Consider the following 72,089-nt stretch of genomic DNA (forward strand, 5'->3'; position numbering starts at 1 on the left):
CGTCCTCAATTATTTACTCGACTTATTCCAATCTCTGTCTTCCTCTACAGTTTTTGCCCTCTACTGCTCCCAATAGTACCATGGAAGTCATTCCCTCATGTCTTAGCAGATGTCCTATCATCCTGTCCCTTCTCCTTAGCCGGCCGTGGTGGTCTCGCGGTTCTAGGCGCGCAGTCCGGAACCGTGCGACTGCTACGATCGCAGGTTCGAATCCTGCCTCGGGCATGGATGTGTGTGATGTCCTTAGGTTAGTTAGGTTTAAGTAGTTCTAAGTTCTAGGGGACTGATGACCACAGCAGTTGAGTCCCATAGTGCTCAGAGCCATTTGAACCATTTGAACCTTCTCCTTATCAGTGTTTTCCACATAAACCTTTCCTCTCCGATTCTGCGTAGAACCTTCTCATTCCTTACCTTATCAGTCCACCTAATTTTCAACATTCGTCTATAGCACCACATCTCAAATGCTTCGAATCTCTTCTGTTCCGGTTTTTCCACAGTCCATGTTTCACTACCATACAGTGCTGTACTCCAGTCATACATCCTCAGAAATTTCTTCCTCAAATTATGGCCGGTATTTGATATTAGTAGACTTCTCTTGGCCAGAAATGCCTTTTTTGCCATAGCGAGTCTGCTTTTAATGTCCTCCTTGCTCCGTCCGTCATTGGTTATTTTACTACCTAGGTAGCAGAATTCTTAACTTCATTGACTTCGTGACCATATCCTGATGTTAAGTTTCTCGTTGTTCTCATTTCTACTACTTCTCATTACCTTCGTCTTTCTCTGATGTACTCTCAAACCATACTGTGTACTCATTAGACTATTCATTCCGTTCAGCAGATCATTTAATTCCTATTCACTTTCACTCAGGATATCAATGTCATCAGCGAATCGTATCATTGATATCCTTTCACCTTGTATTTTAATTCCACTCCTGAACTTTTATTTTATTTCCAACATTGCTTCCTCGATGTACAGATTGAAGAGTAGGGGCGAAAGGCTACAGCCTTGTCTTACTCCCTTCTTAATACGGGCACTTCGTTCTTGATCGTCCACTTTTATTATTCCCTCTTGGTTGTTGTACATATTGTATATGACCCGTCTCTCCCTATAGCTTACCCCTACTTTTTTCAGAATCTTGAACAGCTTGCACCATTTTATATTGTCGAACGCTTTTTCCAGGTCGACAAATCCTATCAAAGTGTCTTGGTTTTTCTTTAGCCTAGCTTCCATTATTAGCCGTAACGTCAGAATTGCCTCTCTCGTGCCTTTACTTTTCCTAAAGCCAAACTGATCGTCACCTAGCGCATTCTCAATTTTCTTTTCCATTCTTCTGTATATTATTCTTGTAAGTAGCTTCAATGCATGAGCTGTTAAGCTGATTGTGCGATAATTCTGGCACTTGTCAGCTCTTGCCGTCTTCGGAATTGTGTGGATGATGCTTTTCCGAAAGTCAGATGGTATGTCGCCAGACTCATATATTCTACACACCAACGTGAATAGTCGTTTTCTGCGATGGCCCCTTTTAGAGATGTCCATTCCTCTTCAACTGTGCTGCCTACTGCGCTATTCCTTATTGCTGTATGTATAGCGTTAGAGAACTTCAAACGTATCTCGTCATTCCTTAGAACTTCCATATCCCACTTCTTTGCGTATTGATTCTTCCTGACTAATGTCTTGAACTTCAGCCTACTCTTCATCACTACTATACTGTGATCTGAGTCTGTATCTGCTCCTGGGTACGCCTTACAATCCAGTACCTGATGTCGCCAGACTCATATATTCTACACACCAACGTGAATAGTCGTTTTCTGCGATGGCCCGTTTTAGAGATGTCCATTCCTCTTCAACTGTGCTGCCTACTGCGCTATTCCTTATTGCTGTATCTATAGCGTTAGAGAACTTCAAACGTATCTCGTCATTCCTTAGAACTTCCATATCCCACTTCTTTGCGTATTGATTCTTCCTGACTAATGTCTTGAACTTCAGCCTACTCTTCATCACTACTATACTGTGATCTGAGTCTGTATCTGCTCCTGGGTACGCCTTACAATCCAGTACCTGATTTCGGAATCTCTGTATGACCATGATGTAATCTAATTGAAATCTTCCCGTATCTCCCGGCCTTTTCCAACTATACCTCCTCCTCTTGTGATTCTTGAACAGGGTATTTGCTATTACTAGCTGAAACTTGTTACAGAACTCAATTAGTATTTCTCCTCTTTCCTTCTTTGTCCCAAGCCCATATTCTCCTGTAACCTTTTCTTCTACTCCTTCCCCTACAACTGCATTCCAGTCGCCCATGACTATTAGATTTTTGTCCCCCTTTACATACTGCATTACCCTTTCAATATCCTCATACACTTTCTCTATCTGTTCATCTTCAGCTTGCGACGTCGGCATGTATACCTGAACTATCGTTGTTGGTGTTGGTCTGCTGTCGATTCTGATTAGAACAACCCGGTCACTGAACTGTTCACAGTAACACACCCTCAGCCCTACCTTCCTATTCATAACGAATCCTACAGCTGTTATACCATTTTCTGCTGCTGTTGATATTACCCGATACTCATCTGACCAGAAATACTTGTCTTCCTTCCACTTCACTTCACTGACCCCTACTGTATGTAGATTGAGCCTTTGCATTTCCCTTTTCAGATTTTCTAGTTTCCCTACCACGTTCAAGCTTCTGACATTCCACGCCCCGACTCGTAGAACATTATCCTTTCGTTGATTATTCAATGTTTTTCTCATGGTAACCTCCCCCTTGGCAGTCCCCTCCCGGAGATCCGCATGGGGGACTATTCCGGAATCTGTTGCCAATGGAGAGATCATCATGAGACTTCTTCAACTACAGGCCACATGTCCTGTGGATACACGTTACGTGTCTTTAATGCAGTGGTTTCCATTGCCTTCTACATCCTCATGTCGTTGATCATTGATTATTCTTCAGCCTTTAGGGGCAATTTCCCACCCCTAGGACAAGAGTGTGCCCTGAACCTCTATCCGCTCCTCCGCCCTCTTTGACAAGGCCGTTGGCGGAATGAAGCTGACTTCTTATGCCGGAATTCTTCGGCCGCCAATGCTGATTATTTATCGAAATTTAGGCAGTGGCGGGGATCGAACCCGGGACCGAAGACATTTTGATTATGAATCAAAGACGCTACACCTAGACCTCTAGATGGCCGAATAGCGAACTAATCCTATATCTTAGGAATTATGTTGCTTGAGCGATCAGTGGCATACTGCTGTGTGCTTGATATCGAGAAGTATCGCGTAAATGGTATAATATTCTGGCAAACCATGTTAAAATACATGTGTTCTTGTAATCCAAAATTCTGGAGATGGGTGTAGAAAGCAAGTAAGCAAATTGGTCACGCTCAGAAACAGTGGTGCCTTCGTGCCGAGGGGAACCGACCCAGTCTTTGCACAGGTCTTCGCGGTATATGTGTTAGTGTATGGTGGTCGCTACTGCATGTCCTATCGTGAGGGAGGTATAGATTTGGCACATCGATAGGTGTAAGGGGACTGTATAAAATTTTTGTAAATGTAAAATCATGTCGGGGCCAAAAACAGCATCTCAATGGACGTCTTTGTTCTGAGATGGTGCGTGCCCATCCTTTGTACACCAGTTCAGAGAGTCCAAGAAAGCTCCCAGCTTATAACAACTTGGCTCACAGCTCCCCATGGGCGGGCGAATAGTTAACTAATATCCGGTTACCTTCAGGATCGCGTGTGTCGCGTGTATACTCTGCGGAAATTTGAGGAGATTCAATAAGATGAGTGTTCGTGCTGCGAGTATCGATAGTGGTTGAACTGATACCGCTCAAGTAATCCTGGCTTCCGCAGCTGTGGTCATGGGCAGCGTTTACGGCGGAAGTTTCATCCGTCGTGGTGAGTACACGGGATTTATTTAGCGATATGTAGAACACTTTTACGGGGTTTAACTGTCAGTGCAATATGGCGATCTGTACAAAATAGTTTTTGCTGCCGAAAGTCTCACATGCAGAAAAAAAAGGCGACAGTGATTCCACACCGGCAGCAATATAATTTGAATGGTAAAGTCGTAAGATCTAATCAGAATGCTCCAATTATCCGCAAGATGTCCTTCGCGCTGGGGCATAGGAGCCGCTAGAAGCTGATTTGAACAAGATGGATGCAAGGTATCTACAGAAAGTTCTGAGAAAGCAAGTGATCAAAGACAAGTTGACGCAGACCATTCCATCTCTGAAAGGGAAGCTGTCACTCATCCACCACTATGACATTAGGACATCTCCAGACTAGTAGCTCCAGGACACTAAAAATTCCAGCCATTTCACTCTTAATGTAATATTGTGCTTCGAACTCTGTTTGCATAATTGTTCCAGCTTTCCCGTCTGTGCTTAGAGAGTGCTCTCTTTCCAATTAACAAGAATGCTTTTATGATTAACGGCGTTTTCTCGAGCATACACAGACATGATGAGGGCTTGTAGCAGTGAGATCGCTTACCGTTTCTATGTCGAAATCAGGAGGTCACGATTCCCCCCAAGGAACATGTGAGGTCTCGCTAAGACCATCAGGAAGAATGCATTCGGTATTATTCTGGGCTATTTTCGTAAACAGGTCTTGTTAGGACTAGAAATTCCATGCAGACAAATGGATGTGTCACAGACTAGAAATTCCATGCAAACTGCGAGGGTGAAGCCGCTATAAAACATCTCACTGAAGGTGATCTGCTATGCAAACATCTCGCTGAGGGTGATCTGCTATGCAAACATCTCTTGCAGCTATGCTTCATCAAGCCAGAAATTGTGCCTAGGTGAGCACATATTTCGGCAGGAATTTCTCAGGTGTCAAGTATGAAAGGGATGCCACCGCTTAATGCTTGCGGAACCCTAACAGACACCTGCATGCGTCTCGACATCTAAGGGCTGCGTCGCCTTTTCACAGGGCCGCCAATGCACCCTGACTTCTGGGGGCCTGTGCAGTGGCGTACGTGCTGCCTAGTAGACAGGGGCGGCGGGCAGTGCGTGCTTTGAGATCGAAAGATTTTCAACTATGTAATTATGTGCGATGTATGTGTCATGTGCTATTCCTTGCACAATCGTTATAAAAAAGGGCCATCGATTTAATTACTTCTTACAAAGCCTGCATCTTTCCAAACAGCAGAGAATTATGATCAAGAGCAATCCAATCCCCACAAAGTGAATTTTTTATAAATAAAGAATATCTCCTTGAATTTCCCTTTGTTAGATCTTTCCTCTCCAATGCAGAGCCATTAATTTTCAGGTAGAGGCGGGGAGGGGGAGAGAGGTGTGTGTGCTGGTGGGGGTATCGATTTCCTTAAAAAATTCTTTAAATAAATAAATAAACTATATTCCATACACTGCCTTGAATACCTTTAATTGGTTAAAGAATCAATATTCCATACATTGCCTAAACTGTTTAAACAATATTCCATACACTGCAATCGATTTCCTGACAAATTATTTAACTAAATATATAAACTATATTCCATACACAGCTATAAATAATTAATTAGTATTTTGTACATTGACTAAATTTTTTACACAGTATTCTGTACACTGCAATCAAATTCCCTCCAAATGACCGACCAACTGAGTCTTTTTCCCACCAGTTTCTGGGATGGGGATTTACGGGAGGGGTTAATTAATTGATCAATTTAATTAGGTAGTCAATCAATCTGATAAGAGTAAGAGGGACAGTTCCAATATCTCAGACCTGAAAGAGTACATATAGCAGTGAGGGGGAGAGAGTGGGTTGGAAGTTTCCTGAGGGGCTTAGTTTTGCCTTTTGCTGCCTTGATCGGTGTGTCCCTTATCGACCAGACCACACTCTGCAGCGGAGTGTACGCTGATATGAAACTTCCTGGCAGATTAAAACTGTGTGCCTGACCGAGACTCGAACTCGGGACTTTTGCCTTTCGCGGGCAAGTGCTCTACCGTCTGAGCTACCGAAGCACGACTCACGCTCAGTGCAAAGAGGGAAAGATTCCCTGAGTGTTCAATGTGACATAAACCCCGGCCGCAACAACTTCCGCTGTCGGGGAGAAGATGTAGCGGACACAGGTGTGGGACCTGTTCACGGATATGGATCGCGCCAGATACGACGCAGACATGGCCCACCGTGGGGTGGCTGCCTCATGCCAGCACAACAGGATTCATGGTCTTTCCAGGCGAGGCAGACAAGAAGGGTCGATGCCACACTCCCGGATATAAGCCACCTTTGGCTGCTGATGGAGCCCACATATTGACACTGGCCTGGGGCAGGGCACAAGGAACAACCATTGCACTCGCTGGCATCCAGCTCACAAAATGGTTCAAATGGCTCTGAGCACTATGGGACTTTACATCTGAGGTCATCAGTCCCCTAGAACTTAGAACTACTTAAACCTAACGTCACACACATCCATGCCAGAGGCAGGATTTGACCCTTCGACCGCACCAGACGCGGGGTTCCGGACTGAAGCGCCTAGAACCGCACGGCCACCAAGGCCGGCTCCAGCTCACAGAAGAGGACTGAATTGACACAATGAACGCCTACACAATGGAGCTGACCAAAGTACGCCTCGCATCCCAGTTCATGCATACAGCCGATAGTACGCCATACAGGGAATACATACATCTTCATGCGGAGCAAACAACACAAATCAACGCAGTAGAAGATCAACTATTCCACAATGTCTTGCCGTCAAAGAGCTCCCTAAAGGTCGCCTGACAATCATGTTTGCGGCTGGAAGTTGTATCGCTCCTAATGCTCTCTCGCGCATGTGGTACATGTGACCATGCGCCGTCTCCAGTCTCGTCTCCCTATGTCGCTACACTACGCAGTTGCGACGACTAAAAGACAACCCTGTTTCAACCCATATGTATTCATACACATTTGTACAGTTTGTAATGTCATATTTTTATTGTTTTATGTTTTTTATATATCTTAACTAGTCAATTCAGCATTTTTCTCATTGCAACAAGACACTCTTCATGTGCATTTTATCTCTTTCTTTTTTGTATGTAGCTAATATGTTTATAATGCATACGTGGTAGGGATACATTCAACTTACTACCTTTCGCTGATAAACTGCTTGATAATTTTGATAGGTAAATACAGTACTGCACTGGGTATCTTTAGCCCATTCCTACTAGTTATTTGTTCTCAACTAGAGACAGTTTACGCGTGATATAGAGAAAACTGGGTTTTCATTTTTTTTTGGCCTTGTGAACTCTGCATTGTTTTATTTATGTAATGTATAAATGTCTTTTCTTTGTGCATACTCTCCATGAAATACACTGATATTCAAGATTTTTATCAATATGATCACCTTCGCCATTATTATTACATGATCTCATAGATGTCAACGCTATCATATTAGATGTAAATTTTTGTGATAATCTACTTGTCTGTGTATGTCATCGTCTATTCATTTTCAGCTAAGTTGCTTTAATTCTTGCTTTACACGTTTTACGAACGAATGAACATCATTGGGCATTAGGTGAACTTTGACTGAAACTACACTAAACATTTGTTATTCTGAGACATCTTTATCTATGGTACTACCATTTTTTGGAGATACAATCGGAGAGGATTTTGGTCTCCATTTTTTTTTCTTTGTGGTCATATGTGGTGTTTTCCTACTGGCACAAGTAAAAATTTTGATTATTGTAACTTGTGCACTATAATTGTAAGGAGCCTGGTCCGATCTGGCGCTCTGACGTAAAATATCTTGGGCAGCAGCTCTGTGTCCTGTCCTCTGAATGTGTTTCATAGACAGAGTGAATAAATTTAGAGTACCAGGGGATGTCTCTGTGTCGCCTGTCTTAATGGTGATGAACTGAAAAAGGGTTGTCGACTCTTAACCTATAATTCTTTATACACTACTGGCCATTAATGTTGCTCCACCAAGAAGAAATGCAGGTGATACACGGTATCCATTGGACAAATATATTATACTAGAACTGACATAGGATTATATTTTCACACAGTTTGGGTGCATAGATCCTGAGAAATCAGTACCCAGAACAATCACATCTGGCCGTAATAACGGCCTTGATACGCCTCGGCATTGAGTCAAACAGAGATTGGATGGCGTTTACAGGTACATTTGCCCATGCAGCTTCAACACGATACCACAGTTCATCAAGAGTAGTGACTGGCCTGTTGTGACGAGCCATTTGTTCGGCCACCATTGACCAGGACCTGCAACATGCGGTCGTGCATTATCCTGCTGAAATGTAGGGTTTCGCAAGGATCGAATGAAGGGTAGAACCACGGGTCGTAACACATATGAAATGTAAAGTCCACTGTTCAAAGAGCCGTCAATGCGAACAAGAGGTGACCGAGACCAATGGCACTCCATACCATCATGGATGGTGATACGCCAGTATAGCGATGACGAAGACACGCTTTCAATGTGCTTTCACCGCGATGTCGCCAAACACAGATGAGACCATCATGATAATGTAAACAGAACCTGGATTCATCCGAAAAGAAATGACGTTTTGTCATACGTGCACCCAGGTTCGTCGTTGAGTACACCATCGCGGGCGCTCCTGTCTGTGATGCAGCGTCAAGGGTAACCGCAGTCATGGTCTCCGAACTGATAGTCCATTCTGCTGCAAACGTCGTCGAACTGTTCGTGCAGACGGTTGTTGTCTTGCAGACGTCCCCATCTGTGCACTCAGGGATCGAGACGTGGCTTCACCACCCGTTACAGCCATGCAGATAAGATGCCCGTCATTTCGACTGCTAGTGATACGAGGCCGTTGGGATCCAGCACGACGCTCCATATTACCCTCCTGAACCCACCGATTCTACAGTCATTGGATCTCGACCAACACGAGCAGAAGTCGTGATACGGTAAACCGCAATCGTGATAGGCTTCAATCCGAGCTTTATCAAAGTCTGAAATGTGATGGTACATATTTCTGCTCCTTACACGAGGCATCACAAGAACGTTTCACCAGGCAACGCCGGTCAACTGCTGTTTGCGTATGAGAAATCGGTTGGAAACTTTCCTCATGTCAGCACGTTGTAGGTGTCGCCACCGGAGCAAACCTTGTGTGAATGCTCTGATAATTTGCATATCACAGCATCTTCTTTCTGTCGATTAAATTTCGCGTTTGTAGATTGTCATCTTCGTGGTGTAGCAATTTTAATGGCCAGTAGTGTAGAACCCTACGTTTCCTTTGGGCATATCGTAGTTCTGATCATTTCATGTAGGAGACGTGCAGGAAGTTTTGGGCTGTGACGAGGCTGAGTGCCCACAACAGCAGGATGTGGGAGTACATCCGGTCACTGGGAATGGGGGACGGGGTCCCAACCCACTGCTGTTTACTTTCTATTTTGATGTCGCTTTGGTGGCCAGAGCGGTGGATGATTGCTATTTTTACAACGGCTGGAGGCAATGTTGTCGCTAAAGCTTCGTATTCTGGACCAGGGATGCGCCTGCTCGGTGCCACGGCGTTGCTGTAGTATGGGACGTTCTGGAGAAATGGTCACTGAGCTCCACAGGACAGCCGACAGAAAGGTGCCAGTCGAGGCATCCCAATTGTCATATTGCATTGGCGCCCGTCACAAAATAACATCCCGCGCAAAGTCCTGGTGTAGGCGATGGTAGGCTGCCTGACTGTTATGCCAACACAGGTTTGCAGTTATCGCCGGGAAATGGCGGGGACGAACGGCATTGGCAGCTCGGTTGACGGAGTACGGTAGTGGGAGCCTAGACCAATTTGTTGTAAGGCCATAACTGGTGAAAGCTTTGTTTATAGGCGACTATTGATCGAGCTCTGGTGGAGCGAAACGGTCGCTCTCTGGGCGCGGGGTGCAAGAGAATTTAGAGAGTTGGTTCCTGCCTAGGAGACAGTGTCGTATTTCGCCGTCCTTGCTACAGAGTAATTGCACTCGCAGTATCATTTGTCCGGCCTTCTAGACACGCTGGCGCTTCGATCGGTCTCCAAGGCGGAGCCCATCTACGTTGGAGCGCAGCCCGCCACGAGTAGCAGCAGTCATCAGCACTTCACCTTGCCTCGTACTGTCGGTACCATACGCAGCTCCGGTCTGTAGGGTTTCAGTTGATTTTTCGGACTACGAAAATTCGAACTGAGGCTTCTCAGCGGTGGCGTCTGTAGAACCACTTTGTCTCCTTAGGTGACTTCGTGCTACAACATCCGATGAGATACTTATTTATCGATGTGATATATTTCACCTGTTCTCTTTACTGCCTCCTCTGATAATAGAAAGCGCATTAGATTCCAAGCAATCTCATTTATACTAGGTTCTTGCCAACATTACTACCAAGTGTGGACTATTTATATGTTTGGTTTATGTTAATATACATGATTGTTTCTTGTACAAATTCACAATCAATTTAGTTTCCATTTAAAGAAAATAAATGTAATTGTAAATTTAACTTACGGCATTTCTCTTTCAAACAGTCACACTCGTCAGAATCATTCTCCACTATCATCTTTGAAGGGTATGTGAATAAATTATATGAGAAGTTGATCACCTCATGTAGGATTTGTATCAGGGCCATTATATGTTCGTGTTACACACTGTGCAGGTTCAGTACAAACCAACTTGGGTGTGATTTGCATTACATCGTGATTTTGTCCTCTGACTTGCATATCAGCTAAGAGTTACATGACGGCAATCACGCGGCTAGTTTCCACCCTCTCTATGTGCTAGACACAGTATACCTATACCTGGAGGTTTGATCTGAGATGCAATTTCTTGTGACAGCAGGAGCGCTCTCGGGATCATCGCACGCTTCCTCACGGCAAATTTGTAAGTCAGTTCGCCGATTCGATCTGTTGCGGTGCCATTAATGAACAGCATTCCAGGCAGTGTTTTTCAGCAGGATTACAACAACATGTTGCGTTGGCCCGCTCGACCACCAGAACTGTCTTCAATCGCGCACATATGCTACATCAACGGACGACAACTCCAGCTTCATCCCCATCCAGTATCAACCGTCCCTGTATTCACCGACCAAGTGCAACAGACAAGCAACTCTATCCCATAAACTGACATCAGGCACCTGCATAACAAATGGTTCAAATGGCTCTGAGAAGTATGGGAATTAACATTTGAGGTCATCAGTCCCCTAGAACTTAGAACTATTAAACCTAACTAACCTAAGGACATCACAGACATCCATGCCCGAGGCAGGATTCCAACCTTAGCAGTCGCGCTGTTCCGGACTGAAGCGCCTAGAACGACTCGGCCACCGCGTGCCGGTACCCGCTCAACATTATGCATGCACGTCTGCATGATTGAAATAAACATTAGTGGGGTTATAGCAGTTATTAATGCACCAGCTTTTAACATTAACGATGCGTTATCTCGAGCTAACGTTAACATATAGTCTTGCAAGGTTAATCACTTAAATATGTTACCTAGAAAAAGGTATTTTTTCCAGAAATTTCATTACGCTTCATCAATTATTTTTTGGTGTTGCGATTTTATCAGTCAGTGTATTTGGTTGTGTGCTGTATATCGTTTTTGCCAGCCGCACAAACGAAGAATAATGATTTTATTGTTGGGCCGTTATGTTGTTATATGTTAAAGCAGAACGTGAATCCTAAATCGTCGTACAGAACGGATCCCAGTGACTCCGATGGAAGCTTAGTTTCCTTCAGTTGCAGACTGTAAATGCATTAGCCGGCAAGTAAACGGTGTGTATGAGCTGCAAAATTTCAACACAAACTAGACATACAGTGATACCGCACGGACACCACCACACTCGAAAGGCCGAGAAGGAGACTCCGGTGAGGTGACAATAAACGCAGGGTAATACATGGTGTAGTGTTTACTTTCGTGTTAGGATGAACAGAGTGTAATGCCGCATAGAATTCAACGTAAAATCTGATGGGAATTCCATTAAGGTCTGGTGCCTTGTTCTTCTCGAGCAGTCTTAGTTGCTTTTCCAGTGGAACAAGTTACTAAACATAAATGTTTGCGGTCAGTATTAAAAGTGCACCTCTGAGAAAGAACCAATAGTCCCATTCCGTTCATATGCAGAATTAGTGGTTCCACGTTGGTGAAGCGAGGGTATTGGACAATACTTTTCGTAAGTTATTAAACTGCGATACACAGTTCGTTTCTTTGAAACATAAGGCCAATCAGAAGAGAGAAAAATTGTAAGTTTTAATCACTTCAGTGTGGACTGCAAGTCACAGCCAAGCTCCACAAAAGATACAAGTGTGATTCATTTCAGACAGGTGCGTGATATCGATACAAAGTCCGCAGTTATTAATTGCTTAGTCTTGCCTTTTGCTGCCTTGATCGATGTGTCCCTTATCGACCGGACGTATTTGAGTTTTCAAGTGCCGATATGGTACCAACCTAGTGATACCGTAACACAGTAGGACAAGCCACCCGACACTCACTGGAAAATCCTACTGCGTTACTTTCAAAGGACGTAATTTGATAGCGTAATCGGGCAGTCGACACTTCTTAGCACTCGGTCTAGCCGGCCATAGTTCTCACTGTCGCTAAGACTATGTCACGGGCTGCACGCTATTATGTGACGTGTGAAGGAAGTAATAGGGTTGGAGCTTGGTCAAGAATCCCTTTATAATAATGACAACAAAATCTGCTGTGCAGTGAGGTTAGCGACATGACGTCTCAAAAACCATCAATCAAGCCAGTCAGATGGATGAAGTATCTCATTACCCCCGAAAAGCATTTTACTCGCAAGTAGACAGCGCCCACTTCTCAGTACCAATCTCGTCCAAATTTATGGTACACGGAGGGCTTAACCAGAAATGAAAAGGTCAGAAGTGAAAGCTCCAGATGGATGATCGAATCAATAAAGTAGCATTTTTGGTGCGGGTCGGGCGAGATATGAGCCATTTATATTAGCTTTATTTCCAGGCAGCGTTTATGGCAGCGGGAAAGGTAACCTGAGAGTCGTGAGGTAGAATCCCTACGCGGAAATCTTTTATTGTTTTCAATTTTTACGTTATTTACGCGGCAAATAATCTTAAGCGATGCTCAATATGTTGTACATCTTCAAAAAGGCGTGGAAAGAAAAGGCAAAGGAAAATTTGAGACTGCAAATAAATTTCCAAGAAAGAACTATAATTACAGCATCCATGGGGATTCTGCAGATAACTGTCCAAGAAGGAATTGTAATTAATACGTACAGGACTTTCGCCGATGTTATTCAGCCTGCATATTGAGAAAGCAGTAAAGGAAACAAAAGAAAAATTCGGAGTAGGAATTAAAATCCATAGAGAAGAAATACAAACTTTGAGGTTCGCAGATGACATTGTAATTCTGTCAGAAACAGTAAAGTATCTGGAAGAGCAGCTGAACGGAATGGACAGTGTCTTGAAAGGAGGATATAAGATGAACATCAACGAAAGCAAAACGAGGACGATGGAATGTAGTCGAATTAAATCGGGTGATGCTGCGGGAATTAAATTAGGAAATGAGACTCTTAAACCATTAAATGAGTTTTGCTATTTGGGGAGCAAAATGACTCACGATGGTCGAAGTAGAGCGGATATAAAATTTAGACTGGCAATGGCAAGGAAAGCGTTTCTGAAGAAAAGAAATTTGTTAACATCGAGTATAGATTTAAGTGTCAGGAAGTCATTTCTGAAAGTATTTGTATGGAGTGTAGCCATTTATGGAAGTGAAATGTGGACGATAAATAGTTTAGACAAGAAGAGAAAAGAAGGTTTCGAAATGTGCTGCTACAGAAGAGTGCCGATGGTTAGATGAGTAGATCACATAACTAAAGAGGAGGTATTGGGGAGAAGAGAAATTTGTGGCACAACTTGACTAGAAGAAGGGATCGGTTGGTAGGACATATTCTGGGGCATCAAGGGATCACCAATTTAGTATTGGAGGGCAGCATGGAGGGAAAAAACCGTAGAGGGAGACCAAGAGATGAATACACTAAGCAGATTCAGAAGGATGTAGGTTGCAGTAGGTACTGTGAGTTGAAGAACCTTGCACATGATAGAGTGGCATGGAGAGCTGCATCAGACCAGTCTGGACGGAAGACCACAACAACTACAACACGTACAGGACTTTGTATTCCGTTAGTTTCATGTAGGCTTTCAAGTAGCCTTCGTAGCTGCATGCGAACAATAGGTTCCCGGTGTAGATTCCGAGAAAATAATTGCTTTGCCTGTTTTGGCAATGAATATTAACCCAGCACGTGTAATCGTGAACTGTAAACCAATAAAAGTATCTAAATTTATATACGAAGTTCTCGTGTACGTCTTACAATCCCTTCCTTTTTTTGCAATCCTAAATTTTCCTTTCCCTTTCCTTTTTATGCCTTTTATGAATCTATGAGTAATTTCGGTATACTGAGCATTAGTTAGATTTATTTGCAGTGTAGACGGTAATTATCCCCCGAAAGCCTATATACAAAATTTCATGAACTAGTGTTAAGTGAATAATCTAATCTCGTAGAAATACTCTACAGCCCCCTCTATTTCGCTGCTTTAGGTACTGAGGAGACAAGATTAGACTAACTGCGTCAGGCATAGAGGCATTTAAGCACCCATTTTTCCCGAGTTGCATTCACGACTGGAACAGGAAGAAACATTGAAGGTGGTACCCTTCCAACTACCCTGTACCCTGCACATTGTAGTGTTCTGCAAACTGTACGCGGTATGAGGGGCAATCAAGTGAAAATCGACACATCAAAAAATTAAGACACTCTCTATTATTTCAAAAGTAATCGCCATAATTGTCAATACACGTGTCCCTCTGTGAGACAAGGCTGTCAGTGCGTGATTGAGTAATGCCTGCGATTTCCAACGGAACCGTGACTGTGCCCAGAAGTGCAGCTCTCCGCGCGACGTCTTTTATTTCGTCAGGGCTCCAAAAATATGGGGGAGATATCGGGCCAATGTGGAGGATATGTAACGGCTTACCAGCGAAACTTCTGCTGCGTAGTCAAAACAACCTGCCAACAAAATGCCCCCTCACAAGTTTCAAAGTTTCTTCGACTGAGTGAGAGAAGTTTCGCTGTCTATGGATATTTTCTTTTTTTTTTTTTTAACTCCTGAACAAAGACACTCGTGGCCATCCATTTGCTTCGGACAAAGACGTGCAAACCTGGGGACAATCATGGGTCCGCAGGCAATCGCAAACACTTTTCCATGAAGGAATTGGCCGTCTTGTCTCACAGTGGGATAAATGTGTCAACAGCTATGGCGATTAGTTTTGAAATAATAAACAGTTACCTATTACTTTCCATCCGCCTCGTTTTCATTTGGCTGCCGCTTGTTGGTGCAGATAACGAAAATCCCAAAGTGATGACATTATCAATATCAACAGAATTCATTGTTGCTGTGGATAATTTTAATAACCTACAGTTATAAACTAAAACGTTTAAGAATCTAGTGGTTCAAGCAAATGGCTCTGAGCACTATGGGACTTAACATCAGAGGTCATCAGTCCCCTAGCACTTAGAACTTTTTAACTAGCGGTTAAAAAACCTGAAGTGTGTTGCAGTTCATCAGCAGCATATCAATCGACACAACAAGTGGGAAGAACAGAGCCCTGCTGCTAGTTAGCAATCATGGGAGGGGTGTAGGGTAAATGTTACAGAAAAAAAGCGAAGTGTAGAATGCATGGCCACAAGCATGCTGAAACCTAGTGCCAAGTTTAGCTAAGTGACAGACAACACAACGGCTTTCTGCAAGATTTTGATGCAGAGGATCAGATATTTGTAGTGGGAGGAGCTGTAAGTGGCCTGGCTAGCAACCTAGACAATAGTGTTAAAGGTGGCCTTAGGAAATAGGTGTAGCAACAGCACATTCTCACGGGCAGGGGGGGGGGGGGGTGAGTGTAGGGAGAGGAGGGAGGGGAGGTTATGCAGCGCTACGAGGAGCCCTGGATTAATATAGTCATCATCAGTGTAAATGAAGAGATGTCTGCATCACATTTGACTGATTCAGTCTCACATCTATGCCTTACGTATTATTGTAAGAGAGAAATTGAAACGTCCCCTTTGAACAATTACACACGAATGTGCTTAAACTGACACACAATGTTTTTAGCGCAACGCAATCTGACTTTCAGTAATCCCTACAAGAGAATGGCCCTGACTAAATTAACCTATACGTTTCACAAATCACTTACCTCACAAAAATCTTCGTCACTCGAACAACTGCAATACAGCGAGCGCCACTACTGCCATCTAAATAAAAGAGTCAAACTACTGAAGGCACTAACTACTAATGGGCATAGTTAGCAAATGAAAGATTTTGATAGACAACAAACAATGTATTTACCTTAATAGTCACAATATATATAGCAGTTCATGACATCCAGTCTTACAAATTTCAAAACTCCACCATTTCTCTCCCCACGTCACCACCGCTGGCGGCTCACCTCCAACTGCGCAACGATACGTGCTGTTAACATCCAGCTGCCCAACACTACAATGGCGAGTATTACAACAATGCCAACCATCCACTGACTGCACACAGCACAGCCAGTGATTTTCCTACAGAGCGCTACGTGGCGTTACCAATAAAAAAACCTAAACAGCCTACTTACAAAATGAAGATTTACAAATCATGGCTTGCACCTAAATAGAGTGGGAAACGAAAGATTAACTGACCATCTTGCAAAAATTTTGAGGTCTGCTGAAAGCACACAAAGCAAAATCCCTGTGGTTACTGCAGTAAAAGAGACTCGTTTACTTAGCGTAGAGTCAGGTTAGAGACAGACGGTCTTGTTAGAACATAACACGACTATAATATTATAATATATGTTACGTTTTCCAGAAAACGAACATTAATTTTTTTCACCAGTATTTCAGAGGGTTTAAAAATAATGTAAATGAGGTTCTTGTGTGTCTATAAGATATGAAAAATTCGGAAGTAATAGTTGCGACTCTCTGGACCCCATATAAACACAGGTATCGAAAAGTTATAGATAAGGGTTTATAAACTAACAGCTGAGGGTCGTACTATAGCTGCTACCAGATCTTCACCATGTGGAGCACTCCAAAGCGCCCAGTGTTATCTTTCAAGTGGGTGACTAATATTTTGATCGCTGAGCTTAACTGAACAGAACATGGCACCAGATTAACCAACGGAAGTCGCTCTATAGAGAGGTGTGCGTGGAGCGAACATGATGTTTTGCCTCTGTACTGGCCGTCGCATGAGACATCCAACGAACAGTCTCTTTTGGCCTAGACAAAAGATGACGAAAGTATAGACCGAGACTATTCTTAGGAACCGTGTTAACTAGGACTGATCTAGGCAACTGACGCAAGTTTTGCGCAGGGGTGGAGAGCTATATTTAAGTAGCACTCTAGACTAACGTGTCCAGAATTGAGTGATTGTACCGTCATTAACAGAATCTACTCCACATAGCCAACGTCTGCAGCCATTGTTCCTTAGTTTCTAGGTCAAACCAATAACAACACGTTACTTAGTTACGTGTTGCATGGATGACTGGGATACTAAATCATAACGATGTGGAACAAGTCATTTTACGTTCACATAACAAATTAATTTGTAGATGTACCTAATGCAGACCATTTAGAAAGTTTAAATTTCTAATTTTTTTAATGTGGGTGTAGGGATATGACTCATTAATTCATACCCAGAAACTTTTACATAATACAATGATAGAAATTCTTCCGCCTAATAGAAGGAGTTGTCAAAGAGGAACTTTTTCATTTTGTTTTCAGATTTTACTTCGCTGTGTATCAGACATTTTATTTAATAATAATACTTAAAATTTTTGAAGTTTCCACCCTATTTATTGCTTCCTCACCATGTGCTTCACTTATCACTGGTGTAGTACCTCTACATGGGCAGAACTGAATATGATGCCTCTTTCTGAAATTGAGAGTGAGATTATTCGCAGAAAAAAGTCAATGACACTTTTAAGAACACTATTTACCACTTCTTCTGTTGCTGTATGTACGCCTGGGTTGGTTGCAATACTAGCGCCATCCTCTAAAACAACTAATTCTCGTTGATGTGTATTAGACAGAAGATCGATTACATATATGAGGAACAACTGTGGTCCTAAGATTCAGCCTTGGGGAACTCCATACGTCATTCCTCGCGACTCATAAAAATGTCGCCCGATTACATTGGTTGAATTGCCGAGCGCAATTCTTAAGAATGACTTTATTCACTGGTTGGCTCCAGAATCAGTTTTATAAAACCTAAGTTGATCTAGGAGCATGTGATTCACACAGTCAGATACCTGGAATAGGTAGCAGAAAATACCAACTGGTGCTATTCTATTATTTAACGCCTGAAAAAAAAAAGTGTCAGTTAAATTGTAAATGGCATTCTCCGTTAAACAGCTCATCTCTAATCCAAACTGTGGTTTGCTGAGGATATTAGTGTTGCGTAGGTGGGATACTCTTCCAGAATGTATCACCGTATCAACAATGGAAAATGATGTCAGTAGTGAAACAGTTCGACAGCTTTTGACATCTCTCCTAGCACCTTTACCAATAGCATATCTCAGTCTCTCTGAAAATTGCTTGAGTTAGTAATGCATTACATATTTCAAATAAGACAGGATTAATTTTGTGGAAAGAAATCTTTAGTGCTATGTCAGGAAAATGTCAAATCACAATGAGCTTTTCTTTTTGAGAGAGTATATAATTTTCTTAGTTTCAGAAGGAGCAGTTTGTGATACATTCAAGTGGCTGAATTTTATGAGAGTGGCTTTTTCAACTTACTTTGGTGATTTTTCTCTTGAACTATCTGTACGTATATTTTATACTGCATTTAAGAAATGATGGTTAAACATATCTGCTGGCTCTGGTTGATGATTTCAGTAGCGATGTTGTCCTGATCTGTGGCCTGTTGTCATATCTCTTGTTGCACTATTTTTCGTTGTCGGAGTTACAGCTTTCTGACATAATGTACATGTCAATTCAATAATTTTTTTGAGTAGCTTTTGTAGTGTGCAACCACTGTAGGACCTATACTGGTTGTTGGCAGCACATAGGTTTCCCTTTTCTTTTCGGAAGATATTTTAACCCGTTTAGTGATTCATAGTCTTTTTTCACATGACTATTTTATGTCGTTCCTGATTATCTTATGCGGAAAGCTGTCTTCAAATAATGGTAGGATTTTATCGTTGTTTCTCTTCTTTGGTATGGAATGCCCAAAGAGATGAGAGTTAGGTCGATACATTAAGAAATGTGAAACTACTAGGAATACATGTCGTTTCCGTCGTCGTCGACTTACCTACAGGGATGAGGCATATGACGGTTTGTGTCCATTGTTTGCTTGTGCAGCATAAATCTATCTTTCCTTTCGGGTAGTGGTTCAGAATTTTCGATTGAGAAGTTGCTTACATGTCTCTCTGTATTCAGTTATTTCCTCATGAAAGCACGTACATTCAACTAATTTCTACCACCTTCATTCTTTATAAACCTTTCCTTGTGCAGCCCATTACCCTCCTCAAGACTCTCAGCTTTGTTGCTTGTGTTTTGCTGTCACTTCTCTTTGATTTATCCAATTCTCGCTTCTGTATAATAGAAATAATTTCATAAAATATCCATACCATCATAAAATACAATTACGGTTTTTTAGTTAGTGTTCTGTATATTGTTACACATACTGCTTTAAATTTGTGCAGATTTCATTTATAACATTATCGTAATCATAGCTCATATCACAGCTGAAATATTAAAAATGTGGCACTAACTCATTTACTCTATAATTAATTACTGTTTTCGACCGTAATTGTTATTTATCACGAGAGGCCGTAAGTTTGGTCTCGTACAAAGAAATTTGTAAATGGTAATCTGTAAATATTTGGTTTAGGCGATGTATAGCTAACTGAGGGTCGTCTTCGCTTTCCTGTAATATTACGTAATATTACTTTATCATCCTGAATAGCAAAAAGCCTTAAATTAGTGTGTTAATCTAATTTAATGTCTGCAGTTAGTGGTCTAGTGGATAGCACAGTTGCCTTTAGATGACGTGGTCTCGGGTTTGATTGCTGGCCGGATCGGAGGTTTTCTTTACTCGGAGACTGGTTGTTTGTGCTGTCCTCATCATTTCATCTCATCCCCGTCGACGCGCAAGTCGCTGAAATGAAGTTAAATAGAAGTTAGCATTCCACCCTACAGACAACCTTTGTAGCAGCTTATGTAAGTACAGAAACGAGATGGCAGTTATAAGAGTCGAGGGGCATGAAAGGGTGGCAGTGGTTGGTAAGGGAGTGAGAGAGGGTTGTAGCCTCTCCCCGATGTTATTCGATCTGTATACTGAGCAAGCAGTGAAGGAAACAAAAGAAATTTTCGGAGTAGGTATGAAAGTCAATGGAGAAAAAATAAAAACTTTGAGGTTCGCCGATGACATTGTAATTCTGTCAGAGACAGCAAAGGACTTGGAAGAGCAGTTGAATGGAATGGACAGTGTCTTGAAAGGAGGATATAAGATGAACATCAACAAAAGCAAAACGATGTAGTCGAATTAAGTCGGGTGACGCTGAGGGCATTAGATTAGGAAATGAGACACTCAAAGTAGTGAAGGAGGTTTGCTATTTGGGGAGCAAAATAACTGATGATGGTCGAAGTAGAGAGGATATAAAATGTAGACTGGCAATGGCAAGGAAAGCGTTTCTGAAGAAGATAAACTTGTTAGCATCGAGTATAGATTTAAGTGTCAGGAAGTCGTTTCTGAAAGTATTTGTATGCAGTGTAGCCATGTATGGAAGTGAAACATGGACGATAAATAGTCTGGACAAGAAGAGAATAGAAGCTTTCGAGATGTGGTGCTACAGAAGAATGCTGAAGATCAGATGGGTAGATCACATAACAAATGAGGAGGTATTGAATAGGATTGGGAAGAAGAGAAGTTTGTGGCACAACTTGACCAGAAGAAGGGATCGGTTGGTAGGACATGTTCTGAGGCATCAAGGGATCACCAATTTAGTATTGGAGGGAAGCGTGGAGGGTAAAAATCGTAGAGGGAGACCAAGAGATGAATACACTAAGCAGATTCAGAAGGATGTAGGTTACAGTAGGTATTGGGATATGAAGAAGCTTGCACAGGATAGAGTAGCATGGAGAGCTGCATCAAACCAGTCTCAGGACTGAAGACCACAACAACAACAACAACGTGGAGGGTGCTGTTATATGGCAGAAGCAAATCTAATTCTTTTGCTGTACTAAGATGGGTTCGTCAAGCCCATTTTTGGTATATTTTTCTATTTACTCCTGAAAGTTGCCTTTAGCCAGGCAAATTGGCCGTGTGGAGTGGCCGCGTGTTTATGGGTGCCGTGTCACGAATGGCGCGGCCCCTCCCTCCTGAGGTTCCTCCCTCGGGCCTGGGTGTGTGTGTTGTCCTTAGCGTAAGTTTAAGTAGTGTGTAACTCTAGGGACCGATGACCTCAGCAGTTTGGTCTCTTAGGAATTCACACACATTTGAAAATTTTTGAAGCGAATCGATGCATCCGTCTATATACCAGGGTTGACAGGCAACCTTACATCTCGCTGCTCATATCCAAGGATATCGTGAGGACTTACTGTAAGTAATCTTTTAATTCGCTGGCGAACAGCATTCGTAGCACACAGTCAGTATTACCTTGAGAGGCTTATGGACAAATTTTCTGCTGCGTGCAAAGCTCTTCTCTATATCGGTGAACGTGAAGACCGTGAATATGGCCCAAGTATATACGGATCTCCCTGCCATAGGACTGGACTCTTGTTGTAAGCAGCCGATAAATTCTGCTACGTCGACTTGCTAGTGTCTAGATGAAATAAGTGTCAGAATTGGTATAGCAGTGAATACTTTCTTGAAGCTCTGTACAAGACAGTCGTCACAAAAATACTTATCTATCAATCATGAGTACGAGTCTCGGGCATCATATGCTAAACAAGAACGTAAGCTCAACATCTTTACAAGAAATGTATTCACAGTTGCGAATACGAGCACCGCCCCTCACCCCCCGCCCCCCAACAGTAGAATGGAATGGCGAATTTGAAAATTTGTTCCCGACTGGGCTCGAATCCAGAATCCTACTTCACGCTTCACGACCAGACTCAAACTCCCACATGTCTTCGCCCAAGCGATATTAACGTGCACTTGTACACTTACAAGGGTAGAACATTTAATCGAATGTCACTAACCTGCTACCGGCGTATAAATATGATATTGCAGTGCTTATGCTTGTGAAAAGTGCTACGCAGTGTTGCATCGGACATGTAGCACGTATTTGCATCGTACAAACACAGGCACTGCAATATCGTTTTCGTACGCCTATAAGAACAATAAATTTGCGGGTGAAAATTAACGACATACGGACGACAAAACATGGAAATTCGGGACAGGTCGTGAAGCATGATTGTGTAATCCAAATGGTTAAGGCGACCTCTCGTGACAAGTGAGAAATCCGAGTTCGAGGCCCAGTCTGGCACAAATTTTCAATGTCGTCGTTCCATTCCATACTTGGAGGTTATCCGTACTCGCAACTACGAATACATTTCATAACAGCAGAAGTCGGTGCAGAGCCTGTTCCTTCGGGCATGCGCGCATGTCCAAAAGGACATTGCATCGCGCTTCTTAGGAGTACAAAAGCACGCTCTGTAATATTGTAGCCGGCCGATGTGACCCAGCGGTTCTAGGCGCTTCAGTCCGGAACCTCGCTGCTGCTACGGTCGCTGGTTCTAATCTTGCCTCGGATATGAATGTGTGTGATGTCCTTAGATTAGTTAGGGTTAAGTAGTTCTAAGTGTAAGGAACTGATGACATCAGATGTTAAGTCCCATAGCGCTTAGAGCGATTTGAACCATGTAATACCCTACCAACATCTTTCATCTGCGGTGCTTACGAGGTATTCTAGGCATAACAAGGAAGAACCATGTGGCAAAAGAGACGGCCATGAATACTGAAAAGCTACCGAGTACCAACGCCATTCTCAAGGAACAACGCCTGCGTTGGCTGGGGCACTTACACCATATATATGGACAACTTCAAACATCCCCGACGCACGTAACTTAGAGAGATCGCACTGAAAGACCTGCACTGCGCTTAAAGAACTGCTCCAAGCGCGGTATGAACGCTTTTAATGTACACTGCGACATATTGGACGAACTCGCCCAAAACCGCAGCAGATGGAGGAAACTCGTCAAGGACGACTGTAAGTTCCAAGATGGCACCTGACTCAACCTATCTGTGAAAGGAGCAGCAGGTAAGAACCCAAGTCAAACCCATTTTTCAAGCTGATACACATTTACCTTATCTGTGGGTAGCAAGTGAGCTGTTGCATCGGACAAGCGTTAAGAGCTTGTGTGATACTACTTGAATCTTCTGTTAGGACCGGATGAATGCACAAACGTGCAACAAGAGTGCCTCTATCGACTTTAGGTTCTACTCTTGAAACAGCGATTACTAGATACCATATTTCACAACGAGGAACAGTAAGTCTTGAGGACGGGGCGTGAGTCGTGGTTGGGTAGCCGAGTTGGTAAAGCACTTGCCCGCGAAAGGTAAAGGTCCCGAGCTCGAGTCTCGGTCTGACACACAGTTTTAATCTGCCAGGAAGTTTCATGTCAGTGCACACTCCGCCGCAGAGTGAAAATCAAATTCTGGAAACATCCTCCAGGCTGTGGCTAAGCCCTGTCTCCGCAATATCCTTTCTTCCAGGAGTGCTAATTCGCAGGAGAGCATCTGTAAATTTTGGAAAGTAGGAGACGAGGTACTGGCAGCAGTAAAGCTGTGAGGACAGGGCGTGAGTCGTGGTTAGGTAGCTCAGTTGGTAGAGCACTTGCCCGCGAAAGGCAAAGGTCCCGTGTTCGAATCTCGGTTCGCCACACAGTTTTAATCTGCCAGGAAGCTTCAGCTCTTGACAGTTGGCAGTGCTGATGCCACTTTACAATTGCGAAGTCCAAATGATAGCGAAGCTACATGACTGTAAACAATAGTCGTATTTAGAGGTGGGATAACAATGAGTCGTTGCTGTAAAGGCGTAAGCAAAATCACGCTATATGGTTGGTCGATGTAATGCTCGAAGCAGCTGTTTCAAGCACACTTTAACTATCAGGGCCCTTCTGCGCTGTACGGACTACATATCTGATAAACTGTAGTAATGAATCTGAACAGAAGTCCAAATTCGTCTTCATGTGCTTCAGCGCATCGTTGAACACACTGAATCATTGACCCAAAGGTACACCAACCATACTGCCTCACTTCTTTCATATCGCAGACATGGTCCGGCAATGACAGAACAGGCCTACTTAGTCTTACTGAGGGATATTTTATCCTTCTCTCGTCGATCCCCGGCAGTCAAAGATATCCAGTTGGTTTTTGTTTTGAGCTACAGTCGACAACGCTCTGTCTCAACCAATCAAATATTATTATTTTGAAATCGCCTTTACGGCAATGCCTCACCGTTGTCGTTGCTTGAGAACGGTTATGTTTTCGCCTGAAATCGTATGTGCTCCACACCCGAAAACTGGAAACACCGCTTCAAGTGGTCGAGAATTCTTTTCGCCATCTCAGTTTTAGAACCACCGCTAACACGAAACTTACGCTGTGATTGGATGCTTTAAGACCACTCTAACAGTGTCGTTGTTTAGAAGGCTGCTTTTCGTTTACATAGATTCTTAGGTACTATAAATAAGTATCCATACACTGGAAGCCATTGTGAAGTGCATACTTACCATTGTGTTCTGGTACTATGATTCTCGTTACATCCACCTATAGAGTGTGGCATAGTTAGAGCCTATTTCCAAGTGTCTGCCAGTACAGGTGACTGTCATGTATACAGGTTGAGTCGCGTAAGACGTAATACCCCCTTTATTCCGGGGGCGATTGCACATATCGGCATCCGATTTCCGGCGAATCGTGGCGGACTAGGGGGCATGTACGTTGGTACATGCACAATAATCACAACGTTTATATTGACCGTGATAATGAGGCAAGTATATGTTTTTTAAATGGGACGCTATACCTTTTTTTACCATCATTCGAACGCTCTGGCAAAAACGCGTATAGTGATGTAACTGATGTTGCTATTGTTATTCAAACTTTGCTTAAAAGAGGGTCGGCCGGAGTGGCCGAGCGGCTCTAGGCCCTTCAGTCTGGAACCGCACGACCGCTACGGTCGCAGGTTCGAATCCTGCCTCGGGCATGGATGTGTGTGATGTCCTTAGGTTAGTTAGGTTTAAGTAGTTCTAAGTTCTAGAGGACTGATGACCTCCGATGTTAAGTCCCATAGTGCTCAGAGCCATTTGAACCCTTAAAAGAGGACGGATGAGGATTTACCTACGTGGCGTAGGCCGTGCATGCTGCATAGAGCACGGCCACTTCGCCCATTGGGTCGCGTGAGCCGTGTTTACAGTCTGCACCCGCTTCCTACCGCCTCGACCTTCAATCGTACAATATTTCCAGCGTCTTTTAAGCGAAGTTTTAACCACAAATAGCAACATGCGTTACATCATCATACGCGTTACATCACCGGAGCGTTCGAATGATGGTAAAAAAAAGTACATCGTCCCATTTAAAAAACATGTACTTACCTCATTATCTCGGTCAATGTAAGGGTTGTGATTGTTGTGCATGTACCAAAGTATGTGCCCCACAGTCGGCTATGATTCGCCGAACACCGCTTGTCGATACGTGCAATCGCCCTCTGAATAATGGGGGTGTTACGTCTTACGCGACTCACCCTATATAGCAAATGACGCTGTGACTATTCGTGCTGCCCTTTACTGCATACATTCAATATTCGCTGACAGTCCTATTTCATGCCATGCTCTTGACTAGTATCATAAGACTGGTCACGTCAGCAGTATAAATAATCTGTGTAGACTGAGTTCATTTTCTCAGCATTGTATCAATGAAACCATTATATGTAGGCAGTAAGACATGTTGTCAGCTCAGGAAATAATGTTAACAATGAGAACTACAAGTAACGATTGCATTAATATTGTTGGACAAAATGTACATATGTTTTAACTATATCTGGTTCAGTAATACACTACACCTAAATGAAATCTATCTGATTTTCAGATGCGATTAAAAAATTTATGAGGCACAGAAACTTGCGGATTGTGGCGTCAAGTAAAGTAACTCAAAAACTTTTGTCTAAAAGTTGGTGCATTTCTACATTGGATCCTCTATAAGCCGTGAAATGCGTATGCGACATTCAGTATTTACCCACGTGCTCACAAACATGTGGGGAGTCATGGAAGATATTGCATCCACAAATTTTCCGCAGAGACGTGAAGGTCATGTACAGACCAGGTATACGCTATATCTTTCACATAGACCCACAAGAATAGATCCAGAAGGATTACGTCCGGAGACTGCGGTGGTCAGTTCGTTGACCCTTCATATCCTATCCGTCACTGCAGAAATGTGCGGTCCAGGAAGTCACGAACATCTAAGTTCCAGAGCGGTGGCACACCATCCTTCTGGAGGATGTCGTTTGCCTAAAGAGGGATAGTGGAACGTGGCGATTTTAGATTGGTGATGAGAAATATGAACAGATTGGAACAGGAGTTGAAATAGTGGCGAGCCACATCAAACCAATCAAAAGACTGATGATGCAAGAAAGGCCTTGTTAAATATCCTATTATCAGATGTACATAGTCAACTGAAGTTTAATATGAGTGTTAATTAAAAAGTCATCATGGTTTGTCTAGCTTTCGTAGACGACATGGCGATAATTACTGACTCACTGGATAGTGCCAAAGAACAAATCACAGAAGTACAGGACTAAAAATATCATTATAAAAAACTTCATGACACTTGTTATTAGTACCCCGGGAGTCTTAAAATTTGTAACTACAGACTATTTAAAGTTAATTGTATTCGACACGTAGGGGAACGTGTAATGAGCAATACAAAAGAAAAGATAGCAGTATAAAATATAGTGTACTGAATAGAAAGATCATATGACAAAACACATAGCAAAAATCCTTGTCCAGGAACACAAAACTGAGACGATACCAAACAGTAGCAAGGTCCAAACTACTGCATACAACAGAAACATTTAAACGAACATGATTTGGGAAGCTTGGAAAAACTGGAAGAAGGCCAAATAAGAATTCTGGGACCTAAAAGTAGCAGTCATGGTTAATAACAATTAAAACCAAACGGATAGCTCCGTTTGAAACTGGAAAAGCTAGCTCATGTAATGAGGAAAAGAAGACTATAGTTTTATGAAGAAATACATCTAGTGGACTAATAAAGAAGATATTCAACTTACTAAATCCAAACCCACATGGTTCAGTGAAATTGACAGAGGTATGGAAAACACTGGAATTAGGATAGGATTAATAGATGACACAACACATTTTCGAGAGACAACGCAAAAGACAGAATTTCAGGAAAAAAGAGGTCAGCGGATGGAAGAAGTGGATTTTTATATATAAGAAATGACCCTCTCGAAGGATGAACGAAATATGAGAATAAATAAAACTGACAACGCAAGGAAGCATAGCTAAAGTTGAATTATCACATCCTCTATATGAGTTATTCAGTCAAATGAAAAAATAATAAATGTGTATTTTGTATCATTGATGTATACACGCAAGGAAGCAAAGCCAAAGTTGAATTATCACATCCTCTATATGAGTTATTCAGTCAAATGAAAAAATAAATAAATGTGTATTTTGTATCATTGATGTATACAGAGTGTTCTGTGATGATGTTACAAAGTTCCAGGGATGATGGAAAGGGTAAATTTGTCAATTTGAGGCAAGGGACTCTGGTCGGGATACCAGCGAGTCGAAAGTTACTAGCGAAAACCGTTGAGATACTTCTGGCAGTTTAATACACGTACCGGTATTGTTGTTGCGGCAAAGACTCTAGGGTAGGCAACTTTCAGAGATCGCAGTATGGGCCAAAACAAGAAAAAAAGTCTCGTAAACGTAGGCTCTAAAATGCATATCTATGTCCTGAGAGGACGTCCTTATATTCAGTACTGTGAAACACTTCTTTTCATAACACAAGCTCTTTGGTTTCTATATTTTTTGAGGTGGTAGCATAGACCAAAACAAGAAAAAATGTCTAGCAGACAAGGCCTCTAAAGTGCATACCTTAAGAGCTATGAGCACTTGTTTATTTTCGCAACTGTGAAACACATCTATCCTACTGAACAAATATCCTTACGTCTTAAGGTATGCATTTTAGCGTCCCCGTTTAGTGGGTATATGTTTCCTGTTTTGGTCCATACAACCTCCTCCAAAAATATGGAACCCAAAGAGCTTCCTGTAGAACGATTGTGTTTCACAATATAGGAGATGAATAAGAACTCATCGCTCTTACGGTAAGCATTTTAGAGCCCATGTTAACTAGAGGAATTTTTTTTTTTTTTTGGTCTGTACCATAATGGAATGTGGTTGAATTAAATTGGGTGATGCTGCAGAAATAAGATTAGGAAATAAGACGCTTAAAGAAGTAAATAAGCTTTTCTATTTGGGGAGCAAAATAACTGATGATGGTCGAAGTAGAGAGGATATAAAATGGTAGTGGCAAGGAAAGAAGAGAAATTTTTTAACTTCGAGTATACATTTAAGCGTCAGGAAGTCGTTTCTGATAGTATTTGTATGGAGTGTAGCCATGTATGGAAGTGAAACATGGACGATAAATAGTTTAGACAAGAAGAGAATAGAAGCTTTCGAAATGTGGTGCTACAGAAGAATGCTGAAGATTACTTGGGTAGATCACACAACTAGTGAGGAGGTATTAAATAGAATTGGAGATAAGAGAAATTTGTGGCACAACTTGACCAGAAGAAGGGATCGGTTGGTAGGACATATTCTGAGGCTTCAAGGGATCACCAATTTAGCATTGGAGGGCAGCGATGAGGGTAAAAATCGTAAAGGGAGACCAAGAGATGAATACACTAAACAGATTCAGAAGGATGTAGGTTGCAGTAGGTACTGGGAGATGAAGAAGATTGCACAGGACAGAGTAGCATGGAGAGCTGCATCAAACCAGTCTCTGGACTGAAGTCCACAACAACAGCAACAATACCACCACCTGTGAAAGTTTCCTGCCCTATAATCTTGGCAACAACTGTACTGGCACAAGTAGTCCTCTGTCAGAGGTATCCGACGATTTTCGTATGTAACTATCCACCCTGTCGCTTCCGGACTAAGGTCGCTTAAAGTTCGTACATTGACTCTTCTCTACCACCCTCGAAAGTTTGTAACATCATCACGGAATCGCTCTGAATAACTTGCAACATTTGATTGCAGTCCCCCATAATGACAGAATCATCTGTTCATGATTTATCTGAGTCCAGTGGACCTTGAAGATTCAGGGATAGCTCAGGTGTGCAATGTGGAGTTAAGAAGTCGTCACTGGCTCAGATGGCTCTGAGCACTATGGAACTTAACATTTGAGGTCATCAGTCCCCTAGAGCGTAGAACTGCTCAAACCTAACTAACCTAAGGACATCACACACATCCATCCCCTAGGCAGGATTCGAACCTGCGATCGTAGCAGTCGCTCTGTTCCGGACTGAAGCGCCTAGAATCGCTCGGCCACAGTAGCCGGCGCGAAGCCGTCATTGTAGAAGGGTATATCGACCTAATAATCGAAGGAGATTACGAAAAGGAAATACGTTTTGAGCGCATTGGGTACGACACATGCTCATCGAAAATGCAAATGCCCTGCTTTACGGCGCTTTGCAAACGAAGACTGACTAATTCCACTCGCGAAAATGCCATCATCATTCGACCTTTTGTATCTCACTCTTGCGAAAAGTACGGAAATGTATTGCCTCCACATTAACTTTAAGAAACCATTCGTTTTTGCTATACAACTTCGTTTAATGCTGAAGAAGCAAATGATTTTATTATCTAAAAACGGAAATATAGCGAATAATGAGCTGTCAGTTCACTGTTAATAGACCCCGTTGCCAGATATGAGGCAGAGATTGTGATATCTGCTTACAGATAATCACGCTGTACGAGGCGGGTTTTCTTCATACAGGGGAAATATATAAAGACGGCCGTTAATGCTCTAGTTTAGCTAGGTTTGAACAAGCTGCTCTCGCCGTCTCGTTCCCGAAGACTTTTAGCCGCCACCATGGTGAAGAAATACGCAGGAAAGACCTACCAGATCGATAAAATGGAGAACATGGACAACTACCTCATCGCTTACGGTTAGTACTCACACAAGAAACGCACTAAATAGCTGAATCGACCTGAAGATCATAAAACAGATTTAAAAAAAAAACACTGAATTTTTTTTTTTTTGTGCTCAGTATTGACTAGCATGATTTCGATAAGGTCTCAGTGTAGCTCCATCCACACCCACACACACATCTCGATAATTGGAGTTTTTGTCCCTCACTTCAATTTTAGTACCATTTTATTGCTGAATTATTCGTTACTGCAATCCAGAACAGGTTTTTCAGAAACTTTCAGTTACTACTAATATTCCTCGCTGACATCCTTGTCCATTTCGTACTCTTTTAACCTTATCTCGCAGCGACGTATTTTACACATGTCTAGTTTATTGTCATCAGAAATTCTGCTTCCGCATCTACCGTGAATCACGAAGATCACATTATGGTGTGTGTACTGCTATTATTTTTCCCTTTTCCTGATGCAGTCCCGATGATGCGTGGGAAAACGTGCTGTTTCTGTCTCCGTATGAAGTCGATTCTCTGTAGATTTTCCTTCACTGTCCTTTCGCGCCTCTTCTAGGAACGAACGCTCTCGAAATTTCACTACCAAACAACACCACATCCCTCTTTAAGCTTTTGGCTATGAAGCTGAATGGGCATCGCAATGATGCTTTCGCACCTACTAAATGAACCTGTGACGAAGTCCGTTGCTCTTCTTTCGATCTTCCCTATCTCCTCTATCCCTTCCTCAGCCTGTGGATAGCCAACTGAGGAGCAATAACCACATATAGATCGAAGTAATATCTTTTGTAAGCTACCTTCTTCGTTGGTGGACCTCTACTTCTTGAGAATCAGCAGATGAATTTGAAACTGCATCTGCCTTCTACCAACAGTTTGATCTGGTCTTTCAATGGTAAATAGCTCCGTGCACAAAGTGTCAGATATTTGACGCATGTTACAGTTTTCATGATTGTTCGGCAATGAGGTATTCGAACAACAACTGGAGTGTCCACCTATTTATGCACATCATGTTACACTTTTTTTTATTGAGCTCCAGTCCCTGCACCAAACGTCGTACCTCTGCCGGTCTTCTTGGATTATCCAGCGACTTTATAGCGATGCCACTTCTCTGTATACCTCGGCATCAACCGCGAACAGCCCCATACAGCTTCTGACGACCTTCTACAGTACTGCCACAACATGATTCGCCGAGAGAAATTGAGTTTAGGAGATATGCACCTTAATTATTTGTAACCTAACATATGAGAACAGGAATACCTTTGTTTAGAAATGTTTGCATGGTATGTGCAGTAAATAATGTACTTAACTCGTCTGTAACTGTTTTGAGGCTAGCCTTACAGATATGGATATCGTTTGGAAGAAATCGTCAACTGACTCTTATCCCCTAGGACGTTGTCATAGGAGGCTTAGAACAGCGATTCGTTTTAGGAAGAGTTTTAGTTTCAGTGAGAAACTAAACAGATCAAATGCATAACATAATAAGAAGGGCGCCAGGATGGTTAATAGCTTCTTTGTCCGTCTTTGGAACGAAATCATCACAGTTTACGCTTATTAGGGATTTACCAGTTTATTGGCAGGTTTCTGGAGGTATGTGCTATTAAATGTCTACGCACAGATCATGTAATTCCCGTAAATAACGGATCGCTGATTTGAGTACGGAATCATGGCGCCCTATCCTGCTTCGCCGGTTTAGAGGTGGTCGTTCGCAGGCTCTATGTGATAATAATCTTCTCTAGGTTGATCTCCCGTCCGTGTCTGCTCATCTTACATGCTTTAGATACCGACTCACTCGCTCTCAGGGCCACCAGGCGGCATCCAGCGTCGCAGCGGGCTATTGTCGTAATGTTTTGGGTTATTGGAGTATCTGGCGTTCCGCAAGCAAGTGTTATAGGGCCTCTACTGTTTCTAATCTATGTAAAAGACTTAGGAGACAATCAGACCAGCCCTCTTAGATTGTTTATAGATGAAATTTTCTTTTGTTGTTGTTGTGGTCTTCAGTCCTGAGACTGGTTTGATGCAGCTCTCCATGCTACTCTATCCTGTGCAAGCTTCTTCATCTCCCAGTACCTACTGCAACCTACATCCTTCTGAATCTGCTTAGTGTATTCATCTCTTGGTCTCCCTCTACGATTTTTATCCTCCACGCTGCCGTCCAATACTAAATTGGTGATCCCTTGATGCCTCAGAACATGTCTTATCAACCGATCCCTTCTTCTAGTCAAGTTGTGCCACAAACTTCTCTTCTCCCCAACCCTATTCAATACCTCCTCATTAGTTATGTGATCTACCCATCTAATCTTCAGCATTCTTCTGTAGCACTACATTTCGAAAGCTTCTATTCTCTTCTTGTCCAAACTAGTTATCGCCCATGTTTCACTTCCATACATGGCTACGATCCATTCAAATACTTTAAGTAACGACTTCCTGCCACTTAAATCTACACTCGATGTTAACAAATTTTTCTTCTTCAGAAACGCTTTCCTTGCCATTGCCAGTCTACATTTTATATCCTCTCTACCTCGACCATCATCAGTTATTTTGCTCCCCAAATAGCAAAACTCCTTTACTACCTTAAGTGTCTCATTTCCTAATCTGATTCCCTCAGCATCACCCGACTTAATTCGACTACATTCTATTATCTTCGTTTTGCTTTTGTTGATGTTCATCTTATATCCTCCTTGCAAGGCACTATCCATTCCGTTCAACTGCTCTTCCAAGTCCTTTGCTGTGTCTGACAGAATTACAATGTCATCGGCGAACCTCAAAGTTTTTATTTCTTCTCCATGGATTTAAATACCTACTCCGATTTTTTCATTTGTTTCCTTCACTGCTTGCTCAGTATACAGATCGAATAACATCGGGGAGAGGCTTCAACCCTGTCTCACTCCCTTCCCAACCACTGCTTCCCTTTCATGCCCCTCTACTCTTATAACTGCTATCTGGTTTCTGTACAAATTGTAAATAGCCTTACGCTCCCTGTATTTTACCCCTGCCACCTTCAGAATTTGAAAGAGAGTACGCCAGGCAACATTGTCAAAAGCTTTCTCTAAGTCTACAAATGCTAGAAACGTAGGTTTGTCTTTCCTTAATCTAGCTTCTAAGATAAGTCGTAGGGCCAGTATTGTCTCACGTGTTCCAAAATTACCACGCAATCCAAACTGATCTTCCCCAAGGTCGGTTTCTATCAGTTTTTCCATTCTCTTGTACCCTCTAGTAAAATAATCAGTAATTAAAACCCATTGCAAAAATATCTTGACAGGATATCTGGATTGTGCGAAAAGCAGCTGTTGACTTACACAACAGTAAGTGTGGAGTCCTCCACTCGAATATATAACTTAATCAGTGAAATCTCGATTACACGATAAAGCAAACAAATAACAGTTTGTCGGGTCAACTAAATAGCTAGGTTTAAAATAAGGAACAACATAAAGCGGAAAAGCAAACCAAAGACTGCGCTTTACCGGTACAAAGCTCAGAAGATGCAACAGGTTTACGATATAGGCTGCTTGCACTGCACTTGTCTGTTGCTGCGCGGTATTGTGTTGCGATTCTTGCGAGACGAGATTGAGATCGGACATCGAACAAGTTCAAATAAGAGCAGCTCGTTTTCTATTATCGCCATCTGATGTGGAAATCACTGAAACTAAGTTGTTTTTCGTTGCACGAGAACTTTTCGCTAAATTTCAGCCTCCAACTTACTCCTCCAAACGTGAAAATGTTTTGCTGACTCCTGTTTACATAGGGAGAAATGACCATTGTAATAAAATAAGAGGGATCAGAGCTCTCACCCAAAGATTCAGACGTCGGTTTCTCGCACTTGGTATTAGAGACTGAAACTGTGGAGAAATAGTGTGACAGTGGTTCTATGAAGCCTCTGTCCGTCACCTATGTGTGAACTACGGAGTAGTCGTGTACTCGTAGATGCGTACCTGGCAGAATGGTGCGCGGGGAGGTTCATTGTCGGTAAGCTTCCACGAGAGCTCCAATCTCTCTAATCTTACCCTGTCGGCCTTTTAGCGAGATATAAGATTACGTAGGAGGAAGTAATACATCGGTTGAATCTTCTAGAAACGTACGCTCTCAGAATCTTTACAGTAAACAGAACTGTGTCACACAACACCTCTTTTGAGGCGTCCGCCTTTGGAACTGGCTAACCATTTCCGTGTCACACTCACGGTTACTAAAGGAACCACTGACGAAACGCGCTTCTATTCCCGGCTCCTCTCTATTTTATCTGTCAATCCAGTGTGGTGAGCCCTCAAGACTGACGAGCAGTATTCAACGATGGTTCCCTAAGCTACCTCCTTCGTGCTTGGACTACACTTCCAGTGGATTCTGAAAATGAATGTATGACCTCTTGTCTTCCCTACGATTAGTGTCCTGCGGTCACCCCACTTTAAATTGCCCCGTGTGCATAGTCTCAGACAGTTAGCGGATTTTACTGCTTCCAATAATTATTCTACAGTCGTGTAATCATACAATAGCTTGTGTTTCCCTTGTTTGTGTGGAATAAGTCACATCTGTTTATGCTAAGGGTCAACTGCCAATCCCTGCACCATGTGTCGATCCTGGATTTTGCTACAGTTTAGTAACGTTCCGACTTCTGCATACAGAATTAAACAGGACATAGAAGATGATCCACTGAACCATTTGAGGTAGAGAACTTGGGAATGGAGAAGCCAGCTCAAGGAGATAACAGGAATAAAATCACATTACTGTGTACTTTTTTGTTTATACAATCACTGACACAATGAACATACCATTTATACTGTGTCTTACAAATTGTCCTGAAACTGACGACCGTCAACCTCAGTGCAAGCATGACATTGGCGAACCAGATTATGACGCGTCCTGACAAATATCCCTGATGTGTTTCGAGACACATCACAGGCAGCTACAATTCTGACATTCGTCGATCGAGAGAGATAAACACTCGTCGTGAAGTGTGGTGCCTATTAGGAAATCGTCTCCTGTACAGTCCTTCAGCAGAAACAGTATTGCAACGTACTTCCCCATGCTCAAAGTGCATGTTGGTGAGTTCTGCGAAACTGCAACACCGCTCAATCGTATTTTACGTCTCTGAACGGTAGTAGTGAACGGGTCTCTCGTTGATACATAGCACGTTCTGTCGTGGAACAATCTAAATACGATCCAACAGGACTATCTCGTGGGCAAGTAAAGTAAACAAAACCTGCATCATGTCTTGCTAGTAATAAGGCACGTCCTCCTTGTTTCTTTGCAGGAGATAAAGAGAGTGCATGTAAGTAAACAGCACAGTACGGGTAAACTTGTACACATTTTAGATCTAAATAGACAAAGCGATAGAAAAGTTTACTTCCATATCTCCTTGAGCTAGCTTCTCCGACCCCACCAGGTTCTCTACCTCAAATTGCTCAGTGGAGCATTCGCTATGACCTGCTACATTTCTGCACGCTCTTACTGAAACACCTTGTACATAAGAGCATCATCCACTAACAGTCTCATGGTGCTTCCGACGTCATCTACCAGATCACTTATAGAATAGTAGTGACCCTGCATAACATTCGCTTGGTGTGTGGCTCGAAGCCACTTCTGCATCTCAAAATTTCCCTATGTTAAGAATGAGATCCAGTGTTCTATTTGTTAAAAAACTCTGTAGCCCAATCAAAAAGCTAGTGTGATATTCCATACCAACGTATTTTGTTCATTATGTGACAGCCCGGAACTGTACCGAATGACTTCCAGAAATCAAGGAAACAACATCACCCTGGCCGCTGGTGTTTAACACCTTCTACGCCTCGTGGCGGAAGAGAGTGAACTATTTTTCATATGCACGTTGGTTGCGGAATCCTTGTTGATTTATATTTAGTAAAACAATTTTATCGAGGATGTGGATGCAAGCAGGTCTTAAGGGGTGAAAACATCAGCACAATACTACCTGACGACTGTAATATTTCTCTTGTCCTTCAGCAGTCTTTACCGGGAACATGCGGCAACTTTAGCGTAAACAAGTACAGGTGTGACTAAGGAAAACATATATCACCATGAATGCATTTATCATAGTTGTGCATATATTATCAAGCAATTCAGCGTGACCTCGGGATATATCACGATAAAAATTCACGATAGGCCGACCGAAGTGCCATCACTCCCAGCTGTAATAATATTGCGATCGGCTAATAGGAGGAAACAAAGCAAAGTCATGGACTAAACCGCAGTGCGTCTTCTAAAATATTTCCTTCTTCCTACAATCACATATACAACGGCAAAAATGTTCGAGGTTTACTGAAGTTAACATATTAAGCACTTAATATTACTATAAGAGGAATATACTGAATTACTAATGAAAAGTTACTTATGGAATTGGTTCCACGTCTAGCGTCTGCAAGAAATCAAGATCGTTATCCTAACCTATTGATGAAACACTGATTTTTAGGTCGCGAAATTCTTTATTCTATAATTTTTTTACAAATATGTTCATAGAAATTACTGCATATCTCTGTTTCAGACTTGCATATTGCATACTGCTTTTACAACTAACTATAACTAATTCCACACTGACTCTAACTAACTAACAAGAGCTGACTCACTTGGCCTTGCACCAACCATTTCATAAAAACGCAACAGTACATTATGAAAAATTCGTTATTGAAATCACTGTCTTTTCAAATTTGTAATAAAAGAATACTTTTTGACAATTATTAAAGTGTAAAACTAAATTTTACAATAATGAAACAATTGTTTCGTACTGGTTGTTTTTGACAGGAACTTTTCATGCAAAATTTCTTAAACTTTGAACGTTAAGCAATTACTGTTTTAATACACAAATTTCTTCTGAATCACTTAAATATTTCGATTACTTTATGCACGTTTCAACTCTGATGTTACGCTACCTGACCCAATCAACTACCTTGTAAATCATGTTAAACTTACTTAACTACAGGTTTGTTTGCAATGTCAATAATTGGTCTCAGTTGCACCCAGTGATTTTCTAGAACTTTCTGTTCCATAATTTTCCAATATTTTATACAAAAACTGCGTTACATAACTGAGCTATTACATTTCAGGATTTTAAATTATTTCTGTAACTGGGTGGGAACGCGTATGCCCGACGTTTCAAGTTGTCCAGGTTTACAGTCTCGATAATGAAATGGTGTATCTAACGTTGATACTCAGACGATATTCAGTTATTCCAGATAGTTTTAAATAGTGCATAATGAATGTGAAAGAATTAAACAGAATCGTAATTGTATGATAAGATGATACTAGATAACGTTTATTGAGTAATACACTGCAGACCGTGTATCGCATACTCCTATACGAAACCTAAGGGTCCTCCGTGTTCGACACCTGGTGATGAGGGTTTATTTTTTTATGTGCAGGCGTGAGTGACGCCGGTCACCGGGAGGCAGCCCTCAAGCAGACGACCAAGACGACGCTGACGGTGGACGGCGACCAGTATAAGATCATCCTCGACATCGGCTCGAGGAAGATGGAGATCCCATTCAAGCTGAACACCGAGTTCGAAGAGACGACGCTGGACGGCCGCAAAGCGCAGACGACGTTCACCGTGAAGGGCGACGACGTTCTGGTGCAGGTGCAGAAGCTCACAGACGGCCGCACCGTCACCACCGAGAGGAAGTTCAGCGACACCCACATGATCGCGGTAAGGCCACTCACACACTAACAAATGTGGCTTTCATAACTGTATATTACAATGTAGAGGTGAAGAACATCCATATCCAGTTGTTTTTAAGATGTTCGAGGTTGTTGTCAGTCTCTACATTTGTACTGTAATGTTCTCGTGAAAATCAGTTTATATCCCAAGATCGCTATGTTAACACAATTAAATGATTACTAGTTTCGGCCACACGTATTGCCATCTTGAGCTCTATGAAAAGAACATATGCCCCATAAGACTGGGTGGCGGCAGTTACATCACACAAAGCTTAAAGGGCGCCCATACGATAGTTTCTAGTGTGTGGGAGAAGGGGAGGGGGAGGCTGAATGTGAGGATATGAAGTATATTTAATATTGTGGAAGACGAACGGCGACTTGTAAGTAGGCATAAAAAGTTTCAGTTCCAACTCTGTTAAAAACCTTCGTAGTACCGGCTTTTAAATCATTTTACTGAAAGAAAAACACATGTTGTTGTGGTCTTCAGTCCAGAGACTGGTTTGACGCAGCTCTCCATTCTGTGCAAGCTCCTTCATCTCGCAGTACATGCTACAACCTACATCCTTCTGAATCTATTAAGTGTATTCATCTCTTGGTCTCCCTCTACGATTTTTACCCTCCACGCTGCCCTCGAATATTAAACTGGTGATCCCTGGATGCCTCAGAACATGTCCTACCAATTGATCCCTTCTTCTAGTCAAGTTGTGCCACAAATTCCTCTTCTCTCCAATTCTGTTCAATACCTCTTCATTAGTTATGTGATCTACCCATCTAATCTTCAGCATTTTTCTGTAGCACCACATTTCGAAAGCTTGTTTTCTCTTCTTGTCCAAACCATTTATCGTCCACGTTTCACTTCCATACATGGCTACATTCCACACAAATACTTTCAGAAACGACTTCCTGACATTGAAATCTATACTCGATGTTAACAAATTTCTCTTCTTCAGAAACGCTTTCCTTGCCATTGCCAGTCTACATTTTATATCCTCCCTACTTCGACTATCATCAGTTATTTTGCTCCACAAATAGCAAATCTCATTTACTGCTTTAAGCCTCTCTTTTGCTAATCTAATTCCCTAAGCATCACCCGAATTAACTCGACTACATTCCATTATCCTCGTTTTGCTTTTGTCGATGTTCATCTTATATCCTCCTTTCAAGGCACTGTCCATTCCGTTTAACTGTTCTACCAAGTCCTTTGCTGTCTCTGACAGAATTACAATGTCATCGGTGAACCTTATAGTATTTCTTTCTGCTCCATGGATTTTAATACCTACTCCGAATTTTTCTTTTGTTTCCTTTACTGCTTGCTCAATAAACAGATTGAATAACATCGGGAAGAGGCTACAACCCTGTCTCAGTCCCTTCCCAACGACTGCTTCTCTTTCATGCCCCTCGACTCTTATAACAGCCATCTGGTTTCTGTACAAATTGTAAATAGCCTTTCGCTCCCTGTATTTTACCCCTGCCACCTTTAGAATGTAAAAGAGAAAATTCCAGTCAACATTGTCAAAAGCTTTCTCTAAGTCTACAAATGCTGGAAACGTCGGTTTGCCTTTCCTTAATCTAGCTTCTAAGATAAGTCGTAAGGTCAGTATTGCCTCACGTGTTCCGACATTTCTACGGAATCCAAACTGATGTTCCCCGAGGTCTGCTTCTGCCAGTTTTTCCATTCGTCTGTAAAGAATTCGTGTTAGTATTTTGCAGTTGTGGCTAATTAAACTGATAGTTCGGTAATTTTCAGATTTGTCAACATCTGCTTACTTTGGGATTGGAATTATTGTATTCTTCTTGAAAAACACATAACTACTCTATTTTTTTTCCTTTCTCTGAAACCTAGTGGGAGGTGGGTGGAGGGGAGTGGGGGGGGGTTTACAGGAGGTATGGCCGCCCTTGCTCTATGGTATGGACTCCCTTGGCTTCAACCACTCTGTCACATTAGAAACATGGAATATGCTGTAAAATAATTTCCCTCATAAAATTCATCTCATGTGGACGTATACAGTCCAGAGTCAAAGCATAATATTGAAAACTTCTAATAAACAAACATTAAATAAAAATATACCGTAAAGAATTCGAGGCAATACAATGATATACCAGCTGTACTATCATGATGTGTGTACAACGTTGAGTACGAGTGGCATGAATGAGACAAATACAAGCCACATCTTGCCTCTTCGTGGTAGAATGCCATATTGGCTGCCATAGAGTAACTGACCCCTGGATTTGGAGTACAACAGAAGCTAGCGCCGAGAGGTACCACCAGATGGCAGTCCTCACTGGATGAGTCATTAGTTAATGTATCAAGGCCACACATTTGTTTAATATGGAAATTATCAGAAGGAATGTAACCTTTAAAGTAATATAGACCAAGCAATCATAACGGCAAAGTTTACACAAATTCTATATAAAGGAGGCAAACCATGCTGTTAAGTGTCACGGGTAGGTGCCTACGTCATCAGATAGTACGTGGAAACTTTTGTGACGTAACGATGACACAATATATTACATGCATTAACAGATTTATGCCATACTATATGGAAAGCTACACAGTCAACATTTACGGAATTATGAAATAAGATTAGGCCTCATTGGTCGGTTTCTCTGCAAGCGAAAGATGACAGCAATTACTTAACACGAAACTGTAAAACAAGCGCTTACATAGTGTAGGATACCAATGTAAAGTACAATTCATGAATGAAACACTTTAAATAATAACATATAAACATTTTTGTATTTCATTGGTCTTCTACAATTTTTATAACCCTTAGGAACATCAAAGTGTCACTATTTAACTTGTTACTGGTGTTAGCACTTCTGTACATATTCTACCTTCAATGCGCCACATTTGTCCAACGATGGGTCACTAGACAGAAACCTTCCTTGTAGGCTGTTAAAGAAACATTCGACCTCTATGGTCAATTCAGCGTCATTCAGGAAATGCCTGCCCCACAATTCTTCCTTCATTAAAGGAAAGAGGAATAAGTCTCTAAGTACTGCGCGAGGAGAATATCAGGGTCCAGGCAAAATTTGATTGCCCAGAGAGGCAGCATGTGTGTTTGTGTCTTGTGCAAAATGACTAAAGCACTCTCGTGGAGCAAATACACACCTTTCCACTACGTTCTCCATTGACAATCTCCCATGACGTTGTCAGGGGGTTGCTATTTTATGCTCCTGCAACGGTTTGCCCCTTAGATGCAAAATATACTATCAGCACGTCACGGCAGCCCAAAAAACCCACAGCGCCACCTTGCCTGATGATGGTTAGGTCGTTACCTTTTTCGCCAGTAGTAAGTCTAACGTTACCATTGCTTGCTTTGTTCCTTTGCACCGGAGCGTAGGGGTACACCCACCACTCGTCCGTGGTGGTTAGGCGGCTAAAGAAATCGTCCGAATCGGCCTGACACGGCTGCAGAATTCCCGCTGCTACCTCGATTTGTCGGTCGTTTTGAATGGGTGTGAGCAGTCGTGAAAGCCAGTGGGCGGATACTCAAAATGTGAAAGGCGTAACAAATCATCCCACAGTGAGTTTTACCTTTTTCATAGTATCACCTCCATTGTGCCACGCCGGTCTTCGAGCACCGTAATTTCCACTTCCCTTACGATTTCCAGTTGTTCACGGGGAGGCGACCCGTCACTGCGTTCTTCGTCGTTCAGATTTGCTTGACCACACCTGAAGTGACTGCTCCACCTAGCAACTATATCACACACTGACGTGAAAGGAATCACAGGAAATAACATCGTGCGAGACCTCCTTTTGCCCTGCTTAATGCAGCAACTCGACGTAGCATGAAAACAACACTCGGCCTGGGTGGCCGAGCGGTTCTAGGCGCTACACTTTGGAACCGCGCGATCGCTACGGTCGCAGGTTCGAATCCTGCCTCGGGCATGGATGTGCGTGATATCCTTAGGTTAGTTAGGTTAATTAGTTCTAAGTTCTAGGGGACTCATGACCTCAGAAGTTATGTCTCATAGTGCTCAGAGCCCCTTGAACCATTTTTGGAAACAACAAATATTTGGAAATCCTCGCTGCTAGTCCCGGCGGAGGTTCGAGTCCTCCCTCGGGCATGGGTGTGTGTGATTGTCCTTACGATAATTTAGGTTAAGTATTGTGTAAGCTTACGGATTGATGACCATTGCAGTTAAGTGCCATAAGATGTCACAAAATTTGAACTTTTTTTTGGAAATCCTCTGCAAAAATATTGAGCCATACTGCTTCTGTAGCCGTGTATAATTGCGAAAGTGTTGACTGTACAGGATTTTGTGCACGAATTGACCACTCGATTGGGACGGCCAACCATCTGCTAGAGTCGTGCAGAATGTTCTTCGTACCAGTGACTTATTGTTTCAGATGGACCAGAGGACCCATTCCATTCCATGCAAACACACCCCTCCCCATTATGGAGCACCACCAGAGTGCGCAGTGCCTTGTTGACAACTTGGGTCCACGGCCTCGTGGGATCTGCGCCATTCTCAGACTCTACCAACAGCTCTTATCAACTGAAATTGGGACTCATCTGAACAGGCCATGGTTTACGAATCGTCCAGGGTCCAACCGATATGGTTATGAACCCATGAGAGACGCTGCAGGCGATGTCGTGTCGTTAGCAAGGGCACTCACGTCGGTCGTCTGCTGAGATAGCCGATTAACGGCAAACTTCGCCGCTCTGTTCTAGCGGTTACAGTTCCACATTGATTTCTGTCGTTAGGTGACGCAGTGTTGCTTGTCTCTTAGCTCTGACAACTCCACATAAACGCCACTGCTACGGGTCGTTAACAGAACGTCATCTGCCTCTGAGTTGTCCGTGGTGAGATGTAATATCTGACATTTGGTATTCTCGGCACAATCTTGACACTGTGGATCTCGGACCATTGAATTCACTATTTCCGAAAACAGAATATTCCATGCGTCTAGCTCCAACTACCATTTAGTGTTCAATTCCCACCGTGCGGGTACAATGACGTCTGAATCACCTGAGTGCAAATGACAGCTTCGCCAACTTACTGCCCTTTTATATGTTGTATACGCGATACTACCGGCATCTGTACATATGCATACCGCTACCCCATGACTCTTGTCATTGTAAGATGGCACATTGTTGCCGTACATTTTCACCAGCTGAACTGTTGCTCAATTGTTCCCTTCCTAATGCAGGAAACTTTTTACGGCACGATATTCCAGTTTGCTGCGATGTTTCGTTTCGGTCCCCTTTCGGCGTCCTGCGGAACTGTGGCGCAGAGTTTATGATGTGTACCAGGACTGCATACGTGTACCTGAAAATACGAATGGCTCTGAGCACTATGCGACTTAACTTCTGAGGTCATCAGTCGCCTAGAATTTAGAACTACTTAAACCTAACTAATCTAAGGACATCACACACATCCATGCCCGAGGCAGGATTCGAACCTGCGACCGTAGCGATCACGTGGTTCCAGACTGAAGCGCCAGAACTGCACGGCCACAGCGGCCGGCTAACAAACTAGTACACAGTCTGTAATTACCTCGTCGCAGACGGAATATTAATCCTAGGTTTCTTTCTAAGGTCATCCACTGATATTTTCACTTAAAAGGCAGTAACTGTTTCCTACTAACAATGCAGTGGAAACGACCATAGTATGCAACTGAACCACATCGGGACTTTGAAAAAACAGAAAGATGTACTTCACCTTAATGACTACGAAACAGAAGTGAGTGATTAAGGCGCTGAACTAGTTTTGGAGTGGAACGCTATTTAAATTCTCGGCTGGTCATGCTGATTTCACCCAAGTTCCCAGATAACGATTCTGATATTAGCTAACATACGCCACATACGATTTCCTATTCGATCCTTATTCAAACCGTCTTTAATTAACCAACGTGTAAAAGATTTTAAATCTGGAAGTGCTTCAAACCAGGCTAGGGCAAACTTACCAATCAGTGCTTGAACTTAGAAATAACTTTTGTCTCATACTAACAACAGCACGTCTTGAAAGTCTGTACTATACAAATAAATTTCATCGAAGCGTCAGAAGGAGAGCCATTATAACCGCAACTATAATCATAACCACTGAAAAGCCACATATATTTGTATAGGTTTATCTCCCATTCGTTGTACAATATTATAACATCCGAAAAATTTGTATCCGCAAGCATTTAAAGGAAGTCCATAGATGGTTCTTTTGAGATTATCCTTTCACTCAACGTCTATACGGAGCAAAAAGCGGATCGTGCTATAGTCTTAATTTCAAAATTTGGTTCTCTGAGAAGTATATGGGGTAAAGAAATTTTACCCAATTGTTCGTAGGTGATTCACTTGTTCACACGATGTATAACGATCGTCTCCGTAGATATCGTTTAACGTATCAAGTAATACAAAGTGGGAAAAGTTTTGGGTTTGCTTGTCAAGCATGCTATCAGTACGAAAGTTCTTGCTTTTTGCAGCCTATATTTTATATCCTCTTTAGTTATGAGAGTGTCAGCTATTTTTCTGGCCAAATAGCAAATTTCACCTACTACATTTAGTGTCTCGTTCTCTAATCTAATTTGTTTAGCATAATTTCGTTTAACTCGACTACATTCCATTAGTATTGTTCTACTTTAACTGATTCATATATATATATATATATATATATAATGTTTTTTTGAAAACTCTGCCAATAAAGTTCAACCTTTGATACTGTCTTTTATGGAAGCCACTGAGCGTATTAGCTTATTCCCTGAGTCTAATTACGTTAGGATTAACGACGACCGATTTGGCTGTGTATGTGTCCTGTGTCCCATTGTTCATCTTGTAATTACCGTAATTTGTAGCGGAAACTGGCCGCCATCCCAGCAATTTTCTGCGTTATCTTCAGAGCTGCAAAGCAAGTGAGTCTGAACTTTCGGTAATTACCGAGTAGCGTACCTCCTTGATCTGTGGAGTAAGAAGTGAAATAATTACGCATCATTAAGCTCCTACTAGGCGGTGAAGTAAGGGGGAAGAAGACTACCATTTTAATTGATTCAGCGATGCTGCCCGAGAGGAATTTATTATTAATAAAAGGAATTTGTATTGTATTTGTATTTGTATTGCTTGCGAAGAACACAAAAAGAGGTTAAGAAACGTCCGCTCCATGCTTTGCATCACACGGTAATTGTTAGGAAAATCACTCAGTGTAACTTTCTGTTTGCATTGAACAATTACTCACTGCCGTTGCGTTATGTAACACTCTGTGCGCGAGATAAAATGCTGTTTATTACGACAGCATCCGGCAGTGTTCTGCTCAAGACGTCTGTCAACATTATGTGTTTGTACGAGATAATCCTTCTGTAAATATTAGGGGTAAAATGCTGTTTATCTTGTACCCTCTCAGGGAGTTGTCTATCAGCTAGTATGTCTTCGTCCGACGTGTCCTACTTTTAATGGCACTTTTTACAAATGTGCGGATGAATCGCGTGATTAACACAGCCTCGGTTGCGTTATTTAACTTGGACGAATTTTGGTAACGTTTGGAGCTGCTGTGTTGGCAACTGTATGGAATTATGGTCAAATACACAACGTAGCGCAGGATTACGGAATGTACAGTATGACGTCACTTCTAAATGGTTCGTAATTTCATGTTCAGTGTGTTTCTGTAATGTTGATACAAGCTTGCAACGATGCAGCAGACAGGGAAATGTCCCACTTCGAGATAGGAAGCTGTTGTCAGTAAGCTACTGAGTCGAATGTAATAAAATAAGAGTATCAAATTTACCGTTGGCGTGCTGACGCTGACAAAAATCCAAGCAAACACATGTGTAGTCATTTCATTCGTCCACGCAACTCGCATAAGGCTTACCTTCACCACAATAGTTCAGAGCGACACTCAGAAGCTCCTATGCAGGCGTGACACCGTCGCACAAAGTTCTGTTATTCCAGTGCGAACAACATCTGCCGTTGTTTGAGCAATGTCACAGGTAACGGGATTTCTCTCAAGAGTTCCTCTTCAGTCGTGGCATCAGTGACTTACTTTGGAATACTGATTGGAGTCCTTATGAAGTAGGCACGACAGCAGACATCGCACTTCAGATACAGAACAGGTCGTGTGGTCGATACCAAATTGTAACAGAAATTCTAGGGAGACGAAAGTGGGAATCCTTGAAAGAAAGAGGAGGTAATTTTCGCGAAACCCTGTTGAGTAAATTTTGAAAGTACCAGTACGAAGATTACTATGCGACCACTATGCTGCCAACAGCGCATGTCTCGCGTAACGATCATGCGGATATGATGAGAGCTATTAGGGTGCATACGGAGGCGTACAGCCATTTTTCCCTCACTCAGTAAGCGAACGTAGCAGCAGAGAAAGTCCATAATATTGGTACAATGAACCCTCCACCAGGCGCTGTAGAGTGACTGGTTGTGAAAGTATCTGCTCATTCGGTTGGGAATGGCGTCATGACGTCGTTGTAGCCTTTCCTGGGGCAAGCTGCTCCTCAACTGTTGCGACCTTGGATACTGGCATTGGGATTGAGTTGGCGTTCCAGATGATGACACACGTCTTCTATTGACGACACAGCTAGGGATCTTGCTGGTCACAGGAATACCCCAACACCCACACAGTTCATAGACACTCGCGTCCTGTGTATACGAGCATTGTCCTGATGGAAAATGGCACCATAATACTATCGCATTGGAGGTAACAACTGAGGATGTAGAATGGCCGTGACGTATCGTTATGCAGTCAGGGTTCCATCAATCACTACCAGCCATGACATGAAGTCATACATGACAGTTGCTCTCATCACGACACCAGGAGTAACACCATAGTGCCTCGCCAAAGAATTGAAAGAAAAGGTCCTCTCTCTAGATCGCAGTTATACTAGTCACTCGGGGTAGTGGAGAAATGCGGTTCTTCGCTGAATACGATGCGACGCCATTTATGAGCAGTCCAAGATTCCTCGGTCATGGTGCCACTCCAACGGTAATTCTCCGCCTGCTGCTAGTCTCCAAAGGATCGTGTGGGACGAAGCAATGTGGCAGGCATAGACTTGAAGGTCTTACGAAGTGGTTGAGGCACAATACAGGATCGTCACTCCTGATGGTCAGACGTGGTCGACTAGAACTTCGACACCGAATATGCCTTCCCTCCTGTTCTCATGCAGTTCAACATCGCGTCATTGTCGTATTCGAATCCCCCACAAATCGGGATGTTTCACAAATCGATCAGCAAGCCAATATGAGACGCCCAGCTCTTCAAAGTGATCATTCAACATCAAACGCTGTTCACGCCCATTATATGCTCTATCAGACCTAATGCACTCTGGTGACCGTTCAGCTTGTCACGGAGAATTTAGAATCTAATGATTTAAATATCTGCCGATGGTCTGTAGTTGTACGAAGCTACACTGAATTCCGACCATATCCTATGGGCTATAATCCATTAAGACGCCTGTGAACACTTTAATTGAAGCATTAAAAATACCTTGACGTAACTGCCAACAAAATTTGTTACACTTCCGCCTCACAGTTAGGTTGTACAGCGCTTGATACATGTCCTGTCAAGACGCTGCACCTTTAAACAACGTAATTCATACAGGTTCCGGGAAAAAAACTCAGTCCGAACAGACCATGAAGGCCCAAAGGTACAGACCGGCCGCCGTGTCATCCTCAGCCCACAGGCGTCACTGCATGCGGAAACTCATTATTTAAATTATTTAATCCAAGTAAAGCACCCTGGTCGTTTCACGAACACACAGAAAAATTCCAAGGCGGTCGTAATATGCACTGATTTCATCTGAACTTCTGCAATTTTAATATTTCTTAAATGCCACTATTTGTAAGCTTCCCTGAATTTATTTTTTCATGCGGGTGTTTTCAGATTTTGACATGATCTACAGAACACTAGCAGAAAAATTGAGTAACGTAAGGAATGTCCATCTTGTAATCACACTTTAAATAACACAGTACATGCAGCCACATGTTTAAATGGATGTGTTCAGTGAACGAATCATCAAGGCCTTCCATGGAGTGTGAAGGCCCCTGAAAAAGATGATTTGTTCACCCAATTTGTTGCTCGCTATCTACGTTTTTATCAGACTAAGGCGTAGGCGTACCAGCTAAGTTTGTCAGATTTAATGTCAATTTTGACGTAGCTGTCACGCTGTGGGTATCGTGCACGAAGTATTTTTGACACTATTGACAATGTACGAGGTGCAATGCGCGATACAAACTGTAAATCTACGAAATCTGTTTCAGTTGCCAGATATCTCAAAGTCACTGATAATAGTCCGTGAAGCGACTGGCTATTGTTGTTGCGTAAGCTGCCAAGTTGTGAAAGCGGCCGTCAAACACCGTCGATATTTGACAAACACTTCAAATAAGGCAGCACACTTCCTAGTAATTTGACAAACACGTGGAGTTAAACAAATTGTTTGATTGTCTACAGGGGCCTTGTCAAGCGAAACAACAAACTATGCTCGCAAAAAGCTGCTTCATTGCCGGTCTGATGACCATGATATAGTGTCTCTGTGTTTTTCACATTTCATAATAGTTAAGTACTAGAAGACCTCGATCAATTCCCTTTCTAATACGAATCACACTGAGCCACATCCATGTCATTTGTGATTTTCCTGTAGATTAAATAAAAAAAAAACATAAGACGTCCGCATTTCTGGCGCAATTAATTCCGCCCTGTTTTCTAATAAATCTTTGAACTTACCTACGTCCTGAAACGTTTTGTAATAACTCACCAACTTACGTTACTTTACTTACTTTAATGATCTCTTTAAATCTATGATTACTACATGTTAAAATCTTATTTTTTGTTCCAGACGCTGACCATTGGTGACGTCGTTGCCAAGAGATTTTACAAGGCTGTCTAAACCTCACAGTGCGAAGATTTACTTCTAATATTTATGTCCACAATCCCTCAAAATCTGTACTGCTTTTACCATGAGTTAAATAAATACATTTTATTGCTGCGGTATTTCGTAATTGGCAAAAGTGACAGTATATATAATTCAGGAATCTGATCATCCAAAATTTTTGTTGTCTAAACTAACAGATTAGGATACTACAAAGTTAATTAATGTTACCAGCGAACGAGGATGTCTAGAGAAAAAAGAAACTGCTTTACTCTGTCTAGTCATCTTGTTGAGTTTTGAAACTCTTACATAGATTTTTCCGAGTTCGTGAAATGAATACGTACACTCAAATCAAACTTGAAAATTAGGATCTCACTAGACAAAAGCAACAAGGTGAATACGTGTGTCTCAGTCGTGATATAATCTCCATTTGAGATCACCGCTGTGTTTTACTATTTATTTTCGAGTCGCAAACTGACAACACGAGACAAAAGAGGAGTTGGAACAGTGTGCTGATACTTGTCTCTATGAACACATACAATAATCCAACAAGTGGCACAAAATGGTAAAAAAAAGAAGTTACTATTGAAAATGATCTCTACAGTGTGAACATAGGATTAATGCGGAGATAAGTTTAATAATGAATAAGAAAACAGGAACGGCATAGTGAACACATTACCGTAGCCAATATAGATACGAAGTCCACACACACCACAGTAGTACAAGTTTATTTGTCAAGTAGCTCTGCAGATGATAAATAGATTGAAAAATGTATGATGAGATAAAATTATGCATATAGTTAAGTGAGAAAAAAATTAATTGTGATGGGTGACTGGAATTCGACAGTAGGGAAAGGAAGGAAAGGAAAAACAAGCAGTGAATATGAAATGGGGGAAAGGAATGAAAGAGGTAGCCGCCTAGTAGAATTCTGCACGGAGCATAATTTAATCATCACTAACAGTTTGTTTAAGGATCACGAAAGAAGGTTGGAGACACTGTAAGGTTACAGATTGAATATAATGACGAGACAGAGCTTTAGAAAAGAGATTTTAAATTTAAGATATTTGCAAGGGCAGATATAGACTTTGATCGCAATTTATTGGCTTTGAACTGTAGATTAAAACTGAAAAAATTTCAGAATATAGGAAATTGAGGAGATGGGTAATGGATAATCTGAACGAATCAAAGGTTTTTGAAAGTTTCAGAGGGAGAATTATGTAACAATTGACTAGACATGGGAAAGGATTCCACTAGAAGAAGAATGGGTAGCTTCGAGAGACAGTGAAGGCAACAGAACAACAAATACGTAAAAAGAAAAGGCCTAGTATCCTTGGATAACACAAGATATACTGAATATAACTAATGAAAGAAGAAAATATAAAAATATGGCAAATGAAGCAGGCGAAAGAGAGTACAAACGTCTAAGAAATGAGACTGATAGCAAGTGGAAAATGGCTTAGCAGGAATGGGTAAAGACCAAATACACTCCTGGAAATAGAAATAAGAACACCGTGAATTCATTGTCCCAGGAAGGGGAAACTTTATTGACACATTCCTGGGGTCAGATACATCACATGATCACACTGACAGAACCACAGGCACATAGACACAGGCAACAGAGCATGCACAATGTTGGCACTAGTACAGTGTACATCCACCTTTCGCAGCAATGCAGGCTGCTATTCTCCCATGGAGACGATCGTAGAGATGCTGGATGTAGTCCTCTGGAACGGCTTGCCATGCCATTTCCACCTGGCGCCTCAGTTGGACCAGCGTTCGTGCTGGACGTGCAGACCGCGTGAGACGACGCTTCATCCAGTCCCAAACATGCTCAATGGGGGACAGATCCGGAGATCTTGCTGGCCAGGGTAGTTGACTTACACCTTCTAGAGCACGTTGGGTGGCACGGGATACATACGGACGTGCATTGTACTGTTGGAACAGCAAGTTCCCTTGCCGGTCTAGGAATGGTAGAACGATGGGTTCGATGACGGTTTGGATGTACCGTGCACTATTCAGTGTCCCCTCGACGATCACCAGAGGTGTACGGCCAGTGTAGGAGATCGTTCCCCACACCATGATGCCGGGTGTTGGCACTGTGTGCCTCGGTCGTATGCAGTCCTGATTGTGGCGATCACCTGCACGGCACCAAACACGCATACGACCATCATTGGTACCAAGGCAGAAGTGACTCTCATCGCTGAAGACGACACGTCTCCATTTGTCCCTCCATTCACGCCTGTCGCGACACCACTGGAGGCGGGCTGCACGATGTTGGGGCGTGAGCGGAAGACGGCCTATCGGTGTGCGGGACCGTAGCCCAGCTTCATGGAGACGGTTGCGAATGGTCCTCGCCGATACCCCAGGAGCAACAGTGTCCCTAATTTGCTGGGAAGTGACGGTGCGGTCCCCTACGGCACTGCGTAGGATCCTACGGTACTGGCGTGCATCCATGCGTCGCTGCGGTCCGGTCCCAGGTCGACGGGCACGTTTACCTTCCGCCGACCACTGGCGACAACATCGATGTACTGTGGAGACCTCACGCCCCACGTGTTGAGCAATTCGGCGGTACGTCCACCCGGCCTCCCGCATGCCCACTATACGCCCTCGCTCAAAGTCCGTCAACTGCACATACGGTTCAGGTCCACGCTGTCGCGGCATGCTACCAGTGTTAAAGACTGTGATGGAGCTCCGTATGCCACGGCAAACTGGCTGACACTGACGGCGGCGGTGCACAAATGCTGCGCAGCTTGCGCCATTCGACGGCCAACACCGCGGTTCCTGGTGTGTCCGCTGTGCCGTGCGTGTGATCATTGCTTGTACAGCCCTCTCGCAGTGTCCGGAGCAAGTATGGTGGGTCTGACACACCGGTGTCAATGTGTTCTTTTTTCCATTTCCAGGAGTGTATATATAAGGATTTAGAAGCTTATATCGCTATGGGAAAGATAGATATCCCATACATGAAATATCAGAGACCTTTGAAGAAAAGAGAAACAGCTACATGAATATCAAGAGCTCAGAGGGAAAACCAGTCCTAAGCAAAGAGGGATAGCTGAAAAGTGGAAGAGTATATAGACGATCTATACAAGGGAAATGAACTTGAAGGTAATATTATAGTACTGGAAGAGGACGTAGATAATGATCGGGTGAGAGATGTGATACTGCAAGTAGATTTTGAGAGCAGTAAAAGACACAACACGAAACTAGGTCCTGGGAGTAGAAAAAATTCCGTCCTAGGTACTGATAACCTTGGGAGAACCAGCCATGACAAAACTCTTTCTTCTGGCGTAGAAGATATGTAAGACAGACGAGGGAGTGAGACAGTGTTGTAGCTTATCCCCGATGTTATTAAATCTGCACATTAACCAAGCAGTAAAGGAAACAAAAAAATTTTGGAGTGAGAATTAAAGGTCAGGGTGCAGCAATAAATACTGAGTTTTGCTGATGACATTGTACTCGTAATTCTGTGTCGGACAGCAAAGCACTTCGAAGAGCAGTTGAACGGAATGGACAGCGTCTTAAAAAGAGGATATAAGACGAACACCAACAAAAGGAAAAGCAAAACAGGGATAAGTACGTAACGCTGAGGTAATTAAATTAGGGCACGAGACACTTAAAGTAAGATATGAGTTTTGCTATTTGGACAGCAAAATAACTGATGATGGTCGGAATATAGGGGCTATAAAACGTAGACTGGCAATGGCAAGAAAAGCGTTTCTGAAGAAGAGAACTTTGTTAACATCGAATGAAAGTTTAAATATAACGAAGTATTTTCTGAAAGTATTTGTATGGAAGAAATATATGGACGATAAAACAGCATAGCATTTAAAATGTGGGGCTACGGAAGAACGCTGAAGAGGTACTGAATAGAACTGGGCAGAGAAGAAATTTATGGCTCAACCTGATTGGAAGAAGAAAGTGGTTGGTAGCACAGATTCTGACACAGAAACGGATCACATATTTAGTATTGGAGGGTAGCGTGAGGGTAAAAATAATAGAGGGAGACCAAGAGATGAATAGAGTAATCGACTGAGAAGAATGTAGGTTGCAATAGTTTTACAGGAATGAAGAGGCTTTGCAGTGTAGTGTAGCAAGGAGAGCATGAAACCAGTCTTCAGACTGAAGTCCACAAAACAACAACGAAAACGTCCACTCCTTTCTCTGTATTTCGATGGTTATTATTAGTCATAAAGTCAATTAAAGACCATATGAAATTATTTAATTGAAGGATCAAAACTAACATACAGGTAAACAGGGCAAGATTAAGAGCTGTGGACAGCAGTGTGCCCTGTAAATATCATATCTCCCTGTTTCCATTTTTTTGTTACAGTATGATGACTTGCTTGTTTTTATAAATAATAAGATGGAGTAATTTAAAGTCAATAATTGAGGGGTTCACTTGTAATTATAAACACGGTTTATTAGCCAAAATTTTCAACCCTGATAAGCTTCATTGTGCTACCACACTCGACAATGCTTCACACTACTATTCTTAGTTTGGTTATTGTAACTCTGGAAATTTCCACCAAGAAAATCACTAAAGTTTAGATGAAACCTAGTGTAGGACAATTAGTCTTTCTCATAATGCGCACACGTTTATTAACCATTAGCACTTAAGCCACTTAAAGCGGAACACAATAACTTAAAAGACTTCTCATTACTGTCTTTGCCTTTGAATTACTTAATCGATGTCCTTCGTCACAACGCTATCCATTTTTTACTTACCGAAGACATTTGCGTGACTGTTAGTCCTCACTACGACTACTCTGTTCTGTTCCAGACCTTGCTTACCTCCACACGCATCGCTTCCTACGGCCTCACTGTACTCCCACTCGAATTCCAAACACACGAGCACTCATATAATAAGACATCGCACTACAATGAATGTTCATCTTCCAAGAAACTTGGTCCCCGGTAGATGTGGTAACTTATAATGAAAGTGATTGGTTTTGAAAAAAAAGCAAAAGAAAAACCCTGCTATTTGTCTTTATACAATGAAGGTTTTCACAACCAAATGTCTAGGCTGCTGCTAAATTTTCCTTCTTGCATGATCGTGGTTATTTTATGGACCACGATAATACAACCTGGAAGATTTATCAGCAATTATTTGTCGTTGTTTCGCAAATAACTTGCAGACACGTCATAAAACATAGCACTATGGCACTTAGTTAAATCCATGCTGTTATTTCATGGACTACGACCACACTACCAGAAAGCTTCACCAGCAGCTAATTATCGTGATTTTACAGATGACTTTCAGTCGTGTCATAAAATACAACGTGCCAAATCGTTATACACAATTTACAAATGACGCACCTGAAGTGAGCAATGCATATGCTGTACAAGTATCGACTGTGCTTCTGTGCTGGCCGGAGTGGCCGAGCGGTTCTAAGCGCTACAGTCTGAAATCGAGAGACCGCTACGGTCGCAGGTTCGAATCCTGCCTCGGGCATGGATGTGTGTGACGTCCTTAGGTTAGTTAGGTTTAAGTAGATCTAAGTTCTATGGGAGTGATGACCTCAGAAGTTAAGTCCAATGGTGCTCAGAGTATTTGAAGCCATTTTTTTGTGCTGCTGTGTTTGTCGACATATCTGTCACGACGACCAACTGCCACCGATATAACCTGCAAGACTCTTATTGTAGTTAAGACTATAGGTTAATAGTGGGAACATCAATTAACAGCTGCGCCACTGTTGTGTCGGAGAGAACTACACAAATAAATAAACCAAGTAAAATAACCACATTTATCAGAACACTAAATGGAATGTAGAGTACTGGTCTAACTGAATAATACTTATTGTAACAGGTCACTTTCAGTAAACAAGATCACAACTTGACTGAAACGGTCGAATCTCTCTTTAAGTAAAATAATGTATTTATTGGCCACGGTATGCACAGCTAGGCTTGTGGAATAGGAAAGGTTCTGGCACTATGCAATTGTTTCAATTAAATATTTGTTGCACAGTAAACACCCGGGTCGTGGAGTACCGTTTGACATTTCCTGAGAACCTCCTTTGAACAATAATTCAGTACAACCGCATTTACCTTTTACATTCTTTTTCTTTTAAAATCAAGAAATCGAAACATCCAACGTAAAGTAATTTAAATTGGTTTAGATGGAATAAAACTCTTAAAAATTCCTTATAAGCTTTCAAAAGATAAATGCCACAACACAATCGTATACACACGCCTTTCAAAGGCCAGTTCTTCAAGTCATTAAAAACCTGTGCCACGTGCCAGCGTAGACGCCACTTTAACACGTTCATAAATTTTGGGCGTATTATAGTATTTGAGAGTTGTAGCATCGCGTTTTAGTATCTGAATAGTGTAAATTCGCGTAGTCGTCTGTCTTCTGGTTTTGTTTTGAACGGCCAGTGTCGGTTGGTCACAGCCAGTGTGCTCCCTGCCGCCGTTGGATAAGCAGCTGCCGGCAGAATGTCGTATACTCCTAGCTCACTTATTTGTTACGTAGTTTAATTCTTAGTTTCTTTGAGTGTTTTTGGTACTTGCAGTGTTTAATTCTAAATTTCGGGTGTATTATAGTATTTGAGAGTTGTAGCATCGCGTTTTAGTTCCTGAATAGTGTAAAATCGCGTAGTGTCCTTCCGCCGCCAAGCAATGTGCCAGCAGTGCGCAAGTAGCAGCATTACTGCATTTACTAGGCAATCTTGTATTTTAATAACCGTTTAAATTTTGTGTCGATTTGTTTGTGCTCACTGTAGATTTATTCAGACGTTCTTTGCACAACAGTTTTTAGCATGGATAGGGACAGCAACTGGTGTGTTCGGATGCAGGCTGAGTTGGCATCCCTTCGCTCCCAGCTTCAGGCAGTGTTGGCTTCAGTCACACAGCTTGAGGCTGTTGCCAATGGGCATCGCTGTGGGGGTCCGGATGGGGGTTTTCCGGGGACGGCCAGCTGGTCCCACGCATTCCCAGATCGGACTACGACTTTGGCTGCCCGGGATACTGCCAACATTGAGGCTGATCCCTCACCTGTTGTAGAGTGGGAGGTCGTCTCGAGGTGTGGCAGGGGCGAAAGACATTCCGGAGGGCTGAACGGAAGGCCTCTCCAGTTTTTCTGACGAACCGGGTTCAGGCTCCGGCTGATATTGATCTTCGGCCGGAGATGGCTGCTTGTCCTGTTCCAGAGGTTGCCCCTCAGTCTGCAAGATCCGGGCGGTCGCAAAGGGTGGCTTACTGGTAGTTGGGAGCTCCAACGTTAGGCGTGTAATGGGGCCCTTTAGGGATATGGCAGCAAGAGAGGGGAAGAAAACCAATGTGCACTCGGTGAGCATACCGGTGGGAGTCATTCCAGATGTGGAAAGGTTCCTTCCGGATGCCATGAAGGGTACAGGGTGCACCCATCTGCAGGTGGTCGCTCATGTCGGCACCAATGATGTGTGTCGCTATGGATCGGAGGAAATACTCTCTGGCTTCCGGCGGCTATCTGATTTGGTGAAGACTGCCAGACTCGCTAGCGGGATGAAAGCAGAGCTTACCATCTGCAGCATCGTCGACAGGACTGACTGCGGACCTTTGATTCAGACCCTGCTCTCGGCTCTGTACCAGAGGCTGAGACGGTTCTGCGACCGTGTGGGCTGCAGATCCCTCGACTTGCGCCATAGGGTGGTGGGGTTTCGGGTTCCGCTGGATAAGTCAGGAGTCCATTACACACAGCAAGCGGCTACACGGTTAGCAGGGGCTGTGTGGCGTAGACTAGGCGGTTTTTTAGGTTAGATGGCCTCGGGCAAGTACATAAAGGGCAACAGACTCAAAGGGTGCGGGGCAGTCAGGACATGCGGGGACCAAGCAGCAATCGGTATTGTACACTCCTGGAAATGGAAAATAGAACACATTGACACCGGTGTGTCAGACCCACCATACTTGCTCCGGACACTGCGAGAGGGCTGTACAAGCAATGATCACACGCACGGCACAGCGGACACACCAGGAACCGAAGTGTTGGCCGTCGAATGGCGCTAGCTGCGCAGCATTTGTGCATCGCCGCCGTCAGTGTCAGCCAGTTTGCCGTGGCATACGGAGCTCCATCGCAGTCTTTAACACTGGTAGCATGCCGCGACAGCGTGGACCTGAACCGTATGTGCAGTTGACGGACTTTGAGCGAGGGCGTATAGTGGGCATGCGGGAGTCCGGGTGGACGTACCGCCGAATTGGTCAACACGTGGGGCGTGAGGTCTCCACAGTACATCGATGTTGTCGCCAGTGGTCGGCGGAAGGTGCACGTGCCCGTCGACCTGGAACCGGACCGCAGCGACGCACAGATGCACGCCAAGACCGTAGGATCCTACGCAGTGCCGTAGGGGACCGCACCGTCACTTCCCAGCAAATTAGGGACACTGTTGCTCCTGGGTTATCGGCGAGGACCATTCGCAACCGTCTCCATGAAGCTGGGCTACGGTCCCGCACTCCGTTAGGCCGTCTTCCGCTCACGCCCCAACATCGTTCAGCCAGTGGTGTCGCGACAGGCGTGAATGGAGGGACGAATAGAGACGTGTCGTCTTCAGCGATGAGAGTCGCTTCTGCCTTGGTGCCAATGATGGTCGTATCCGTGTTTGGCGCCGTGCAGGTGATCGCCACAATCAGGACTGCATACGACCGAGGCACACAGTGCCAACACCCGGCATCATGGTGTGGGGAGCGATCTCCTACACTGGCCGTACACCTCTGGTGATCGTCGAGGGGACACTGAATAGTGCACGGTACATCCAAACCGTCATCGAACCCATCGTTCTACCATTCCTAGACCGGCAAGGGAACTTGCTGTTCCAACAGGACAATGCACGTCCGCATGTATCCCGTGCCACCCAACGTGCTCTAGAAGGTGTAAGTCAACTACCCTGGCCAGCAAGATCTCCGGATCTGTCCCCCATTGAGCATGTTTGGGACTGGATGAAGCGTCGTCTCACGCGGTCTGCACGTCCAGCACGAGCGCTGGTCCAACTGAGGCGCCAGGTGGAAATGGCATGGCAAGCCGTTCCACAGGACTACATCCAGCATCTCTACGATCGTCTGCATGGGAGAATAGCAGCCTGCATTGCTGGAAAGGTGGATATACAATGTACTAGTGCCGAAATTGTGCATGCTCTGTTGCCTGCGTCTATGTGCCTGTGGTTCTGTCAGTGTGATCATGTGATGTATCTGACACCAGGAATGTGTCAATAAGGTTTCCCCTTCCTGGGACGATGAATTCACGGTGTTCTTATTTCAATTTCCAGGAGTGTAATTGTAAACTGTCGAAGCTGCATTGGTAAAGTACCGGAACTTCAAGCGCTGATAGAAAGCACCGAAGCTGAAATCGTTATAGGTACGGAAAGCTGGCTGAAGCCAGAGATAATTCAGTCGAAATTTTTACAAAGGCATATGCGGTGTTTCGAAAGGATAGATTGCATGCTACCGGTGGTGGCGTGTTTATCCTGTAGTGAAGTAGAAGTGGATAGTTCCTGTGAAATATTATGGGTCGAGGTTACACTCAACAACCGAGCTAGGTTACTAATTGGATCCTTTTACCGACCTCCAGACTCAGCAGCATTAGTGGCAGAACAACTGAGAGAAAATTTGGAATACATTTCACATAAATTTTCTCAGCATATTACAGTCTTAGGTGGAGATTTCAATTTACCTGGTATAGACTGGGACACTCAGATGTTTAGGACGGGTGGTAGGGACATTATACTGAGTGCACTATCCGAAAATTACCTCGAGCAATTGAACAGAGAACCGACTCTTGGAGATAACATCTTGGACCTACTGATAACAAACAGACCAGAACTTTTCGACTCGGTAAGTGCAGAACAGGGAATCAGTGATCATAAGGCCGTTGCAGCATCCCTGAATATGGAAGTTAATAGGAATATAAAAAAAGGGAGGAAGTTTTATCTGTTTAGCAAGAGTAATAGAAGTCAGATTTCAGACTACCTAACAGATCAAAACGAAAATTTCTGTTCCGACAGTGACAATGTTGAGTGTTTATGGAAAAAGTTTAAGGCAATTGTAAAATGCGTTTTAGACAGGTACGTGCCGAGTAAAACTGTGAGGGACGGGAAAAACCCACCGTGGTTCAACAACAAAGTTAGGAAACTACTGTGAAAGCAAAGAGAGCTTCACTCCAAGTTTAAACGCAGCCAAAACCTCTCAGACAAACAGAAGCTAAACGATGTCAAAGTTAGCGTAAGGAGGGCTATGCGTGAAGCGTTCAGTGAACTCGAAAGTAAAATTCTATGTACCGACTTGAGAAAATCCTAGGAAGTTCTGGTCTTACGTTAAATCTGTAAGTGGCTCCAAACAGCATATCCAGACACTCCGGGATGATGATGTCATTGAAACAGAGGATGACAAGCGTAAAGCTGAAATACTAAACACCTTTTTCCAAAGCTGTTTCACAGAGGAAGACCGCATTGCAGTTCCTTCTCTAAATCCTCGCACAAACGAAAAAATGTCTGACATCGAAATAAGTGTCCAAGGAATAGAAAAGCAACTGGAATCGCTCAACAGAGGAAAGTGCACTGGACCTGACGGAATACCAATTCGATTCTACACAGAGTACGCGGAAGAACTTGCCCCCCTTCTAACAGCCGTGTACCGCAAGTCTCTAGAGGAACGGAAGGTTCCAAATGATTGGAAACGAGCACAGGTAGTACCAGTCTTCTCCCAGATTATCTAAAGCAGTCTGACAAAGCTTTGATAGTTTCTCGATTAAATGCCTGTAGCAACTTTTTAGCTTGGTGTTAAAGACGTTGCGAAACAACGTTTAAATCTCATTTCCAGGTGGTTGTTGGATAAAAAGCGTAACAAGTATGCGTTTGAGGATACGAGATCAGGAGCTTCTTCTGTGAAAACAACAATATGCAGTAGCAATATCTGATGCAGTCTTCTTGGCCGTTTTTCTTATGATGCCACCACAAAGCGTCTCAGTTTGTGGTAGCAAAGGCCACCTGTGATGGGCTAAATTCTGGAAGCAGCCCATATTAGACAAAACGTTTATGCCACGAGATGCATAACATTATCGTTGTGGAGTCACACATGCCATTGACTGAGATGTTTTTTATTAGGCCTCAATTCAGTTTTATAAACGCAGCCAACATAAAGGCGCCATATCACGTCAGTACGCAAGATATTCGGCAGATAAGCTGGATGAGGCTGCTGATCACATTCAAGCAGATGAATATATGGTCACCCATTTATTTTTGCTCCTTTGAATTAGAGTTGCTTTGAATTAGAGTACGGGGCTGCAAATCATCCTCTGGCTCTACTAATTTAGATTTTTGTGATTGTTCTAAGTTGTTTGAGGCAAATGCTGGGACGACCTCGTTGTTCACAGAAAGCTAAACCCTGTTTTTCTTACCTTCCCTTTTCTGCAACTCCTGGACATTGATCACTGAATATGCCGAATATTTCGCGTCAAAACGAAACTGCTAGGGACTGCACGAATGTCACGAACAGTATCTATCCCCACAACCCTCTTTGCTCCATCAATATAAAAAACGAACTTGGAGGTACTATAAGGTGTCAGATAGATTATATAATGGAAAGACAGAGATTTAGGAACCAGGTTTTAAATTGTTAGACATTTCGAGGGGCAGATGTGCACTCTGACCATAATCTATTGGTTATGACCTATATATTAAAACTGAAGAAACTGCAAAAAGGTGGGAATTTAAGGAAATGGGACCTGGATAAATTGAAAGAACCAGAGGTTGTACAGAGTTTCAGGGAGAGCATAAGGGAACAATTGACAGGAATGGGGGAAAGGAATACAGTAGGAGGAGAATGGGTAGCTCTGAGGGATGAAGTTGTGAAGGCAGCAGAGGTATGTAAAGAGACGAGGGCTAGCAGAAATCCTTGGGTAACAGAAGAAATATTGATTTTAATCGATGGAAGGAGAAAATATAAAAGTGCAGTAAATGAAGCAGGCAAAAAGGAACACAAACGTCTCAAAAATGAGATCGACAGGAAGTGCAAAATGGCTAAGCAGGGATGGCTAGAGGATAAATGTAAGGAGGTAGAGGCTTATCTCACTAGGGGTAAGATAGATACTGCCTACAGGAAAATTAAAGAGACCTTTGGAGAAAAGAGAACCACTTATATGAAGATCAAGAGCTCAGATGGAAACCCCCGTTCTAAACAAAGAAGGGAAAGGAGAAAGGTGGAAGGATTGTATAGAGGGTCTATGCAAGGGCGATGTACTTGAGGACAATATTATGGAAATGAAAGATGATGTGGATGAAGATGAAATGGGAGATACGATATTGCGGGAAGAGTTTGACAGAGCACTGAAAGACCGGAGTCGAAACAAGGCCCCCGGAGTAGACAACATTCCATTGGAACTACTGACGGCCTTGGGAGAGCCAGTCCTGACAAAACTCTACCATCTGGTGAGCAATACCCTCGGACTTCAAGAAGAATATAATAATTCCAATCCCAAAGAGAGCAGGTGTTGACAGATGTGAAAATTACCGAACAATCAGTTTAATAAGCCACAGCTGCAAAATAATAACACGAATTCTTTACAGACGAATGGAAAAACTAGTAGAAGCCGACCTCGGGGAAGATCAGTTTGAATTCCGTAGAAAGAAAAGGCAAAGTTACGTTTCTAGCATTTGTAGACTTAGAGAAAGCTTTGGACAATTTTGACTGGAATACTCTCTTTCAAATTGTAAAGGTGGCAGGGGAAAAATACAGGGAGCGAAAGGCTATTTACAACTTGTACTGAAACCAGATGGCAGTTATAAGAGTCGAGGGACATGAAAGGGAAGCAGTGGTTGGGAAGGGAGTAAGACAGGATTGTAGCCTCTCCCCGATGTTATTCAATCTGTATATTGAGCAAGCAGTAAAGGAAACAAAAGAAAAATTCGGAGTAGGTATTAAAATCCATGGAGAAGAAATAAAAACTTTGAGGTTCGCCGATGACATTGTAATTCTGTCAGAGACAGCAAAGGACTTGGAAGAGCAGTTGAACGGAATGGACAGTGTCTTGAAAGGAGGATATAAGATGAACATCAACAACAGCAAAACGAGGATAATGGAATGTAGTCGTATTAAGACTGGTGATGCTGAGAGAGAAGAGGAGCTTGTGGCACAACTTGACTAGAAGGAGGGATCCGTTGGTAGGACATGTTCTGAGACATCAAGGGATCACAAATTTAGCATTGGAGGGCAGCGTGGAGAGTAAAAATCGTAGAGGGGGACCAAGAGATGAAAACACTAAGCAGATTCAGAAGGGTGTAGGTTGCAGTAGGTACTGGGAGATGAAGAAGCTTGCACAGGTTAGAGTAGCATGGAGAGCTGCATCAAACTAGTCTTAGGACTGAAGACCACAACAACACAACATATCTCTGTGTTTGAATACTCATGCTTGTAACAGTTTCTTTGGCGCTTCAGTGTATATTCATATACCATATATTTTGAAACATGTAGTCTGTGTCCATACGATGGTTTTAGACTGTCGTGTAGAAATATGAAGGAAATCAGTCAATAACTTTTCGTGACTTTTGGTAACAGTGTTGTCAACCGCAGATGGTTGGGATCGGATGTCCGTATGCGTTTCATCCAAGGTTTTACCGAGAAGTGACACGTTTTTATGCGCACTTACACCTTAGAATTCGTGGCATGTGAAGTATTAGCTTTGTGACTACATCGCTTTACTGTCTACTTTGTTCGGTAGGTTATGTTGACTATTAATAGTTTTACTTATGTAGTTTCATTCTATATTCAGATATGACCTGAAGATATACCTCCAGGGCATGAAACCTGTCGTCATGCAGTGAAAATACGGTAAACAGTTGTTGCGTATTTGGACTTTCACTCAGTTTAGTATAGATTATTTTACGATCTCTGATTTTGAATTGTTTGATTGTCCTTCACATTATGTATATATCAGATCGTTTTTCTGTTTTAGAGCCCACTAACGTTATTGAATCGACAGAAACTGAACTTCCCACAGTTTAATACAGACTGTTTTACCATCTCTGATTTTAAATTGATTCTACAATGTACAAGTTTTTTAGCTGTGGTTGCCTGACATATCAGCTGATTTGAAATATGTTTCGTGGTTTTGCAACATGTGTCAGTTTCTTGTAGAAACTTGTCGATGCATTCCAAGAGTGAGCGTCTCAGTTCCTGGAACGTCAGCGTCTCGTCTGCAGCTTTTTCTCCAGGCATAATGTTCTTGGATACTCTTCTCTGTCGTAATATCCATGTACAGTTCTACGCACTAGCTCTTTGTTAAAATAGTCAAAGTCGGTTGATTTACATTCACGTTCGTATCCGTTTCTTGGAGAATAGAAACACTCACTCGTGTCTGGCGATAATGCTAATGTCGTCGTAACTGCCGACTGTGTCACGTCTGCTGTGCAGCGAGCTTCGTTAGTTTATTAACTGTATTTTTCTTACTTGTCACCTCTTCTTCCGTGTGTTTTTGCTTTTAGGGAGCTTTAATTGTTGAGTGCTAGTAATCGTGTTCCATAGATTTCGTGTTTGTTTTGAATACAGTCAGAGAGAGTCCCTTTAGTCAGCCGTAGTGCCAGTAGTGCTAGTATTTGTTTTGAATACAGTCCAGAGACAGGTAGTGCTATTTTCATTGTTTTCTACAAGAAATGTCTAACAACCACAGTTTTAGTGAATTAGCAGTCCAGTTAAAAGTTGATTTACTCTCTACAGTAAATTGATTCCTTAGGATGGATAGGATGTGTGACTGCTGTGTACGGACGAAGGAGAAGCTGGCCACTGTTCGCGAACAGCTGAACGTGTTGATGGCCGCGGTCAGCCGTCTTCAGGCTGCTGCCTTAGAATGTGGCGGCAGTGGAGAGTCTGGTGTGTCGCATGGTACACCCCAGGTGTTACATGCTTCACCCACTGTCCCTGTTGTCGAGATATCTTCGCGGGTACCGGGCGCGGTTGGGCCACCCTCTCCCCAAGGGGACTGGCGGGTTCAGCGGCGTTCGCGGCGCACGAGGCGGAGGGACAATGTGGAGGCTGGCCGTGTGGCATCGCCCGCTCTGCCTGTGAGTGGGCATGTGGCTGCTCCTTCAGCAAGGTCCGAGCAGGCACACGGGGGGAGGGGTTTGTTAGTTATTGGGAGCTCCAACGTTAGGCGGGTGATGGAGCCCCTTAGGGAAATAGCGGAAAGGTCGGGGAAGTAGGCCAGTGTTCACTCTGTCTGCTTGTCGGGAGGTCTGATCCGAGATGTGGAGGAGGCCCTGCCGGCGGCGATAGAGAGCACTGGGTGCACCCGACTGCAAATTGTTGCTCATGTTGACACCAATGACTATTGCCGTCTGGGTTCAGAGGTCATCCTCAGTTCGTACAGGCGGTTGGCGGAATTGGTGAAGGCGGAAAGCCTCGCTCGCGGGGTGGTATCCGAGCTATTTGCAGTATCGTTCCCAGAACCGATCGCGGTCCTCTGGCTTGGAGCCGAGTAGAAGGCTTAAACCAGAGGCTCAGACGATTCTGCGGAGATTTGGGATGCAAATTTCTCGACCTCCGCTATCGGGTGGAGAAATGTAGGGTCCCCTTGAATAGGTCAGCCATGCACTACACGCCGGAAGCGGCTACCGAGGGAGCGGAGTACGTGTGGAGTGCACATGTGAGTTTTTTAGGTTAGAGAATTCCCTCCCGACAAGACGCCTCCTGAGACGAGCATGGTAGGAGGAGGCAAAATGCGACAGAGAATAATAATATAAATGTGCTAATAGTAAACTGCAGCAGCCTCTATAGAAAGGTCGCAGAACTGCTCTCATTAATAAACGGTCACAATGCCCATATAGTACTAGGGACAGAAAGTTGGCTGAAACCAGACGTAAACAGTAATGAAATCCTAAACTCAGATTAGAATGTACACCGCAGAGACAGGCTGGACAGTGAAGTGGGAGGCGTGTTCATAGCGATAAGAAGTGCAATAGTATAGAAGAAAATTGATGGAGATCCGAAATGTGAAATAATTTGGGTGAAGGTCACTGTTAAGGCAGGCTCAGACATGGTAATTGGATGTCTTTATAGGCCCCCTGGCTCAGCAGCTGTTGTGGCTGAGCACCTGAAGGATAATTTGCAAAATATTTCGAGTAGATTTCCCCACCATGTTACAGCTCTGGGTGGAGATTTTAATTTGCCGGATATAGACTGGGAGACTCAAACGTTCGTAACGGGTGGCAGTGAAATTTTTTTAGGCGGTTTATCTGAAAACTGCCTTGAGCGATGAGACACCCCATAACACTCATAAACTAACCTTAATTACAACAAGTGACATTCCAAAAGTTCTGAGAAAACGGATTATTTTACGTATATCATAGAGTAATCCTTACACAAAATTATATACTTGAGACAATATATGAAGTTACAAAGCTGTACCGATGGAAAAAAGTTTTTCGCACGCTTAAAGGTTTTCCATCCACGTGCTGAAGGTCGCTCAACGGCGAGTGGCTCTGGAAACTGGATATTGGACGAACCAGTAGAAAAACACGATTAACGGCAACAAGCATTCTAAGGAAATCTCAACATTAACAGCAAATCACCAGTAGTATCATTGTTCTCGTAACACAACAACAGCTGTTTAGTCCTGAGACTGGTTTGATGCAGCTCTCCGTGCTACTCTAACCTGTGCAAGCTTCTTCATCTTCCAGTACCTACTGCGGCCTACACCCTTCTGAATCTGCTAAGTGTATTCATCTCTGTGTCTCCCTCTCCGATTTTTACCCTCCACGCTGCCCTCCATTACTAAATTGGTGATCCCTTGATGCCTCAGAACATGTACTACCAACCGATCCATTCTTCTGGTTAAGTTGTGCCACAAACTTCTCTTCTCCTCAATCCTATTCAACACCTCCTCGGTAGTTATGTGATCTACCCATCTAATCTTCAGCATTCTTCTGTAGCATCATATTTCGAAGTCGTCTATTCTCTTCTTGTCGAAACTGTTTATCGTCCATGTTTCACTTCCATACGTGGCTACACTCCACACAAATACTTTCAGAAATGACTTCCTGACACTTAAACCTATACTCGATGTTAACAAATTTATCTTCTTCAGAAACGCTTTCCTTACCATTGCCAGTCTACATTTTATATCCTCTCTACTTCGACCATCATCAGTTATTTTACTCCCCAAATAGCAAAACTCCTTTACTACTTTAAGTGTCTCATTTCCTAATCTAATTCCCTCAGCATCACCAGACTTAATCCGACTACATTCCATTATCCTCGTTTTGCTGTTGTTGATGTTCATCGTATATCCTCCTTTCAAGGCACTGTCCATTCCGTTCAACTGCTCTTCCAAGTCCTTTGCTGTCTCTGACAGAATTACAATGTCATCGGCGAACTTCAAAGTTTTTATTTCTTCTCCATGGATTTTAAACCTACTCCGAAATTTTCTTTTGTTTCCTTTACTGCTTGCTCAATATACAGATTGAGTAACATCGGGGAGAGGCTACAATCCTGTCTCACTCCCTTCCCAACCACTGCTTCCCTTTCATGTCCCTCGACTCTTATAACTGCCATCTGGTTTCTGTACAAGTTGTAAATAGCCTTTCGCTCCCTGTATTTTACCCCTGCCACCTTTAGAATTTGAAAAAGAGTATTCCAGTCAACATTGTCCAAAGCTTTCTATAAGTCTACAAATGCTAGAAACGTAAGTTTGCCTTTTCTTTCTACGGAATCCAAACTGATCTTCCCCGAGGTCGGCTTCTACTAGTTTTTCCATTCGTCTGTAAAGAATTCGTGTTATTATTTTGCAGCTGTGGCTTATTAAACTGATTGTTCGATAATTTTCACATCTGTCAACACCTGCTCTCTTTGGGATTGGAATTATTATATTCTTCTTGAAGTCCGAGGGTATTTCGCCTGTTTCATACATCTTGCTCACCAGATGGTACAGTTTTGTCAGGTCTGGCTCTCACAAGTCCGTCAGTAGTTCTAATGGAATGTTGTCTACTCCGGGGGCCTTGTTTCGACTCCGGTCTTTCAGTGCTCTGTCAAACTCTTCCCGCAGTATCGTATATCCCATTTCATCTTCATCCACGACATCTTTCATTTCCATAATATTGTCCTCAAGTACATTGCCCTTGTATAGACCCTCTATACAACCCGTCCATCTTTCCGCTTTCCCTTCTTTGCTTAGAACGGTGGTTTTCATCTGAGCTCTTGATCTTCATACAAGTGGTTCTCTTTTCCCCAAAGGTCTCTTTAATTTTCCTGTAGGCAGTATCTATCTTACTCCTAGTGAGACAAGCCTCTACCTCCTTACATTTGTACTCTAGCCATCCCTGCTTAGCCATTTTGCACTTCCTGTAGATCTCATTTTTGAGACGTTTGTGTTCCTTTTTGCCTGTTTCATTTACTGCACTTTTCCATTTTCTCCTTTCATTGATTATTCAATATTTCTTCTGTTACCCAAGGATTTCTACTAGCCCTCGTCTTTTTACCTACTTGAACCTCTGCTGCCTTCACTACTTCATCCCTCAGAGCTACCCATTCTCCTTCTACTGTATTCCTTTCCCCCATTACTGTCAATTGTTCCCTTATGATGTCCCAGAAACTCTGTACAACCTTTGGTTATTTCAATTTATCCAGGTCCCATCTCCTTAAATTCCCACGTTTTTGCAGTTTCTTCAGTTTTAATCTACAGGTCATAACCAATAGATTGTGGTCAGAGTCCACATCTGCTCCTGTAAATGTCTTACAAAACCTGGTTCCTTAATCTCTGTCTTACCATTATATAATCTATCTGATACCCTTTAGTATCTCCAGGGTTCTTCTATGTATACAACCTTCTTTCATGATTCTTAAACCAAATGTTAGCTATGATTAAGCTGTGCTCTGTGCAGAATTCTACCATGCGGCTTCTTCTTTCATTTCTTAGCCCCAATCCATTTTCACCTACTACGTTTCTTTCTCTCCCTTTTCCAACTACCGAATTCCAGTCACCCATGACTACTAAATTTTCTTCACCCCTCACTATCTGAATAATTTCTTTTATTTCATCATACATTTCTTCAATTTCCTCGTCATATGCAGAGCTAGTTGGCACATAAACTTGCACTACTGTAGTAGGTGTGGGCTTCGTATCTATCTTGACCACAATAATGCGTTCACTATGCTGTTTGTAGTAGCTTACCCGCATTCCTATTTTCCTATTCATTATTAAATCTACTCCTGCATTACCCCTATTCGATATTGTGTTTATAACCCTGTAGTCACTTCACCAGAAGTCGAGATCCTCCTGCCACCGAACTTCACTAGTTCCTACTATATCTAACTTTAACCTATCCATTTCCCTTTTTAAATTTTCTAACCTACCTGCCCGATTAGGTGATCTGACATACCACGCATCAACAGCTACATGTACACAAATTTGAACTTTAAATGACTTGACCAACGTCGTCCTTCTGGACCTGGATTCAAACCCAGCACCCATAGCCATTTCTAACTAAGCTAAGCTTTGTTTGTGCATTATTGAGACCGGATCACTACGCATAAAGAGACAGGAAGTATAGACGTTTGCACCAGTATCAGTTATCAATTCATATCCTGAAAAAAAAATGACGAAAATGTTTGAACTGAACTGGGAATCCTGTCATTAACAGATACCGTCCTGGGAACTACCCCAACGACGTTTAATATGGTGTCATCCACAAGGAACAAGGTATGCTCATGTTTAAAACTGAAATGTTATCATATAAAGCTTGTGACAGGGATGCGAACCCAGCACCTAATCGGATCGTTAACGAAGTACAGTCATGCTCAAAAGTATCCGAACGACCAGGATTGCATTTCGCCTGATTCCCATGCAACCCAAATAACGCAGCTGTCGAGCACGTCCGTAATCGCTCCTTGATACAGTCGTTTGACTATCGAAAATGGTTCCAACAAGTCACCACTAGAAAACACTGCTCTGTATCGCAATAACTCAGGATGTAAAGTAATACCACGATACTAAAAATATCAGGGAAAACCTCATCACAGATAAGACTGTCCTCAATCCTTGTAAGTTCGCATTTATTGCAGCAACTGGCATACCTGAAATGTTATAACTCTCATTATCATGTCAGATAGGTAATGAACGTAGTAAGTTCGTCGTATTCATGATTTCCTCTTCAAAGAACATACCATACTTGTTATTTAACACAAGATGTCATTAAAAATTTACGTTATTCACGAGCAGCTAGTTGAGAATATGCTTGAACTTCAAATGACACGACGAAACGATTCGTTCTGCATATGGATTCAAACCCAGGTCATCTAACAAAGATTTCGTGACTGACGGAAATTAACAGTCATTCGTGACTAGGCCTAAAGAGAGTGATATACCTCAATTTTAGACAGTATCAGTTAACAAATATCAACTTTAAATTACATAACGTCAACATTTTCAACGGTCGCGAATTCCTACCAAGCATCTATTGTCCCTATAAACGAACTACGTGAGATTTTAAATACTGATTGTTCACAAGTAACTTACTTGAAATGTAGTAAGGTAAAGCTTTGTGTTGAACAGGGATTCGAACCCAGAACCTAATCGGATTGATATCGAAGGACAATCAACGTTGACATATAGGAATTTCTCAGCAGTAGCTGGCTTTATTAACTGAAATGACGAGACGAAACATTAATTTTTTCCTTCCCAGGACTCCAACCCGGCACATATCGCTGTTATATTCTAGAGAAAAGGAACGTTAAATGTGGGTTTGTTACACCAGTAGCGACATATGAGCATGTTTGAACTATAAATAATATGACGATGAGTTCAGTGCTGACTGGGAATCGAACCCTACACAAATCGTTGTTGACTGCACACAAAGAGACGTCAGCTACCGAATTTTTCTCCACTAGCAGCTCGGAATAACATCCTTGAACTTACAGTGATATCGCAACTAGTTCTGTGTCTCACTGAGAGTTGACAACGAATGAAAATGCTTTAAAAATAAAATTATTATTCACGAGCAGATAGGTATTGTCGTGCTAGAGCTTGATAATACATAGTGAAAAGTTTAGTGCTGGGCCACGATTCCTACCCATTCATGCGCAACGTGAGGAGATCTTGAGGAATCTGCAGTTATGAACAAAGAACAAGTTGTAGTCGAGCTGTATTGTCACGAAGGAATCAAATTCCGCGTGAAGATCGGTCTGAGTTGCATTCCCAGTTCAGAACCAATTTTATCGACATACGGATGCTCAAATAAAAGACGGAATAAGTGTCATGTGACCATACACAGGGTTTGTTTCGTCACTAGAAATAAATATCTAGTATGAGAAAGGTTACTGGTGATAGAGTTTCTACATGTCGCCACCTTACTTTACTGTGGTTCCACCTAACGTCTACTTGGTAGAGAAAGAATATGTTTAATGTGATTTTCAGACCACAATGCCAGTATACCTTCTTCACTTGGTTTAGCCAGAAGAGAATAGAATCTGCCTCCCCCTATAAAAAAAACATTGGCAGAAGATGGGATCGAACCGAGACCAACATCATATGAAACTATCATCAGGCAACAGACCACCAAACTCTTTTGTTTATGAATCTTTTCTATAGCATAACACCGTTGAGGCACAAGATGAGAATTCTGACACACAGGCGCCCTGTAGTGATTTGCAGTATGTTCAGTACATTCATTTACTTGGTTGACCGAATCGCCATCAACTAGCTGCCTTGGCTAGCCAGTGCATACATTCGACTCTATTTTGTAATCACCGAAATAGAATAACGTAACTGCCACCTACACAGAACTGCCAACATTGTAGGATGCAGAAATGTAAATAGGAAGTGTTCCTTTCCATTTGAACTACTCTATTGCGCTATCTGTTTGTTGAAACCATAGTGCAGTGCAAAAAAATGGTGTAACTGTCTGTCTCTCACAAGGGAACCTCCCCATCGCATGCCCCTCAGATTTAGTTATAAGTTGGCACAGTGGATAGGCCTTGAAAAACTGAACACAGATCAATCGAGAAAACAGGAAGATGTTGTGTGGAACTACGAAAAAAAAAAAGCAAAATATAGAAACTGAGTAGTCCATGAGAAAGATATGTAATATCAAGGATAGTACGAGCTCAGGAGCGCCGTAGTTCCGTGGTTAGCGTGGGCAGCTGCGGAACGAGAAGTCCTTGGTGCAAGTCTTCTCTCGAGTGAAAAGTTAACTTTCTTTATTTTCGCGAAGTTAAGATCTGCCCGTTCGTTCATTGAAGTCTCTGTTCACTGTAATAAATTTCGTGTCTTTGTTTTGCGACCGCACTTCAAAACCGTGCGTTTAGTAGACGAAAGGACGTGCCTCTCCAATGGGGACCGAAAATATTTGATGGCAAGGTCATAGTTCAACCGATTCCTCCATAGGAAAACACGTCTGATATATTCCATACGACACTGGTGACGGCATGTGCGTCACATGACAGGAATATGTTGTCGACTGACGTCGTGTGTTTCGATGTTTGTTTAGGTGTAGCGTCCCCATACTACGGCGCAGTTACCTCGCATCGGACGGACGGACGGAAAGATAATAATTGTCTGAAAATAAAAAATTAAACTTTTCACTCGAGGGAAGACTTTAACCAAGGACGTCTCACTCCGCAGCTGCTCACGCTAACCGCGGGACCACGGCTCTCCTTATCTCATACTATCCGTGATATTACATATCTTGTGCGTGAACTACTCGATTTGTATATTTTGCTTATTTTTTTTCATGGTTCCACACAACTTCTTCCTGTTTTCTTCATTGATCTGTGTTCAGGTTTTCAAGTCCTATCCACTGTGCCAACTAATAACTAAATCTGAGGGGGGTGTGATGGGGAGGTTTCCTTGTCGGAAGTCTAGATCTGGCCATATGCATTATCTCACAGCACTGTGGAATGCCGAAGTCCTGGAGGAACTGTTGTTCACTTCCAGAGGGGCTGTAGCTACGTCACAGCTAGTAACGTAACGGTAAGCGTTGAGCACTGTTGATAAGACGTCGCCTGTTCTATTACATTCGCTACTAGATTGTTTTAAAACGCAATTCTGCTGTCTGCCTGAAGTTATGAATTTAATGGAACTTTGAGCATAATTCTTTTCGCACCTCAACCCAAAATATTCGCATGTGGAAAAAAGGCGAACATCTGAGTAATTTTGTTTTTTTCAGGTTTAATAGACGGCCAGGCAGCAGATGCGTCTCGTAGCTTTTGTCTTATGTATGGGGAGAGCGCATAGCTTTTGTCTTATGTATGGGGAGAGCGCATCGTGCTAAAATAGTCAGAAAAGTATTTTCTACATTAGCTGTCGTCTGGTAGTGGCATTTTATTCTTCTTCAAACCTTGTTTGACAGCTTTAACTCAGAACAAGTTTTCTACATGCATGTAATCAATAAACTGCATGTGCATTGTCAGACTGTTATAGATAACATCAGAGAATTCGCATATATCGTTGATGATTAATTTCTCTCTCATCTTTAGTATTGTTTTAAGAACACTAAAAGAAACCTTACGAAAACTGTGCAGTGTATTGTAAGAAATGAAATTAAACTACCCATGATAAACTTACGACGAAAGTCTGTTTTAACAAAACTGAGTATCTGTTAACAGGCGT

General features: G+C 42.7%; 1 protein-coding gene across 1 annotated transcript; it reads left to right on the forward strand.

The window, feature by feature from the left end:
- The first annotated feature begins 29,908 nt into the window (after window positions 1-29,908).
- LOC126284888 (fatty acid-binding protein, muscle-like) lies at window positions 29,909-48,654 on the forward strand. Its single transcript, XM_049984142.1, has 3 exons — window positions 29,909-30,084; window positions 37,434-37,717; window positions 48,500-48,654. The coding sequence occupies exons 1-3, from the start codon at window positions 30,009-30,011 to the stop codon at window positions 48,548-48,550; spliced, it is 411 nt and encodes a 136-aa protein (XP_049840099.1). The 5' UTR covers window positions 29,909-30,008; the 3' UTR covers window positions 48,551-48,654.
- The last annotated feature ends 23,435 nt before the right edge of the window (window positions 48,655-72,089 follow it).

This window comes from Schistocerca gregaria, chromosome 8, assembly GCF_023897955.1.
Source record: "Schistocerca gregaria isolate iqSchGreg1 chromosome 8, iqSchGreg1.2, whole genome shotgun sequence".
Classification (NCBI taxonomy): Eukaryota; Metazoa; Arthropoda; class Insecta; order Orthoptera; family Acrididae; genus Schistocerca; species Schistocerca gregaria.

Excerpts from the sequence above, each read along its gene's own strand:
- LOC126284888 (XM_049984142.1), top strand. The coding sequence starts at position 30,009 with ATGGTGAAGAAATACGCAGGAAAGACCTACCAGATCGATAAAATGGAG. Across the intron at positions 30,085-37,433 it reads CAACTACCTCATCGCTTACG|GCGTGAGTGACGCCGGTCAC; the intron begins GTTAGTACTCAC and ends TTTTATGTGCAG. Across the intron at positions 37,718-48,499 it reads GCGACACCCACATGATCGCG|ACGCTGACCATTGGTGACGT; the intron begins GTAAGGCCACTC and ends TTTTTGTTCCAG.